The sequence below is a fragment of the Leptosomus discolor genome, chromosome 26 (genome assembly GCF_034619465.1).
Source record: "Leptosomus discolor isolate bLepDis1 chromosome 26, bLepDis1.hap2, whole genome shotgun sequence".
Classification (NCBI taxonomy): Eukaryota; Metazoa; Chordata; class Aves; order Leptosomiformes; family Leptosomidae; genus Leptosomus; species Leptosomus discolor.
The window spans coordinates 910,867-980,787 of record NC_141416.1 but is presented as its reverse complement, the minus strand read 5'-3'; the positions used below and the strand labels follow the sequence as shown (position 1 = coordinate 980,787).

The window sequence follows — 69,921 nt, the reverse complement described above, 5'->3', positions numbered from 1 at the left end:
TTTCCTCGGCCATGCTCAGTCAAAACATTGCTCCCGATACACAAACTGATAAAACAAGGCTGTTTTAATAGCAAGGAGGGGATGGCAGGAACAGTTTCACTGGAAAAAAACATTGCAGATAGTTATCATGTCTGTGATATTTATATGCCCATCTGCAAGTTTTTGGGAAGTCAGAGGAAGACATGTAGTTTCTGACAAGGATTCGCTTTATGATTGCTTTACTACATGGATGGATGTTTTCTGCAGTAATTTATTCCTCTCAAGCTAATAAGTGCAGGATCTGGTCCTTCAGCTGTTGCCTGTCCGAACGGGTTAATACATCAGCCGTCTTAACCGTGAGGTTTCTGCATTGTAAATATCCAAAAGGAATTTTTTGGGGGGCTTATTTTTCTCCTTCTTATATAAATGGTTGTAATATCATAGAAAAGCAATAAAAACTGTACAACATGATGCCTGCCTGATCACCAGTAGCCTCCCTGGGTAGGGGTTGCTCAAACCATGTCAAAAAAGCTGTCATTGTGGGGAAGCCCCAAGGGGACAGGGGAGGAATGCAAAGCCCTGGGGGTCTGGGGTCACCGGAGATACCCACAACTGGCACCACACCCTGGGTGTAGGGTCCAGGCAGGACACGCTGTGGGATGGGGAGACGTTTTTGTGCTTTTTCCATCATCTGGGAGCTGTTAGTCTCGGCTGACAGAGGAGAGCGGAGCTGGTGAGTGTCCAGGGATGATCCACACTGACTGTGGCCAGTCACTGGAGCATCATGAAGGTTCAGAGAGGAATCAGCTCTGCACAAATGGCACGAGCATGTTTGTTAATCCAGCTGCGCCCCTACAAAGTGCAGGGAAGATAAGGATGAGGAGTTTAAGAAAATGCCAACACAAGGGAGGTCTTGAGAACTCAATGCTTTATTGTCTCATGGGCACCTGATGGGGCCAAAGCAGAGCCTGGAGCATCAGGCGGAGGCAGCAGGGAACCACAAGTGAATCCCCTTCCCCAGGGAGCAATGGTCCTGGAGAGCAGAGGAGAGGGTTTGGCAGCTGGGCAGCCCCAGGTCTTGCAAAGCTTTGGGGAGGCCAGAGGGAGCTGGTCCACGCGTGGCCTTTGCTGCTGGCGTTGAGGTGTGTGGGACACCCCATCACTTCAGCTTCTGCTGGACTTGCGGCTGCTGGACCTGCTGCTGCTGCTGGACCTGGATCTGCGGCTTCCCGTGGCAGCTGTGGCCGCCGGAGCCGTGGCAGCTGTGGCCGCCAGAGCCGTGACAGCCACCTCCGCCGCCAGAGCTGTGACAGCCACCTCCGCCGCCGCTGCTGTGGCAGCCACCACCACCACCGGAGCTGTGGCAGCCACCGCCACCGCCGGAGCCGTGACAGCCGCCGCCACTGCCTCCGTGGCAGCCGACGGTGCTCTGGCGGGTGTAGTGCTCCTGGCCGTGGCACTGGTCCCTGTCCTGACGGGAGCACATAGTTGTGTTTTAGGGTGACCTGCGGAGAAAGAGGAGCTGTCAGGGGCTGCTGCATGTCCCACCACGGTGATTGCCCCAGCACCCAGATCCTGGGGTTCCTGTGCCTGTTCCGTTTGCAGTCCCACTCTCAGCACTGCTGTGCAGGATCCTGGGAGAACCTCCAGGTCTGGAGCAGTGCCCTGCACCCACCGACGGAGGATTTCAACAGCCGAGTGTAGCAGCATAGCATGGGCCAGCCATGAGACAGGTCCTCACCTCCCTCCATGCATCCCACCGCCCTGCCAGCATCCCCCAGCAGCAGGGTTTGCGTTAAGCCTGTGCTCCACATCCCTTGCCGGGAAACGAGTCCCCAAAGAAGGAAAATCCATCCGTGCCGCCAGACTTACCCAACCTTGAGTGGAAAGCAAGAGGAGGGAATGAAGATCCCCGGGACAGGAGGAGTTTTATAGAGATCTCAAACCTCTTTCCCGGAAATGAGACAGCTCTCTGTCATAGCGATCTATTAATTTAATATCCAATCCCCATCAAACCGCCCTCTGTTTACATTGCTTGCCTGACTCATTTGTGATGGGTATCATTCCTTTTTTATCTGTTTCCTGTGCCACATAGGTATCTAATTGCCAGCCTCACCTGCCCTCAATAGGAAAACCCAGGGTGCCTGGGTTTCCAAAGGCTCGTCTGTCTGGGGTTTGTTTTGTTAAATTAAATCCAGGCATAATTATAGCCCCATCTCAAGAGGCTCAGCTCTCAGAGTTTAATCCCTGCTATTGAGCCGGCACTAGATAAAGCCAGAAATAATCCAGGTTAAAAGGTGTGGAAAGTTGCTCTCTCTTCACCCTTAGATGTTCAGTCCAAAAGAGCTGCCATGGCCATGGGGACAGCCAGTGGGGCAAGGACAGAGTCCTCCTAGGCTTCCTCTAAAGAAGGGTCTCAGGTCTCCAGCAGGAGTTTTCTAGTTTCTAGGAGGGTCCTTGACCTAAAGGGTGTGAATTCCCCCCAAAAGGCACCTGAGCATCCAGAAGATGGTCTTGGGGACTGCTGAAAGCCTTGCAAACTCTGCTATGTTCACACACATCTGAGCAAGGTCCCTGAGTGCTTCATTGGCAAAGACTAGTGATTTCCATCCTCTTAATGACATCAGGAAATGAAGACTGAGGAATTAAAAGACCCATCTGGTGCTGCCTGCTTCATCGGTCTGTCTTCTGGAGCAAAGCCGGCGCTCCGGAGATGGCCCTTCTGCACAGCCCTATCCTGGCTGAAAGTCTGCCCAGCACTTCATCACCCCATGAAGTACATTGACCTCTAAAGGCCGCAGCTCCTTATTTACAGGACAGAGGCAAGAAAAAGTCTGAGACATAGGAGATAACGTTGGGAGCCACACAAACAGACACAAAGATCCACCTTGTTGCTAAAGAAAGATGCTTTGGCAGCTCTCTGAGGGAGGAGGGGATAGCAGCAGGGCTTGAACTCTTTGAGCTGAAAGCCAATCTCTTTCCCAAGACACACACCAATGAGTGCTATTTCGTTCAGCTCCGCACCACGAGTGGCACTGAAAATTATCTCCTTCCTGCTTCTCCTGGAAGCTGTCGGGTGGCTCCTGTCTGGCTTCAGGCAAACACCCGTGGACAGGGGCTTGAGCTGGCCCTGGGACCCCTCGTTCTGCACGTGGCCCAGCTTAAGCAGAGGGGGACGTGGTGACAACAGGATGAAACCTCTCCCGGGGCTGCAGGTGTCCCCAGGGCATGAGCGGCTCGCCTGCTCCCGTCTGAGATTTTGGATGCTTGAACTGTCCATCCCGAGCCTCCCACCTGATGGCGGTGGCTGTCTGTCTTACCTGAGGGGTCAGCGATGGGGAGGATTGCGAAGCTCTCCTCCAGCCTCACAGACCCGTGGCTCACCCAGTGATGACTGCTGCTGATGTCATAACATTTCATATAGAAACCGGTGGCTGCAATTGTAATTAGTGGAGGAACTGGGCAGACACCTGCTTAGAGCTGCGTGTGCTGCAGGCAAAATCCATGGGGCTGTTGGAGCAAGTATGTGCCTGCATGGAAGGGGATGGTTCCTGTGCGGGCTGAACGCAACGTCCATGGGGCTTCTTGCTATTGCTACGTGCATCCCTCCTACCACCCAAAATAGCAACCAGTGACTAAGGTCTCAGGGACAAATGCATTTCTGTGCACAAGTCTTGTGCAATATGTTTTTGTCTTTTCCGGAGGATATTAGTAGCAGTTGTGTCTTGCCTAGGTCCGGGCTGATGTTCTGCACAGGAGAGTTTAATGCTGATTTGCTTTTCAGGTGATGATCTCATTCGTTCAATGAGGCAGGACGTACGGGTATTTTCGGTATCACCAACCGTGTACGAAGTTCCATAAGGGCTGATGTTTTTCTTGCAGTCCCCAACCTCTCAGATGTGTTAGTTCAGCTTTCAGTTAAAAGCAGAAACCACATCAAAACAGAAGCAGAGAAGCATCCGTCCTTCTTTATTGTGGTTACAGGAAAGAAATGGTCTTTCATCAGTCAAAAATCTAAAAGGCAAAGGAAAGGAACCTCAAAACATATGACTAGAATCACTTCTAGGGTTTTCTTGGGATGAGTGGGGTTGGCAGCAGGGCACGGTTGAACCGCCCGGCTCCCCTCACTCAGCCTTTGTGCAGGGCTGTAACACATCTGGGCCAGGCTGCTCCTGGCTGCAAAACCCCTTCCCTGATTGCCTCCCTGCCTTTCCAGCAGCACCTCTGCCAGGTCCTGGCTGTGCAGGGAGATGGATTTGGCTTCTCTCCCTGACAGCTCTTCCCTTGAATCTTTGCATCCCTTAGTCCAGCTCACGGAGACAAATATCTTCTGAGTTCATCTGCTGCTGGCACGTGCATGACAAGCTTGAGGAGACACAAGAAGCAAAGACTTGGCTAAACTCAATTGCACCGTTTTACACAGCAATATCATTCTCCATAAAAATGCGATGTTAAATGGCCTCCTTGTGCACACGTGCTGAAGGGTTCGGAGCTTTCTCAGGGGTAACTTCTCTTGGATAAAATATAAGACCCACTAGTAACTGTGTAGACTCTATATTCCTCTAAACTCAGCTACGCCCCTATAGATACATGGAAAATAAGGATGAGGAGTTTAAGGAAACACTAACACAAGAAAGGTCCTGAGAACTCAATGCTTTATTGTCTCATGGGGCCAAAGCAGAGCCTGGTGCATCAGGCGGAGGCAACAGGGAAACATAAGTGATTCCCCTTCCCCAGGGAGCAATGGTCCTGGAGAGCAGAGGAGAGGGTTTGGCAGCCGGGCAGCTCCAGGGCTTGCAAAGCTTTGGGGAGGCCAGAAGGGAGCTGGACCACGCGTGGCCTTTGCTGCTGGTGTTGAGGTGTGTGGGACACCCCATCACTTCAGCTTCTGCTGGCCTTGGGGCTGCTGGAACTTCTGCTGCTGCTGGACCTGGATCTGCGGCTTCCCGTGGCAGCTGTGGCCGCCGGAGCCGTGGCAGCTGTGGCCGCCGGAGCCGTGGCAGCTGTGGCCGCCGGAGCCATGGCAGCCACCTCCGCCGCCAGAGTTGGTGTTCTGACTGCCATCTCCATTGCCGCCGTTGTTGTTGCAGCCACCACGACCGGAGCTGTGGCAGCTACCACCGCCACCACCGGAGCTGTGACAGCCGGCTCCACTGCCTCCGTCGCAGCCGCCACTGCCCGGGTAGGGGTAGCACTCCTGGCCGTGGCAGTAGTCCCTGTCGTGGCGGGAGCACATCGTCATGTTTTAGGGTGACCTGCGGAGAAAGAGAAGCTGTCAGGGGCTTTCCTTTCCTGCTTCTTCTCTTCCAGGGAAGAAAAATCTGGATTTAAGTTTATCCAGCCTTAGCCAGGCCCCACAGTCGTCTCTAAACCTTGCACCAGCTTCTTACACCACCCACGGGATTGCCCCACCAAAGCCATAGCCAAAGATGCTGGGAGCATCCAGAGCAGCTGGGCAGGCTGAACACAGCTGGATTTCGAAAGTGGAGCCATCTTGCTCCCAGAGGGAGGAGAGCAACACCCCAGAGCCTCCCTCCAAGTCCAAATCTCTCTGCTCTCTTTCGGCATTCCCTGCGTTCCCTCCTCACCCCACCTCCCTGCTCACAAGCACCCACAGAGCAAGCCCCGACCCAGTACAAGGCACAGGGCTCATCCCTTTCCAAACCCATCCGCCTCCCAGAGAGTTTCGAATGCTGTGCTGAGCCCCAAAGCCCCGCAGCATCTTACCTGAGATGCTCGTGCAGCGAAGGGGTAAGGACTGAATGAAGCTTTCCGGGAAAGGAGCGCTTTTATACCCTCTCTGCGCACCCCATCTGGCAACCGAACACCTCCCTATCGCAGAGGTCTGCCTGTTCATCTAATTTGTCGATGGCTTTTTTTTTTTCGCTTCCCCACTCTTCAGGTTGCTTGTGTGACTCACCTCATCCGCGCTGGGTATTGCCTCTCGTTATCGGTCGTCCTTCCTGTGCCGCAGAAATATTTAATTGCCAACTCTACCTGTGCTTACCTCCAATGGGGGAGTAATGTGGGTGGCCCTGGTTTCTACAGCTTTGCCAGTTTGTTCCGTGTTGGTCACAGCTGGGAAGTGCTTTGCGTTTAGAGGGGGAGGATTATGTCATATACCTAAATCACACCACCCTTTTAAAAGGTCTTGAGGTGCTCTAGTCCTGCAAATGCCCATAAATGCAGAGATGTCCTTGTAAGTACCAATAACGCCTTTGGCATGGTGGACAACTCTTCCTTAGCAGCGATTTGGCTGGTACCACTGTTGTCTCGTTTCTCTTAAAACCAGCTGAAACAAGGTGGAGTGGTGAAGAGAGAGAAAAGGTGGTGAAGACAGAGGGAAGAGAGCCCTGGAGTGGTGAAGAGAGAGAAGAGAAAGTCCTTAAAAATTTTTTTGTCAGTCAAAAGTTCCCTGCTGTTGCAAGACAAACCAAAAGCAGTTGGGATCCTTATTTTTGGAAGGGGGAAGTCCTGCCCCAGGTAGAGATCCAGGATTAGCGAGGTACATAATTATGTGGTTAACTTTCAGCCTGTGAGTAATGCCAGAGCAGCAGTGCCGGTGGTTTTTTTCCACGTCGTGAGTGGCTTTGGTGCTGCCACATGGAGAAGAAGGGCTCCCATGCGTGCTGCCTTCAGTGGCCTGGGGCGGCTGCCATGTTGTGGGGAGCTGGCAGACCCCGGAGACTTTCTCCAAACTTGCAGGAACAAGCTTTTTGGAGCACTTTTCCCTGCTCCCCAATTAGCTCATAATTGACTAACAAATCTAAGTGTTGTTTAGATGGATACACAGACCCACACGAGCCTTCAGGCCAGGCCAGGTACCACGTTTGCAGTGAGAGCTAATTGCAAGCCATAATTTGAGATACTCCCTGTACCTTCCCTGTACCTCTGCTGCGTGGGCTAAGAAGTGCTTAGGATCGTGGATCTTGTTTTGCCCTTTTCTGCCACTGCTGGTGGAAGATATGTCAGTAATGAAAGAGGCAGCAAATAAAAGGCTAAAATCAGTATTGTTAACTGAAAAAGGGAACTGCTATGATTTTGCCAATGAAAAAGTGCTTGGAAAGCACTGGCTGAAAGGTATTTCACCCGCCCACAGAGATGCTCGGGCATTTGAATTTTTTTGTCCACCTCCCTTCCCTGATTTTTATTTTTCTTTCTCCTTGCTGATTAAGTTTTTATCCTGTTCTCAGTCTTCACCCCATCCCACCTTTGCTAATGCTGTTTAAGGGACCCGGCATCCTTCGGGAAGTAGCTGGAAAACTAAACAAGCTGCCAGGCACCGAGGTGCCTCTCTAGCCTCTTGTGAGCTCCTGCTTTGATTGCAGGTGCCTTAACCTTTGTTAAGGCACTGCCAGCCCTGAGTGGCTCCTGCAGCCCGGAAAACTTCTGACATACTTGCTGTTACCAAAACATGGAGGATTTTTGGAAAGTTGGACAGACAGGGCAAGGTTAATGAATCAGCTACACAACCTAAATGCTTCTTTTGTATTGCTTAATTGCTATTACGAACTAGAACAATGTCAGGACAAACTGTACCCAGGTTTGATCAATTGTGTTTTGTTCTGGCATCAGAAGTAGTAAAGCAAATACCATCCATGAAACAAGACTGAAAGGAATTTTCGGCTCCCAACATCATGCTATATTCAGTTCTTCATGTTTTAATTGTTCTGAGTTTGTTAAAGATGAGCAGCAGCCAGCCAGCAGTCCTGGGCACCCCCCGATTTTGTGGTTGTCCGCCTTAACATGCCTTGAAAACGGGGTTTGCACTGGGGGCTTAAGGCAAATGGCAGACTCACGCAACCGAACTTTTCAAATTATTCCTACACCAAAAGCAGGCAGCCTGTTCAGGGAGTTAGCTGCTGTCTGCACCCTTTTCAGCAATGCCAGATATTTCTGATCATCATGACACACTCGAGAATAATCTTATCAGGGCAGCATCCATTTCATGAACGGCAATACCACACCAATAAATGACACAATTCATTTTAATTACAAGCCAAGGAGAAATATATCAGCTCATTGTGTAACGCTGGCATCTTGCAATGCCCCTGGCTCAACCCAGGGCTCTTGAAGTGCTGGGCAGAGGGTTTCTAGAAAGGCTAGCTGTGGGGTTTGTCACAAGCATGTGGAGATATCTGCCCCAAGGATGGCACCCTGGGGCCAGATCACAAAAAAAAGGGGTTTTCTGCCCCACCGTGGGTCCCTTTGCCTATAGGGCTTTTTCTGCCCTATGGTTGTGCCCATAGATGGCTCTGAAGGCTTGTGCAATGCAGCCCGTGGGGTCTTGGTGGGGGATTTTGGGTCTCCAGCTCTGTGGGAAGGTGATGTGGAGGAGAGCTGCCTGCCCTGCTGAGCCCTGAGACGATCTCCTAAAATGTCAGCATTTAAAAACCTTTGTTCTCTCTGTTTTCCTCTGGAGTCCATAGGGGGGAGTGTGGTGGTGCCTGTGTCTGGGCAGGGTAACTTCAGGGTTATTAAACAAGCACAAGGTGTCTTGTATTGTGATAGTACAAGGTGAAAGGATAATCACTGAGCACAAAACTGTCATGAGCTGTCAGACTGATACCGAGAAAACCACACAAGTGTGAACATACATGGTTTATTTTAGCACCCACAGAGAAGCTCATCAGAGGTACAGGACTCACCAGGGGAGGGGCAGAAGACATTTTCTTTGAAGATTACAAGGAGGCATGCAAAGCTTTCTGAACTCAGCACAAGATCAAGGACGTGTGTGTATAACACGCAGATGGCGTCCTGATCATTTCATCTTTGAGGATACTTGATAAATTTGCTGCTGGCAATCCTGTGGCTTTCCATGGCATGATCCCCCACTGCTCCTGTGGCATCCAGATCCACCGCTGCTCCCGTGGCATCCAGATCCGCTGCTCCCGTGGCATCCAGATCCACCGCTGCTCCTGTGGCAACCGGATCCACCGCTGCTCCCGTGGCATCCAGATCCACCGCTGCTCCTGTGGCAACCGGATCCACCGCTGCTCCCGTGGCATCCAGATCCACCGCTGCTCCTGTGGCAACCGGATCCACCGCTGCTCCTGTGGCACCCCTCACTGCTGTGGCATGAAGATTGTTCTTGCCGGTGGCACTGGTCTTTGTCCTGGCGGGAGCACATCTTTGCAGACCTGTTGGAAAGACTTTGAGTGGGTCCAAAGGAAAGAGACAGTGTGATGTCTGTCAGCTAGCAGTAACAGATGTCTAGTTAGATGGGATTATGTATCAAGAATAAATTCTCATTGTAAGCCAGGTTCTTGAGGAAAGAGAAAAATTATCAATGCACCAATGACCTGTACAGAAGACTCTGTGCTATCTTTCTTTGAGCAAATCTTTCCTTTCTCTTCTATGTTTAGCAAATATTTAAGATAGAAATTAAGGCACTTAGTGATTAGTGAGAAGTGGTGGCCAGACAGAGACCAGAGCTAGACCTGAAGAGTCCTGTCTTCAGCTGTCTGAACCAGCAAGTTTTAAGTTTCACTAGTTGCTTTCTGTTATTTATGCATAGACATGGATGGAGAAGACAACCCAGGCAGAAGGACTGAGCAACAGCGACCAGAGACAGTCACAGAGATGAGACGTGTAAGAGAAGTGGTCAAGACCTCAGGATCAGAACAAAGCTGGTGATCGCTAAGAATGCAAAAGTTTGATCAAGCTGGACTTACCCTGTTCAGCAGGAACTCGAGAGGAGATGTGAAGCCGAGACAATGAGGAGAAACTGGGTGCGATATCTTTTATAGGGCGCCCGGCGTTTTCCCTCCGGAAACAAGATGAGCTCCCACTGGAGGGACTTGATTGTTCACCACCCTGAGCGGTTGCTAATTGGAGAGTTTTTACACTGCTGTTTTGACTCATGGTGTTACAAGCAGATCAATATCCTGCCTTTGGGATCACCATTCCTCTTGTTACTCCATAAAAATGTTAATTGCCCACCACGCCTGGCGTGGTTCACGCACAGGGATGGGGAGCCTTCTGGATGGTCTTGCTGCCTTTGACTAAAGCATTTACCTGCTTCTTGTGCCTAATGCAAAGCAGATGTGAGCCCAAGCTGGCAATGCAAAAATGTTAGCAGATGGGAAGGTGGGATAGTGGGGTGGGCTGGTGGGCTGGCTTGCAAAGGGATCCAGAAAATAAAAGAGGCTTGAAAGAGGCCAAACAAGGTCATGGTAGCGTGTAGGAAAAATGAGTGTGTTTGTGCAGCTTGGGAAAAAAAATCTAGGTTGTGAGTGGGTGAAGGAGACAAAGGGAATTAAGGATGCAGGTATGAGCACATGATGGAGTGGCAGAAGGTGAGCACAGAGCCTGGGGCTGGTCTATGTGGGGGGTGCCCTGAAAACAAGGAGCGTAAGCATCCTCTGCCGAGCCCTGGGAGCCAGCATTGGCCGTCCGCCTCCAGCGGAGTGATGGGGCTCGGCCCTGGTGAGTTACAAAAGGAGTCGAGTCGTCTCTGGGCTCTACAGCTGTCACCGAGGTTTGGGTTTGGGGTTTAGGGGTGGGAGATGGTGATGTGAGACTTCGAAGCAAACTCCTGTTGGACGTGTTGGGTTGGAACGATGGGAGGGGGCAAACGCAGGTGGTGGGACATGGCCAGGGAATAGCATCAAAGAGAAACCTACTTCTGAGTAAAACAGCAAGGAAACACTAAAGGAGCATTGCAATATTTCAAGTCAGTCTTTTGCTCAAAGAGAGACTTTTAACCCAAGCAGAAGGAATGTAAAACCCCATAGGAGAGAGAGCACCCAGGCAGGAGGCTCGGAAGGACAAAAGGTCTCTGACAGTGTACTATTCCGATGATACTTGTTCCAAATATCTGCTATCGGTTACCTTTAGTACCCTTTGATTGGAGAAAAAAGTAGGTAGGAATGTGTTGTGACTCTTTGAGCCCCTTCCTCCCTCTGTGCACATTGGGGAGGGCGTTCAGATCTGCGCCTCCGTTGATTTAACGCTTTGCTTTGGGTAGAAAAGTGTCTTTCTGCCTACAGAGCTCACCTGCTCTCATCCAGGACTCTAGATGCCACTGTAATATTAATAATAGCACAGACTGAATTAAGATAAAATACAGAGTCAAGGAGATTTATTGCTAACCAATGGATCTGAATCACTTGAACGAATTGATACGTGAGGAAATCAGAATGTGTCTGGGGTTATTTCACAAACGTCAGAAGAATGAAATTCTTGTGAAACTATTATTCACGATTCACTAATTACACCCCAGATCACATGGATGGTGACAAACATGTTTATAATTTATCTCAGCGATAGAGACATCCACCTGAGCATGGCCTGTTGGGGAGGATGCTCATGCGCGTTGGAGACCTGGACCCATCTACGAGACAGGACTGTATTGACCCTACAGCTGGTCTCTGAGCCCCACATATCTCCTGCAGAGCTCCTAGTGTTTTGGGAGATCCCTTGATCCTATTCTGAGTGGATGGCAGTTGTTTTCTTTGGTAATTTGTTTTTTATGGAGGGAATAGTCTTTGCAGTTGTCCTAATACAAGTCTCAGGAGACGATTTGTTCTCCAGTTTGGATCATGGTTTCTGTGTGGCTTGTATGTGGTTGTGATTCTTCCATGTGTCAGTTATTGATTTTCTATTTACGAAGGAGATAAATGAAACACAGAAAAAACCCAGAATCTTAGAATCCTAGAATCCTAGAATGGTCTAGGTTGGAAGGAAGCTTAAAGATAATCTAGTTCCAGTCCCCCTGCCATAGGCAGGGACATCTTCCACTAGATCATGTTGCTCAAAGCCCCATCGAACCTGGCCTTGAGCACGTTCAGGGAGGGGGCATCCAGGACAGGGGGAAGGCAGGATCTGGGGGACACCCTAGGTACCAGCTCAAACCTTCAAATCCCTGAGAGCTGATTTAAACACAAAGAAGATCTCTCTTTTGTTTCGATTGTGGGAAATCCCTCTCATTAGAGGTTAGACAAATCTATGTCAAAATAGCTTAAGCAGAACAACTCCTGCCCTCAGGTGTGGGAAGGGGGAGCTGCCCTCCTGAGGTCTCTGCCAGCCCTCTCTTCCACTGCTCAGCAAGCTCCAGAAGGGATTTGAAAGCGGATTTGTATGCCTTTTCCACCCCTTTTTCTGCAATAGCTTTGCTGGCACTTTTCTTTCCATGGAGGTCCCCAAGGCTTGCACAAGCAGTGTTGCCTGCACTGGGGTAGCTGAGCCATTGCACAGCCTGTGGGGTGGTCGTCTGGGCTGCCCCAGGGCTAAGGATGGGGACTGTGTGCTCTGCAACGCACATTGGCATCAACCTCTGCACATGCATGAGGAAGAGGCTGGAAAGGAAGGATTGCTGCAGTGTCAGGGCAGAGCAAGTTGGCAACCCCCATGTGTCCACCTAGAAAAGCTCCATCCCATGAAGGTGCACCCTGTAGCTGTTTTTATTTCTTTTCTTCCCCTGCTGCAGGAGAAATCTCCACCATTAATGTTGCGAAGCGGCTGATTCTGTGATGTGTCACATCCTGCAGGCTGGGCTGGGCAGGACACCAGGAGATGGAGATGATGGAGGCTCTTGCCTGGGCTGGGTGAGGTGCGAGGAGCAACTGGGGACACGATGCTGTGAGTCACTGACTCCAGATACCTGCTTTGCTGCAACAATTCTCCCAGGTGAATCCTCTTCTAACCTTACGAGGCCATATCTTACTAGGAGTCCAGGGTCTTTCGCCCACGTTTAACGAAGAGGTTGGATGACGGTTTCCAGAGGTCCCTTCCAACCCCTACCATTCTGTAATTCTGTGATTCTGTTCGAGAGAGCGAGTCCAGCCAAGTGCCACCCTGATGTCTACAAACCCATTTCTAGCCTCCATTTGACATGTGTTCCTGGTCAGCTGATCCCCATTTCTCCCTGGGTCAAAGTCTTCAGCTCTGAGAGGTCTCACCCCTCCCTGGTCTTTCCCAACACCCCTCAGCCATCAGAATGGCCTCCAGCATCACTGAGTATCAGCTGCTGAACACACGTGGGTCCTGCAGGAGCCGCCTCCCTTGGGGTGAGACAAGATCCGTCACACTTGCCATCTCTGAAGGTCTAATGAACCATGGACCAGAGCATTTATCTTCCACAAGCTTTGGCATCCCCTCTTGCTCTTCACTAGCCGTGCCATTCCCGTTCCTGAATCCATTTCCTGACTTTTTTCCCAGGGCTTTTTTTGGAGGCTTATGATGCAAGTCAAGCTGTACCCGTTGCCTTGTCAGTGAGTGAAATGATGTGCTTCTCATTTTTACCTCTCTGGTGAAATGTGTGGGTTTGGCTTTTTTACATTAGCGTATTAGTACTTAATTGCTGGTGGCATTAAGAGTCCATGATGAGAACTGTTAGTTACTTCTCAACAAGGAAGTTGTCTGGAGTGGGGATAAAAAGACACCAGGTTGAATCAACCAGGAAACTCAATGTGAGGGTGAATGGGGACGCTGCAAACACCAGCTTTGGCCACAAGAAGGAACAGAAGCAATTCAAAGGGATGAAGTGGAAAACACTGATGCAAGGGGGTTATGAGCCGTAATTTTTTATTGCCTCCATGTCTACTGTGAAATAAGGGGGTGAACAGCACTTAATATTTCACAGAGACAGTGGGTCACACCTTCAAAGCACGTTACAAGCAAAATAACAGGAAGAGTGGAGATCCGTGAGCAATACAGGACATCTGCTCATCAGGGCAACGTTGCAAGAGTGAGAAGTCTCCCCCATTCATCCCTACTCCTCATATACTCTACTTTATCTTCCGGGCTGGCACTTTGCAGACCTGCTTTTGCTGCTGGCTTGGGATGCCCTTTGCCATGGGCATGCAGCCTTGCTGCATCGGAGGGGGACAGGTCTGCACTGGGATGCGCTGCATTGGCTTGCTGTAGGACAACTTTCCCCCCTGGTACCCTTGCTGCACCTGAGGGGGACAGGTCTGCACTGGGACACACTGTGAGACACACTGTGTTGGCTTGCTGTAGGATGACTTCCCCCCCTGGTACCCTTGCTGCACCTGAGGGGGACAGGTCTGCACCGGGACACACTGCGAGACACACTGTGTTGGCTTGCTGTAGGACGACTTCCCCCCCTGGTGCCCTTGCTGCACTGGAGGGGGACAGGTCTGCACTGGGACGCACTGTGTTGGCTTGCTGTAGGATGGCTTCCCTCCCTGGTACCCTGATCCATGGCACGTCTCAGAGCAGACCGACCTCCCGTAGCTATGGCATCCCCCCGATGACCCGTAGCTGTATGTGGGTCTCCTGACGCAGCTCGAATCACCTCCATGGCACGAACCAGAGGACCCCTGGCATCTCTCGGAGCAGACCGACCTCCCGTAGCTGTTGCATCCCCCTGATGACCCGTAGCTGTACGTGGGCCTCCTGACGCAGCTCGAGCCCCCGCCTCCGTGGCACGACTCATCTGCAGCATAGCCGTGACATCTCTCGGAGCAGACTGGCTGCCGATAGCCGTAATGACGGTAGTTGTGCCCTCTCATGCCTTCAACACCTTCACCGTCGCACCCTGAGGAGCAGGTGTTGTAGCCGTAACGGAAGGGTGTGCGCCTCGTGTCCAGCCAGGACCCCGCAGGATCATACCAGGTAGAGTTCAAGTTGAAGTATGATTCTCTTCCAGAAGAGTATATCATGTTTGAGTTGTAGCGAAAAGCCTGAAAAACACGTGGCCAGATAGGCTTACACGTCCATCTCCTCTCCTCATTTAATTTCCCACAAAGCTGCTTTAGTGAGCAGGTCAACCTTGCTTATCCTGAAAGCCTGGATCTAAAGGAAAGTCTTGCAGTTGCCCAATACAGGTCAGATTATGTCCAAACCCTCTTTCTGACCTTACCCTTGGTTTTTTATTCCTCCAAGAACAGAAACAACCACAAGGCACTGCAGCATACTGTGGCATTGCTGTAAATCCCATACCCAAGTCCCCCAGTAGCTTCTTTCTTGGCTTAGCCCATTGTCCTCTAGCCCTTGGTGTAGACCATGGTCATGCCAGGTCTGTGACCTCCCGAATCCAAACACCCACCCAAAAATGAACCCGGCTGCTCCGGGATGTGTCTTACCCAATGCACAAAGGAAGGCAGTTGCTGACCAGGGAAGCAGATTGTGAGTGGCAAAGGGACGGAGGCCTTTTATATGGTTCCAAGTCTTCCCCTTGTAAATGAAACACGTTGCAGGAACGAGGGCTAAATTATTTATTGACAAAACAACTCCTCCATTTGGATGCTGTTCCCAGTGCTTGGCATGTTCTGCTTGACTCATGATTTTTGATAAGTATCTCTTAATTATAACGTAGTTACTGAGTAGTGCACATAAAAGACTCACATCATTTAAGCCACACATCGGCGATGTGAGGCAGGTAATAATGTACTTATTCACCATCTCCAGAGGACCAAGACACTGAACGGAGCCTGACGGGTGACCTGTGAGTCAGGAGCCGTGATGTGCACAGTGCTAATGTCCTGGCCTTCCCCTTGTGCTACCCGTGAGGAGCATTTCCAGGTGCCTGGAGCACAAACAGGTGACTGGGAAAAGCCAGCTCAGAGTCACCAAAAGCAAATCATGCTGATGGGTTTCGGTGATGAAGAGGCTGGCTCTGTGGATGGTGGAGTGTGCTGGATGGTGCCACCTCAACTTTTGCAAGGCTTTTGGCACAGTCTCGCACGGCAGCCTTGTAGTTAAGCTGGTGGAAGTATGGACCAGATGGGTAAACGATATGGTGGGTGAAAAACTGGCTGATACTGGTGCTGGTGCTGTTTCACATCTTCATTAGTGCCCTAAATAATGGGCTGGACTTGTCAAACCTATAGGTGACACCAAACTGAGGTGAACGGGTGAAATTGCTGGAAGATGGGGTGTGGGTAGGCTGGAGCAATGGTCCTGCAGCTGGGATGGCCAAACTGGGATGGGAGGGCTGGGGAAGCTGGAGAACAGCAGCTCAGAAGACGAGATGGACCAAAACGGATCTGGAAGCCCTGGCTGGAGGGCTAAGCTGGCCCTTGGTCTGTGGGCTCTGAGTCAGCCCTTTGGGTACCGTGCCGGGATGGTGCCTGGGAACTGGCTTCAGGGAGAAGAGGCTGGGAAGAAAATAGCTAATAAAATAAGGACTTTCTGAAGTTAAAGTGTGTATGTAAGTGGTTTTTGGTTTGGTTAAAATCAGACATAAATAAAATAAATTGTTGTGGCTTTTTTCTGAGTTAAGAAAACAAGAATGGATTTCTCTTTTTCTTTATGGTTTTCCTTGGTGGTTGCTAGCAGATGGGAGGACACATTGGGACTATGTTTAGGAAATACAAAGAAACAACAACAAATATTGTTATATATATTTTAAATATATTAAAATATATTTATATATTTTATATATATCCTATTTTTAATATATATTAATGCACCTAGCGGAAGGCTTTTCTGGCAAAGTGAGAGAAAGCCAGCACATTACCAGTGTGCCTGCAAGAGCCAGGCAGTGGGGAGCTGCGGGGGAAGAGCCTGGCCTGCATCTTCCTGCACCGAGTGAAAAGGCATTCCTGGCATGTACAGACACGCCTCACGTGCTGGGGCACACGCTTATTATCACGGTTAACTTTTATATGATGGATGGCCTCCCGGTGCAGCTTTGCTATCTGGCTAATGAAGGTGATGGCACATGTTGTGGAGCAAACTGTACCTAGATCTCTTGCTGATGGACCGCAGTGAAGTCCCTCCGTTGATCCTGTGGTGTGTAAGCAGAGTGGAGGGGATTTCACAGCTTGCAGATGGAGTTCAGCCTGGTGAAACCGCTACAGCTGAAGCTGAAATCCTCGTGTGTGAACTCTAGTTTTGATTTTAAATTTACAAGTTTCCTTGAGAGAATTTTAATGACTTTTAGTATCTTCTCACTGTGATGCTGGTAATATTTTTGGGGGTAAAAAAAAAAGGAACCAAATGTCAACTAAATTTTTTCAACTTTATTCTGGAATACACAGGGAGAAAACAAAATTACAGGAGTCCTTGATGCTCCTGCCATGGCAGTGTGTACTTTTTTCCCAGTACAGTCCTGTCTCTGTTTTCGAACAACCTCGAAATCACAGTCCGCTGAACCCATGGGAGAAGGTGAATCCATGGCAGGTCGTTTCCCTGTCCTTGCTCAGGCTCTTTCCATTTGGTTTCTCCATCCCCAGGCTGCTCACCTTCTCAGAAGAGGGGAGAAGGGGCTGCTCTACCCTGAGGAAGAGCAGAGTGGGTTTTGGATGGTGAAAGCCTGTTCCCCGGCAGGGGAGGACCCTGGGAATTTAAAGTGTCAGTGCTGGGGTCAAGCAGGGACTGCAGACCCTGAGTCCAGTGTGCAAAGAGCAGCGACGAGCCATCAGCCGCGGCGGCGTTGCGTCGTGCCGAAAGCGGAGGTGGGAGCCTCGGCGGTTTGGGTGAGGAGCGAAGCATCCCCCGTGCTGAGCGGCGTGTGGGCACGTGCTGGGGAGGGGTCCCAGTGCCTCGTTGGCCCCCTGCTCATTTCTTCTGCAAACAGGGTGGCAAGAGAGGGACCTGCTTTTGCTGGTGCTGGCTGGGATGCGGCAGCAGGGGCACAGCGGCCGGGCAGCAGCGCTGAACGGGCGGGCGGCAGCACGGGATGCAGGGGCAGCGATGCTGCAGCGGCCGGGGATGCAGCGTCACGGGGGGACAGGCATCCTCCACGGGGCACTGCTCCACTCGCCTCCGCGGTTTGCTGCAGCAACCCGGCTCCTCGCAGTGCAGGGGGGGGCGGTACTGCTGCAGCGGTCGGCGGTGAATTTTCACGGGTGGGGGGCAGATGGGCTGCACGTGGCTCACCTCCACCCGCCGCCGGGGCTTGCTGGAATTGCAGCTTTGCTGGGGTGGGCAGCAGCTCCGGGGTGGGCACGGCTCCATGGGCTGGCAGCCTCGCGGCTCGCTCTGGCAGGACCCCTCAATGTCGCGGCTGAGGCTGCCGGGGTCACGGCAAGGGGACTGGGCCGTGGTGCCCATGGGGCTTTCGTGGCAGCACCCTGTGGAACCGTGCCACGTCCAGCCCTTCTCGCCACAGACCGAGCTGTCGTGGCACAAGTCCTGGTTGCTGTAGCCTTTATGGTAGGTCATCCTGTGGCAGAGATGGATAAGCCCTCGGGGATAAACAGTCTGGGAAAAAGAAAAAAAACCACCGCTGACTTTTTTCCTTTTGCTGTTTCTATGAAAAAAAATGAGGAATCCGAGACAGCGGAGAGAATCCAACTCACCCTGTAGCTGGTGACAGACGGGAGTCTGAGTCCTGAGGACAGAGCTGGGGCCGAAAGCTTTTATATGTGGCTGAGCTCTCTTGGAAATGAGGCATGCCATGGGAATTAATAGCTGAGCAGTGAGTGCCACTTCTGTATGTATATTTTTTCTGGCACTTGTATTGGATTAATCAGCTGCAATTAGCATCTCCCTTGATGTAACGTCAGCTTAGCTCTTTGCATATGCAGTGGCCATTATCTAATTAGTTCTCCCATCGGTCATGTTCGAATACGCTGTTACCTAATGTTAGTCAGATGGGATCCTGGGATAAGGATACCTGGAATACCGTGATGCTGAGTGATGTGCCCAAAAGGAGTCTCTCATGGCAGTGGGAAAACCACAAAAAGGCCCAGGAGTCCTGGTGTCCCGTCCCACGTCCAGGTGCTCAACGGCGCATGCCTTGAAACAGGGTGTTGGAGCAGAGGAACGCAAATGGAAATGGTTTTTCACAGGGCTGAAGGAAACAGGGAAAAATCTGTCATGGAAAACAAGCAAGATTCTTGTCAAAACAAAGAGCAATTTTTTTAAAAAAGGAAAAGTTGGAAAAAAAGTGAAATTCTCTTTTTAGTAAGAAGCGATTGATTTTTCAAATCTATTTCAGCTTAACCCCACTCTGACCAACACTAAACCAGGAATTGGGTTCATGGTGAGCTCTGCAGAGCTGGGGTTTGTCCCCAAACTGCCCTCTGGGTGTTTTACCCACAGCTGGAAATGTAGCTCAGCAGAGATGTGATGATTTTACTGCCTCTTCATGCCCTGCTCCACACTTTGTGCCACGGTGCAACGGTCTGTGGCTGGAAGTGCCCTGTGGTGGGACAGGGGCTACACTCAGTTACCATGTTTCTACTTGACTGTAATTAAAAGTGGGAAGAACTCTTTTTATTATGCTAGCTTCATGAAAATGTGATTTTATTTTGTAAAGCTGGATTCCAAGTGGATGTCTGTTTATTATGTATAAAAAATTCTGAATTCTGGATTAGCAAGATTCAAAAAAAAAAAAAAATTTGAAACTTACGTTTTAATGCTTATGTTCTTTAAAAACAGACATCAGGTTTTAATTAACAACATTTTCCTGATATGATGACGTTTCTTCGTGGAGTACCCTAGCACTGAAGTTGCAGAAAGCACTTAGAAAACCACAGAGAGTACAGTTAGTTCTTTAAAAAACGCAATTTCTGCCAGACAAGCCTGTCTTCTGACTCTGAAAATGTTATCAATCAATGGGGATTTTTTTTTTTCTTTCATACGCTTCCACGTGAAAAACCTTTGGCTTTTGATTTGTTAGTGGAAAGTTGAAATTTTCTGTGAGAAAACGTGGGAAGTTTTCCAGCTGGCTTTGTAGATGGGTCAGCGATATCTGGACATGACGCTCATCACCTTCTGGAGCACAGAGAAACCTGACAGCCGGAGAGGTGGTGAGGGAGTCAAGGGTGACATCAGGACGGTGATGAACGGCAGATGTTGCTGCCCTGTGCGTAGCACAGATGACTGCAAGAGGTGAGCTCTGAATACAGGATCCCTGCGGACTCCAGCACATCAAGTTGTGGATGGGACGTGTATTCCCCTCTTTAAATGAATTCATTCCCTTCCAAGTGAGGAGGACCTTGGTCAAGTGCGTGGGTACAACACTGAAAGCCCTTTTATGCTGCAAATCTGGAATGAGGACACCACATTGCTGACGTCATGAACTAACGATTTCAGGCTTTGTCAAGGACCATGTCCACTTTTCTGACATTTCTACTTTGACTCATTTTCCGTGTAGCCGCTCCACTTTGCATTTCTGTGGACGGTCAAGGCATTTTTTAAGTACCAGTGAAGTGTCTCTCACGGCAGCCCCGAGGCTGTCAGTGCAGAAGGCGTGTCCATGTGCTCACTCCAAGGCAGAGCCTCCGTAACAGATGCTCAGAGGTTTGCACCGTGGTGTTTGGGTTTGAATCACTGGGAAAAGCATGTGCAGAATTCAGGGGTGTGACTCCAGGGCGCGTGCTTGAACCTGGCACTTTGCTGCCGCTGAGTTAATTTATTCTTTAGCTACAGGAAAAATGTAATTGCCTTGCAGGAAGCCACAGGACTTGCATGTAAGGACAGAAAAGACTTTGTTATCTGTTAAGGGCCAACGAGGATTTTAGATTTGTAACTCATTACTGCAGTCCCAAGATTATGCTGGTTTTGGAGTTTTTCATGTTCAAAGAGATGTTTTGGAGTCACTTCCCTTCGTGAGGATTTTACAAATCACAAAGTGCAAATATTTCGTTCCTGAACCTCATCTCTTAAAAGCTGACACATTTCAATAGACTTCCAGGTGACATTAGAAAGTATTTCTGAATCCCTCAGGCTAGACTTATATCTCCACATCTTTCGATGACTCCCTCCCTCCCTGTGCTGTGCAGACTATGCTTGTGGCCTATTTAGTCTTATTGACAAGGCACCAAACCTTTTAAGAAGCCTGCTTTAAAGCTCAGCAAATTTTCTGGAGAGATTTCCATTGGCAAAAAAGACCTTTAGCTCTGGCTTTGGGACCATACAGATGCTTTGATCTCAGACTGTGTATATTCAGAGTCATGAGCAGGGGAAAGATAGCACGAAACTGCATGGCCAAGAGGGTTCTCCTGTAGCTTAGGTAATGTACTGACACTAGCAAGCACTGTTTTTCCCCAGATGAGAGACTGACCCAAGAAGCTTACTGCATATGCTGGGGTGCTATCATCATCAGCATGACAAATTCTTTATATTCAGAAACTAAGCAAATGCTAAAAAAAATCCCAGACCAGAGCTATAGTTTAAAAGACAAAGATAAATGAACAAACACACACCAGAAGTTTGCAGTGTCATAACTTAGAAATTTTATTGTCTTTCATGACTAATTGGAGATTAAAGCAAGAAAAGGGAGTATGATACATCATCAGCATTAATCATCCCACACAACAAGAGGAAAATTAGCAGCAGGACTAGTGCTTACAAAGGAAAATCACACTGATCAGCGGGTAGCAACTTCAAAGCACGTTACAAGTGTTTGGTGATTAAAGGCAGGCAAAGAAGAGGAGAGATGATCTACAGTCTCTAAGCAATGGAGTACAAGTGTTCAGGGCCATATCCATATCCATATCCATATCCATATCCAACACCGAGTTAGCCAGGAGGGAAGCAGCAGGCGGCACAGCCCAGCCTGCCCTTCACTGAGCGGGTTTAGTTGCCACCGCAGCAGCCTCCGCAGCAGCCTCTGTTGTTGTTGTTGTTCATGCTGTAGCAGCACATCTGCATGGGCATGCAGCAGGGGGAGGGGTAGCAGCACTGCGTGGGCGGGCAGCACATCGGCATCTTGCGGCTCTTTGGGCTGCTGTAGCAGTACACTACGCTGTTATTGTTGTTGTTTCCACCGCAGCACCCACAACCTCCACTGGACATGTTGTTGGTAGTAGTGTAGGCAAAGCTGGAAGGAACAGAGAGAGTCTGTCTGTGACTGGGAGCAGGATATTTGGAAACACAGAATTGATTCAAAGCTCTGTTTATGCTAGATTTGGAGATTCAAGGCGCTGAAACGGAGTGCTGCCCTGTTTGTAGTAAATCTTGCTCGTAACTATTCTCTCTGCCTTTTTGCTGCAACGTAGATGCCTACATAGGGCACCCCTAATGTCTTAGCAAGCATCACACAGCACAGTGTGCATAGTCCTCGATTTGGGCCCTCCTGAAACATTCTCGGTCCCCTTGCTCTGCGTGGCCCTGCTGATACGCCTGTAGCCTCTCCATCATTTAACGCTTCTAGCTCATCCACATAATTCCTAGTACAAGGTTTATAAAAGCCCAACTCCAGCCAAAGTCCCAGTCCAGATACCTGGTTATATTTGGATACTGTTATAAGATATCCATAGCATTTTTCTTTTGTGGAAAGGAAGGAAGATTTAGATGTTCTCACTTACCCTGTTGAAGAGTGAGGAGAGGTGAAGGGAAGAGAAGATGAGCGAATGAAGCGAGCTGGGCCAGGAGACCTTTTATAGTCCTAGGAACCTTCCTCCTGGAAGTGAGACAGCAATTGACCATTTGAACTTCCCTGATTACTAATCTAAACCCATACTTTTTAGCTATACGTGTCTCTTGGTATTTACTCTTTGCCTTATTATTTGTGATCACTACCTTTGTTTTGCCTCGTAATTGTTTAGCCTGCAGATAATCAAAGGACTCCTATGAATACTGATGAATCTGTCCTCTCTGCAACCTTGCAAGGGAGCCCAAAAATGTGTCCTCGTATCTGTTTAACAAATGCAGACCGTGATGGCCAAAGATGCTATGGGACTTACTCAGCGGTGGCTGGTGCTGAATCAGCGTAAGAGCCGAAACTGAACCCCTGGGTTGTGTCTTTCTGGCACGTGATGGACTGTTTCATCGAACTGGAGTTTGAAACAAATATTTGGAAAATTTCATGAAAATAGATAAGTTTGTTCCCAGTCACAGAACATGCACGTGAGCAAGGTGCAAGAAGATCATGTGTTTAGGATGTGTTGGGAGTCACGCTGGCTCCTGGATCTCAGTCACCTGCACATGACTTCATGTAAGATCATCTTACCCTCATGCATGCTAAGAGCATCTTTGTGACGCCAAAGCCATCTTTGTCTTTTGCCTTGTCTAAGCTTTTGCAAATCCTTCAGTCTGGGGGGTTCAGGTTTGCATGCGGGCATCACTAATCCAGGAGTGCCTCAGTTCCTGCTCTGCTTTGCTGGGACTGCTTTCCTAGAAACATTTTTGAAAACCCTGAATGGAATATTCGCTTCAGAATATTTTGCATTTTGATTAAAAAGTTAAAGGACAGCACTGCCTGTGCAAGCGGCAACCCAAGGAGCCATGGCTCTGGGACTGGGCACGACGCATTGCAAGACAACACGTCCCTCCTGCAACCTCCCCTTGCACCCAGCTGAAATCCCCTTGTGTGCTACAGCCCTGGCGCCAAGCAGGACCACCCCTGCCCAGCTTCTCAGGGAGGAAGTGGAGTTTAGGCTAGGAGGTTGCACAAGACCCTTTGTGGGCGTTGGAAGCGGTAAATGATGGAGCCCAGCACGGACTGAGACGGTGAGAGGAAGATGAAGGTGGAAGAGATGTCACAAGCACACAAAACTTGTCCTAACTGGGGTCATGGAGCTAAGCGGGAGGCAGAGACTCAGAAGTGATGCAGGAAGAGACATTGTTGAGGCAGAATCATTTTCTGGGAGGGAGAGAGGAAGGGAGTAAGGTCAAGGTAAGGCAGAGCCTTGGGCAACTGAGCCAGGGTGGATGAATGCCACTGCCTCCAATGCACTTTGCTGTGGGGCTGAATGCTGGCAGGAACATAGAGTATTTGGGAGGAATTTTTTCCGCGGCCTAAAATTGCAGCTCCCATTTGAAGACCTTGCCACGTTATCCTGAGAGGAGTGCTGCCTAATGAGAGGATGGTGGAGCCTGCCTGGCGAGTTCCATGCCGGTTGCCTGACATCCTCCAGGATCCCTGGGGTACTCTGAAGGGGGGGGTCCCCCTAGGTGAGCTGCTGTCAGCCCTGAGGATGCTGGATTTGCTTTCTGCAGGATGCAAGGGGGAGCAGATTGTGATTTTAGAGCTGCTTCGTCCCTACAGTAAATGCAGGCAGCTCCTTTCCAGGCTTTTCTGGAATGAGAACAATTCCTTGAGTGAAATGCTGGAGAAGCAACACATGTAGTCACAACTTCTCCAGACAGGGTAGAAGAAGATGCACGGCATTTCCTTTACCGCAGGTCCCCTCTGAGAGGCGTACACTTGCCTACCCATGAGAACTGATTAATTTACAAGGAATTAATGGGGCAGAAGCAAAGGGGCACAGTTCACTTGTGTCTCAAGAGGGAACATTCTCATTGGCAAGTCCTGCAACTACAAGAAGGAGTGATGATCTAGGTGGGCATTTCCTACACATGATAGTCATGTCCAGTCATTCATGTAACCTAAGTACTACAGTGGTCTTTGTTGAGTGGGTTATGGTATCTTAATGCAAAGAAGGGACTGAAATGGTGTCGAAACAGGGTCAGCAAAGGGCGTCAGACACAGAATAAGGACTGCAGTGCAGATCTTGCATGCTGTGTTTTGGTACAACTCTTACCGACCCAGTCACTCCTTGAAGACGGTCGAGGTTTCTCACCATTTGTTCTAACACTTCAACTCGGTACCTGGTAAGTCAGGCATTTTAGCAGAGGCAAGATCTCAATCTCGTAAGTGTTAAACTATTTATAGGGACTGTCTGTAGGTTCTGAAGCAGACGTCTAGCTGGTTGAAATACACAGAGCTTTCCTAGTTGGCCTGTGCCTGTGGCAATTTTTTTTCAGGAGAAATTCTCATCCTTTACAAGTTTATGTATTATTTTATCCCTATTTCTTTGTCGTTTTATGATGAGGGGAGTAATCATAGAATCATAGAATGGTTCAGGTTGGAAGGGACCTTAAAGATCATCTAGTTCCAACCCCCTTGCCATGGGCAGGGACAACGTTCGCTAGACCAGGTTGCAATACTACTTGCTGAGATGCCAGACCCTCAGCTTGTGTTTGAATAGACCCATGCAGAAGCTCAGAACTGCATCAGAGATGTGTTGATTTTCTTTGTGCAAGCAAAGCCCCCTAGTTAGCATCTTTTAGACAGGAGCATCCCAACACTGTAAAGAAATGCAAAGAAAAGACAATAGATGTGCTGACGCAGCCTGGATTCACCAGCTAGCGAACAGAAAAACACCAGGGGTTTTGCAGGGTCACGATCTACAGGTTTTATTGCTTTTCAGACAGATTGAAGCAAAACAGTGATGAAAAGAATTAAACAGCCCACACACCAAGAAGAAAATTAACAACAGGACTAGTGCTTACAAAGGAAAATCACATTGATTGGCAGGTAGAAGCTTCAAAGCACGTTACAAGCATTTGGTGATTAAAGGCAGGGAAAGAAGAGGAGAGATGATCTACAGTCTCTAAGCAAAGGAAGAAGAGGATTTAGGGCGGTATCCGTATCCATATCCAACACCGAGTTAGCCAGGAGGGAAGCAGCAGGCGGCACAGCCCAGCCTGCCCTTTGCCGAGTGGGTTTAGTTGCCACCGCAGCAGCCTCCGCAGCAGCCTCTGTTGTTGTTGTTGTTGTTGCTCATGGTGTAGCAGTAGGTCTGAATGGGCATGCAGCAGGTGGAGGGGTAGCAGCACTGCGAGGGTGTGCAGCACTGCATGGGTGAGCAGCACTGCATTGGCGTCTTGCAGGACGACTTCTTGGTGCTGTAGCAGCACACGATGTTACTGTTGTTGTTTCCACCGCAGCACCCACAACCTCCGCTGGACATGTTGTTGGTAGTAGTGTAGGCAAAGCTGGAAGGAACAGAGAGAGCATCTTTTTCTCTGCTTGAATCTCCCGGTTGTTTAGGCAGCTTAAAGCATGCTTATCCCAAAGTCCGTCCCAAACTGGCTGGGGAAGTCCCTACTGTTCAGAATCCCATGACAGCCTGTCCCTGAGATCTCCATATTTTCGCATTGGACACCAGTGCATTTGGCATGTTGTCCAGCACCGGTTCCATCAGAAAGAAGCCATCCAGATGGACCCCAAACCCAACCCTTCAAAATTGGTCCCAAACCAGACAGTAGTGGAAATCCTGGATGGCTTCCTGCAAAAGCACATGGAAGTACAGCAGAGTGCAAATGAAAAGGCAAGTAGTAAGCTCCGACTTACCCTGTTGACTAGTGAGGACAAGAGAGAACTCAAGACGAGCGAATGAAGACCACTGTGACGGGGAGCCTTTTATATGCTTCAAAGCCATCCCCCTGGAAATGAGGCATTCTTTGGCAATTTTGACTTCACTGTGTATCACCCAGCATATGCCTCTCATGTGTCCTCTGGTATTTAATCTTTACCTCTTTCGGTTTGCTCACCACTCAATTCTGCACTGTAATTAGTTGTACGTATAGACAACAAGTGCAAATTTTCTAATGAATTTGCATTAATGGGAACCGGCGGTAGCTGTAAGGTATTCCTATCCACTTCCCAAGGAATGACCTTGAGACACAGAAATGCTTAACAATGTGCCCGGGGGAGGTGGGTGCTGAAGCAGTGGGAGAACCATGCATGGAACCTGGAAACATCATCGCTCACGTATCGCCTCTGCACTTGGCTGGGATTTTGGGACATCCGTGGAAACTGTTGGTCAATGTGAATCTTTTTTTCCTGCCTCTGAGGGGTGGTTGTGTGGTCAAAGTTAAGACTGAAGAGTTTCTCCTTTCTCAGTCTTGATCTTGGGTCTCCCTCTATGGTGCTTGGTCCCCACACATCCTGCTTTTTATTTCTGATAAACTATTAAGATTTTTTTCCATTTTCATCCATGGAAGGGATGGATTAAGTCTAAATTAGCAGCTTTCAAAGAAATAGTACCCACATGTTATCTTTTTTCTGTGTTGTTTCTGTACACTCTGAGATTATTTCTAAGGTCTGTGAAACCGAGACAGCATGAGGTTGGAAATCCATGGAAATCCAATCCTGAATGTGTTTCTCCATGCCCTTTCCCTGTACCTCAGGAGCCCAGCTAGTATCTCACAAATACTCTGAGTTCAGGCACTTTGACAGGACTTTTCCAGCAATTGCTTACAGTTTTTTTGGCTGCAGTGTGCTGAGGCCAAGGCTGTTGTGTATGCAAAGCTTGACTGAACGGTCAGGAGGGAATGGATGAGATGGTTGGATCAAGACAGATACTATGAAAGAGGCTTGGGGATGGGGGAAGGCACTGTGGCCACTTGCAGAGCCAGGACAGCTCCACGTGAGAAGAAAGTGGTGTTGATGGAGTTTTCATCTGAAGAGAGGGGACATCAATATGAGAGTCCCAAGATGCTGAGTCGGTATCTATTCATGGCAAATAAAGGCTGCTATCATGTTCAGAAGACTCTGAATGTGAAGCTGGAGTGGTGGCAGGTGATCCCTCGTGGTTGGGACACGTAGTTTCTTCCCAAGACGTGAACATGACCTCCTGTGACACTGGCTGACTCTTCTGGAATTTTCCCTAGGGGAGCATCGCTTTGGTCAAGCGATAATAGCCAGATACCTGCCTGCAGGAAGCAATGCCCTCTTTGTGTAAGCCCTCAAACATGTTGTCCACTGAATAAGTAATTTATCACCTTTTTATCAGGCTTTATTGTTGCCATATTGGCCAAGATGATCCGTGTGTTAGAACCATAGATTGGTTTGGGTTGGAAGGCACCTTTAAAGCTCATCTAGTCCAACCCCCATGCTGTGAGCAGGGACTTCTTTAGCCAGATTAGGCTGCTCAAAGCTCCATCCAACCTGACCTTGAACGTCTCCAGGGATGGGGCTTCTCCCTGGCAGCCTGGGCCAGGGTCTTACCACCCTCAGCCTAAAAAATTTCTTCGTTATATCTAGTCTGAATCTCCCCTTAGAACCATCACTCCTTGTCCTGTCACAACAGGCCCTGCTAAAAAGTCTGTCCCCATCTTTCTTACAAGAAATAAGGTTTCCCTGGAGCCTTCTTTTCTCCCAACAACCCCAGCTCTCTCAGCCTGTCCTCCCAGCAGAGGTGTTCCATCCCTCTGATCATTTTTAGGGCCTCCTCTGGACCCTCTCCAACAGGTCTATGTCTGCAAGGCTGTTGCTACTCAGGGTTTTATACAGATATTGAGGAGATACTGGCATTTAATGTATAGCTGGGTCAGAAAAAACATCTCCTACACTAAATCCCTTTTACATGCCAAGCCATGCCATGCCATACCATGCCATGCCATGCCATGATGTCTTCGTAAACTTCCGTGGTGGCTACATGAATTTGAGAGCTGCAATACCTTTGTGAATGGGGAAGAATCTGTCATGGCAGGTTTTCCAGGATATGATGAAATTAATATTCACAAGATTTGCTTAACAGAATGCACTTCTGATATAGCATGGTTCTGATACGGTATGGTATAGGATATCCTTCTGCCAGTGTATTGTACCTGATTTACCTACTAATAAAAAACTCCTAAAGATGTGAGTAATATTTTCAGAAGAGATTAACATGGTACAGAAGATTATTCTAATGTGGAGTTTGTGTATGCTCTGAAGATTTGGTTGAGGGAAGCAATCAAGACAGTGCTCAAGGCGTTTTCCTGAGACATGCAATTCTCAGCTGAGTCCTGAATTTTAATAGCAAAGGAAGTCCCAGCTAGGTAGAAAAGGTATTGTTGACTCATGTGTGTGCTATTTTAGGAATGAAGCTTTTAAGTTTTATGCTAACACCTGGGTTTCATTCCACTGCTTGTAATCCAGGAATGCTACATATGAAAATCTCTGCTCACGTAAAAATAATCAACTGATCTAAGGTGCTTTTTGAAATTTTATTTGCAAACATGATATTAGAAGAAGATGGTGTCTGATATTCAGTAAGCAGTGATTTTGTCTCAGTACCTATTGAGATACCTATTCCAACATCAGGGTGACTTCCTATACATTTTACGGAGTGGTGTGTTTCCAGGTGGTGGAATTATGCGCACTTTATTAAGTCTGTGACCTTTGAGTTTTATTTACCTTAACCACTTAGTTTTATAGTAAAAATTGAGCTAACTGAGGCAGGTGATCAGTAGGTGCAAGAAGGGATCACACTGCTCTACTTGCTGTCTTTAGCCATGACCTAATTTATGCTAATGGGAAGCACGGCTGGGCAGCTCTTTGTTTCCTAAGGGTTCTGCTGTGCCATGGCAGCACGTCTGTAGCCAGCAGGAGCCTGGCTGAAGGCGCAGAAAATGGCACCAGAATGAGGACGTATTCTGGACAAAGAGATGTAAGAACAACGAAAAGACAAGATTTTGCGTTTTGCTTAATCCTAAATTTTATTGTCTACAAGTCAAGAGAGAAAACGAAGAATGATCACTTTAACAGCAAAGGTATCCTGAATCCCGTACACCAAGAAGAGAATTAACAGCCCCACTAATATCTAATAGCTTGTTGTCTTATACAAAGGGTGATCTATTCAAGTGCATTGCAGATGCTTGATAATTAAAGGACAGAAAGAAGACGACAGCTGAAGTTTGAAAGCAAGAAGAAAATCTCTAGGTGTTCACTGCATCATCATGTGAACCAGAAGCAAATGAGTAGGTTTTCATCTCCTTGTGCCCGTTCTTGTTCCATGCCAGAGACGGGAGCCAGCAGAGTTGCTTTTGCTACCCAGAGGTGGCTCAGCAACGCTTCTTGATTGCGGCGCAGCACTGCTGGATGGGTATGGAACACTTCGCGGCGGGAGAGCAGCATTGCACAGGACTGCAGCACACCATAACGGGCTTTTTCTTCACCACGTAGGAGCAGCAAGACAGACATCCAGAGCAGCAGCAGGGGCGGCAGCCACAGCAGCAGCAGGGTCGCTGGCCACAGCAGCAGCAGGACTTCTGGCACACCTTGGTGCAGCAGATGGGCTGCTGGCATGGGTCACAGCAGGACTGCTGGCATGGGTCACAGCAGGACTGCTGGCATGGGTCACAGCAAGACTGCTGGCACGGGTCACAGGAGGACTGCTGGCACGGGTCACAGGAGGACTGCTGGCATGGGTCACAGCAGGACTTCTGGCACGGATCACAGCAGGACTGCTGGCATGGGTCACAGCAGGACTTCTGGCATGGGTCACAGCAGGACTGCTGGCATGGGTCACAGCAGGACTGCTGGCATGGGTCACAGCAAGACTGCTGGCATGGGTCACAGCAGGACTGCTGGCATGGGTCACAGCAGGACTTCTGGCATGGGTCACAGCAGGGCTTCTGGCACGGGTCACAGCAGGACTGCTGGCATGGGTCGCAGCAGGACTGCTGGCACGGGTCACAGCAGGACTGCTGGCACGGGTCGCAGCAGCAGGTCTGCTGGCACGGGTCGCAGCAGACAGTCTTCTGGCACGGGTCGCAGCAGATGGTCTTCTGGCATGGCTGGCTGCAGCACACCGTCTTGCTCTTCACGACGGAGCAGCATCCGGTAGAGCACATGTTGTTCGTAACGTAGTCAAAGCCGGAAGGAGCGAGGACCTGAAACACAGAGTACTTTCAGACACAACCCATCTTTCCGAGCACATCGATAGGCTTTATTTCGGCATACGAATGCTGCCGTCTAGGCCCTTGGGTGACAGCCCTATCACACACCACTTCCTATTTATTTGTCTTGAGTTGCAAAAAAAGGTCCTTACAGAAATCAAGCCACCGGTCACTATCCCAGGGATATCGGTGCACCTTTTGAGCCATCCTGGGAACTAACTTTCCTGTGCTCATCCATGAAGAACGCCCCCTGAATTTCCATCCTAAGAAGCTTGTTTTCCACTCTGGTCTCCCTAGTAACTGCCTTTTGCAATAAGCAATAGACCAACAGGCTAGGAAAACCTGGATTTCAGAGAGCTGCAGGTCATAGAATCATAGAACAGTTTGTGCTGGAAGGGACCTCTAAAGGCCACCTAGTCCAACCCCCTGCAAAGATCAGATACAAAGACACACTTCAACTCACTGCTTGACCAAACCCAAATGAGAACCATTGCTATCAAGGACACTGCTAATAGGTAACACTTACCGTGCTAACTGAGTGGTGCAGTTGAGTGAGGAGCAAAGGGACGGGGAGACCTTTTATTTAGCTCGAAATTGTCCTGCAGGAAATGAGGTACCCCACAGCAATTCGTGATTTATGCGCTAAGCCTATACTTATTTGTTGAATATACCTTCATCTATTTAGTCTTTGCATCGTTGTTTTTGACCAACCCCTCAATTTTGTGTTATTATCAATTTGTTCTGTAAATTTTTAACAATTTTTTAATGTCAAGTTAATTCTTGTGTGATGCTCGTGAACTGCTTAAAAAGGTATGTTTCCACTCGTTTTGCATACGGTAACGCTGTTACATTGAGATGTTAGGTGCTTGTTCAGAACTAGTGAGTGCTCAGTTGACATAAAAATCATAATTAAGATTGAGGAGCTGTGGATTCCAGAGGCAATACAGAGGCCCTCTGGATGTCAGTCACTCCTCGACACAATTTTTTTAAAATAGAATTTCAGCAAGTGTATTTCCATGGCCTCAAGTTTTGCTTTTGAATGCAGAAATGGTGAGGCCCGGTGTTTTTCTTTGAGGTTTCTGGTCATCAGAAGGGCCAATATGTAACAGAAAATTCTTGACATCTCATCCCTTGCTGCCTCGTCCCATCCATGCATGGGAAAACACATGCCCTTGGCCCTGCCAATGTCAGAAATCTTAGGTGCAAAGGACTGTGCAAATTCGTCATGGAAATTTGGAATAGAGTTTGGGTCAAATCGGAGTCTGTATTTTTCCAATTCCCTTTTGACATCTTTAAATAAAAGCAAAATGCAAAACTGTTCTGGAAGTTTTACATCCTGTTTCTGCTTAGCATAACTTGATCTGCAAAATTCCTATTCTATTTTTTTAAGTTCTAATATGCCCTCAAGTAATGAAAGATCCACCTACGGATGTTATTTTTGGAATAATTCTATGCTCAGTTCCCAGTCATCCATTGGCAGTTGTTAATGCCGATGTTAATGGTCATGTTGCAATTATTCATTAATGGTGTTAATATTTGTTTTGCATGAAAACCTGAAGGCCTCACAGGATGCCCTGAGCATCTTTAGGATTTCAAATTAAACTGCGTCTTTTAAAAAAAATATCTCTCTCCGGTCAGATGGAATTCACGGGACCCGGGACTGTGACTGACATGACTAAATGTTTCGTTTCTGAGATCACCCCGAGGAGGAGGGCTGCTCCTGCTGCTGCGGGGCTGTGCATCTGCAGGACCAGAGCACCGAAGGACCCTTGACCACTCTCCCCTACAGCATACAGCTTCACTGGAGATATTCTGATGTCTGCTGTGGTGAAGGAGAGGAGATTCAGGCTATTTGTGTTTATACAGAAACACAGTGCGATCCAAATCACAGATTCTGAGGTCGGGACAGATCATTGAGAAGCTTCAGTTTGGCTTCTGGTGACATAAAGCATCCGTTTCCACTCAGGTTCTGCTGGGTAGCTGCTGTTTTTATGTGCCTACATCCTAACTTTTAGAAAGCTACTCAGTCTTGCTTTGAAGAATTCAAAGGACCATGAAGTCACCACTTCTCCAGGCAAACTCTTTCCAAGGTCAATATTCCTGCCCATTAAAACATAAGCTCCATTTCCTACTGAGTTTGGATTCATGCTAATGACCGGGTTAGAACAGGTCATTGACACACATTATAATCTAATTAGTGATAGAGATTTACACCAGCTGAGTACTTGCATCTCAGCTAACAATTGAGGAGGCTCATGGCAACCTGAGAGATGGCCAGGAGGGGATTTCTGAGCCTGCGGAGAAATGACAGGAGGCTCCGATATCAGAATTCCTGCAAGACCATTCCTATGAGGGCGGACTGAGAGAGCTGGGCTTGATCAGCTTGGAAAAGAGAAGGCTTTGGGGAGACCTTATAGTGGCCTTCCAGTACCTGAAGGAGGCCTATTGGAAGGGGTTTGCTCACAGTCTATCCTGGTTGTGGAAATCGGCTGTTACATAATTTGACGCATACTCAGCAGAGCAGAAATGTTCTTCTAAGCTGTATCTAGAGCATTAGATACAGAGGACTTCTTCTCTTGCTAAATGTCTGTGATCTCTGATTTTAAGAAAAATATTCTCATGAGGCAAAGCATTCATAAAGGCTGTGGTCCTTGATGTTCCAGGTGTCAAACCACTCCACGGCTGGCGAAAGCTTAGAATGGAATAGAACAGAAAAAAAATCTTCATTCTTGTTTCCCTGTTATTGCTGCCATTTCTCACCCTCAAGTTAACGGGAACTTCAAGCTTGAGCACAGCAGAAAGCGTAACCGGTTCAGAGGCTTTATGCCATTCGTGGGACTTAGAAAAGGAAGAGGAAATAAAATGTGCCGTGATTAGTCACAGATTAGAAAGTTGGAGACCTGGGGCAGCAAGGGAAAGTGAACATCTATACTCGAAGACAAAACCACTCCTATGGACAGAAAGCCCTGCTGACTCAATACTCAACTGCAGAGTCGAAGAACAAATAAGGAAAAGAATTTTTAATGTAGCTGCCAAGGGTCGCATGAAAATGAGCCATCTCTTAGCAATGGCACAACTTGAATGCAGGTGAGTAATTAATTGGTCTCTGCATCCCATTTGCAACTTTTCCTTTTTAGCAGGCTGTTCCTCTATAATGACAATTTTCTCTGTAACCCATAAATAACTAATTCCTGTTACTTATATACCAACTGGTCATTTACTAAGTACTTGCAATGCTCCGTTCATCCAGTCTCTTTCCCATGCCTGCCCTGGGATGGATGAATCACACTGGGGAAACCTCCTCTCATTTTACGCTGCAGAAATTGTTTAATTGAGGGTGTTCCAAGGCAGGTTGAAAACCCTGCAGGATTTGCTTTGTTTTGTTTCCATATATAGCAGCGGCTTTAAAGCTCGCGTCCGCAGTAAAAACGTGAACGTGCAGGCCAGGCCCCCGGCTGTAACTCTGAAACCCCCGTTGCATCTGCTGAGCTCAGTACAAATATTTGGTTTCACCAGGAATTAACCCGATGTGTTTCTCCTAGCCCTCTGCATGCGGTGCAGTGCTCCTGGCATCACTGGTGGGTGCCGCAGGCATTTTCCTTGCCTTTCATGTTTCCTCGGCGTTCCTCCTACTTCAGCTATTTTTGCCAGTGATTAAAGCACGGCTCTAAATCCGCGAGAAAAAACAGATGCCGCCAGACAAGGAGATGTGATGGAGCGGTGACTGAAAACATCCAGAACTGTTAGGTAGGCTTGACATATAATTTTTATTGTCTTGCTAGAGAATGAAGCAAGAAAGAAATTATTCCCAGCGGACAGCATGCTTTGCGTTGGCAGAAAGAAGATAAACAGCTCAAAGCTCATTGACTCAAGAGACTTCATCCTAATACCACGCTACCCTCCAGCTGATTTAAGCGTTTGCTTGCAGAGAAGCAGCGTGGCCGGCAACTGATGGGCAAGGAGAGGAGTATGAGGCTTTGGGCAAGCAGTGAGCCAGTGGGTCCAGGTGATGGGGCCGGCTCCTGCTGCTAGTACTTGGGGCATGTTGGGGGCAGCTTGCAGATGTTCTTGGTGTACTGGGGGCAGTAGGGGGCTGGGGGGCAGTAGCGCTGCACAGGGGGGCAGTAGGACTGCATGGGGGGGGTCAGGTAGGTGTACTTTGGCACAGGCTGTCTCTGGATGGTGTAATGGCAGGAAGGTCTCAAGTCGTGGCAGGAGGACCGGGATCCATGGCAGGAGGTTTCGTGGCTGTGGCAGGAGGTTTCGTGGCTGTGGCATGACCCGCGAGAGCACATCTTTCTGGAGTATTGGCAAAGCTGTCGGGAGCAAGAGAGCAACTCAGTGAGAGGAGCCCCATATTCACTTCTTCTATTCCCTCCCCCTTTTTTTTTTTTAAGAATATTTTTCTTGCAATCCCCAGTGAACTGTTTCTCTCCTTCTTTTCGCCTGCCTAATCCAGATCGAGTGCACCCGCAGCCCTGCCTAATCTGCAGGGCTTGCTCTGGCAAGCTGTGTGCAGCTAGGTCCCTGCAAGCCAACGCCATGAGCCCCGTCAGCCGCTCCCAAAACCCATCTCCCTTGTGAAATAGCACGGAGCTTGTGTCGCCCAAGGATCCCTCCCTATGCCTTTGCTGCGCCTTTCCTGGTGATCCCTGTCCCTCCATCCACCATTCACTGTGACTGCCTCAGAGCGCACAAGGGTGCAAGCAGAAGCATTCACTTCAGTCCCAGCTCCCAACAGGTCCATAAAACCCTCTAGCGGACGTTTCTTCTCGCTCAGCATGAACAGAAATAGTAAAATTGGTCTTACCTTCTTCAACTACAGGGAGAAGTGTCTGGAAGCGAAGGCAAGCGGCTGAGGATGACTGGGCTGAGCGATCTTTTATATGGCTCCGAAAGGTTATCTCGGATATGAGACACCTCTTTGCAATGACAATTTAATTATTTCCGCACACAATTCGGCAGATGTTTCCACTGTCCTATTTTTAGCATTTCCTCTTTGATGCACTGTATTTTATCCCGTATGTAATTCCTAATGCGTTTCCCGTAAGGATTTTGGAAGACATTTATTTCCCATTTCCTGGAGACTGACACTAATCTCATAGGTGTTAATTAGCTTGCCAATGGGCAACTGGGATTGCATCAGTGACAGAAAGTTCTTCATGTCTCAGAAATGCTGACTCCTGGGGTAGGCCTAACGTTTCGTGCAGGCGACAGCTCAGGACTTTAATTTACATGTTGTTGAATGCCAAGAGGAAATGGGATTACCAGCTGCAACTCATGGGTATGGCACGACGCTGGGAAGCCTGGTGTGATATCTTTGGTTCTGTGGAATGGCAAAAATAAAAATATTTCTGATTCTTCACATGTTCCTTGGCTTGCCAGATGACTTGGCTGACCGCATCACATTGTTCTACATTTATCAAAGGTTATTTAGTACTTAAGATGAGAGAAAACTATCTGGTGATGAGCTCTGTACAAGGTATGTGTATGTTTAGTTTTCCTGTTCCTTGGTTTCTCTTTCCTTCACTCATTTCTTACTCTTTTTTTCACCTGACCTCACCTGCAGAGCAGTCTGGAAAGCAAAGGATTCAGAGAAAGGGTGCATTTGAGCTGGAGTTTGAGCAAATATTGGCTTCTGTCACTAGTGGTGAAATGATGGGCACTAAAGCTGGATTTATAACCCTGTTTGAGAAAGTCTTTGAAGCGTAAGACAATGAAGCCCGTAACTCGTCAACTTTGTAAAACGTTACCCATTAAAGTAATTCACTAACTGCCAAGGAGAAGCTCTCTCTAAAGTACAGGTGTCCTATGGCTTTTCTTCAGGCTAGAGGTGATGTAATTGCTAGTGGTGAGTTTTGTGTAGCAAGGGAGGATTGCACGAATTCCTCAGGGACATTTTGTGACTCAGTTGTGGGTCCAAAACCAAGAGAGGCTGCAGCTGCCCAGTTGGTGAAGCTGGTGCTTCTGTGACAGTTCTCCTCTCCTCCGTGCTTTGGCCTGGAGCATCACAGCAATGTTCCTCTGAAATCTTTCTGCCTCCTCAACAGCCTTCCAAAACTGGGTTACATACACTCAGAAAATGTTTCTGAATCTTTCAAATTCAGATCCTGCTGAAGAAAACGTGACGTCTAAAGAGTTACTGTCTGTTGTTTGTAGTTCTTTTAGCGGAGTATGTAAGGGAAGCCAAATCTACAGTGATGAAATGGCATATTTAGAGCAATGCGGTGGTTGATACCTGCTCAGTTACATTCAGCAGTGTTTTGTTTACAAGCTCTTCATAACAACATCGTGGTGTTCAGATCTGCGCACAAGAGTCTTACATGAGATGAACCTTCTCTGGGCTAACCCATTTCTCTGCTCCAAAGAATCTACTAGTGACAAACAACACTAGAATATGAAAAAGAAGCTTGTGGCTTCTATTTTCAGAAGCTTAGAGGTATTAAGATATTTTAAAATACTTATATGCCCAAGTTCTGAAGTTGAGCTTGGAGTAAACTATTGTATGTATTGAGTAGGTATATTAGCAACTGTGAACTATTTATTCCTTTTTCGTTTAATGAGCTACGCTTACCTCCAAAGCAAAAGTGTTTGCATTCAGTTGTCTTTGATCTCGTTTTCAAAATGATGGGACAAAACTTTGTGTAGACCAGCTTATCATCTGCCGTAAGCAGGGGAAACTTGGTTCTGCTCAGCCCTTTAGGGCTATGTAGATTTTTGGTAGTTGAGAAATTTTTCCTCTACTCATACGTCTGTTTTCTTCCTAAACGAATGTGGGAATTGTTGTTATTGGCCACCAACTACTGGGGCATTTTGAGAATATGAGGAAATTTGACTGAAGAATCCAGGGGAAAAAAAAAGGTCTAAAGGAAAAAGTGAATAAAGAAATTGAAGGACAATGCGGGTCTCATGAATTGTAAGATTTATTGTTTCCCACACCCAGATGAGTCTGAAACAGAAATGCATGGCATAGAAAGATTCCCAACAGTAATTACACACTGAATAATTAGAAAGAATGACACTTTGAATGATAATTAGGAGAACGCTTCATCCAGACCAGTGGTGAGGCACATGGCAGAGACCCAGGGATTTCAGCAAGGATGAGATGATCCATGGCCACAGCATCCAAGGGAGGGGCGAGCCGGTGGGTCCAGGTTCTGGGGCTGGATCCTGCTGCTAGTACTTGGGGCAAGTCGACGGTAACTTGCAGATGTTCTTGGTGTACTGGGGGTAATAGGGGGCTGGGGGGCAGTAGCGCTGCACGGGGGGGCAATAGGGCTGAACGGGGGGGTAGTAGCACTGCACAGGGGGGCAATAGGGCTGCACGGGGGGGCAGCAGGGTGTCACATAGGTGTACTTCGGCACAGGCTGCCTCTGGATGGTGTAATGGCAGGAGGACCCCAAGTCGTGGCAGGAGGACCGGGATCCGTGGCAGGAAGAGCGGGATCTGTGGCAGGAGGACTCATATTCATGGCAGGACCCACGGGAGCACATCTTTCTGGAGTGTCAGCAAAGCTGTAGGGAAAAGAGTGAGACCATCAAGCTGGCACGGCTGCCCCACTGTAACCTTCTGCATTTTCCTTGGCTCTTTTTCTGTAGAGGTCTGGAGAACTTTGTTTTCCTCTGTTTTGTAATACGTGGGATATCTTGACCCTGAAAGTGGTAAGTGCCTTGTCTTTTGGGGGATACTCTACGATGGTCTGGTTCTGATGGGAATTTCGCTACCAAGACTCTATTGTTGGCATTTAAAGGCAAAATTTACTTCTAAATCTGCACCGACTTGTCTGAGATATCTCTCCCTCCATCACCAGCTGGTTTGGGAATTAATCCCTTGCTGGGTCCCAAAGACTCCGTGTTTTTGCAGATCTGGTCCTTCATTTACTCCTATTCTTCTGTCATCCCTTCTTCTACGAGCAAACCACAAACACCCTTTGAGTAGCTTGCATGTTCAGGAACCCAGACACCAAAAGTAAGACATTTCTAAGACAAAGGCAAGGTCTAATGTGGGACTAGTCAGCTAGAACTGCTATGTGAGCTCCTGCTGCTCAATAGTAAAGAAATCAATGTAATCCAACTTACCCTTTGTTGGAGCAAGCAAGAGGAAGAGCACCGAGAGCTGATGCTGAATGAAGGAGGAACAGGGTATGGCGAGCTTTTATATCTTCCAAAGGGTTGTCTGAGAAATTATGCATCTCTTGGCAACGCTGACAATTAAGTAGTCATGTTCATATCTTCTGTGTCTAGTTTTTAGCGTTTCCGACTTGACACAGTCAGGAAAAACAATTATGACTTTTTCCTTAACATGTTAATAGGCAATGAATTTCCCAATCTGCTTTATAAGGGAATTTTGAAGGCAGTTGCATATGTATATATTAAAAATGAACCTAACCCTAGAGTTATTAAGTGATTTGTTGTTGGGCAACCAGTATTGCATCAACATACAATTCAAAAGTGTTGACTCCTACCCTGCATGCTGCCCCTTGGTCTGCATGGCAGACTCACATTTTGATTGATATGTTTGTTTCGTGACACAAGGAACTGTAATTAACAGCCACAACTCACATGGACTCTACTTAGAGGGAAGTCCTGTTGACTAGCTCAAATGCACCTAACGCCTCAACACTGGAGATGACGCTAAAAGGATGTCCCTAATTCCAATTTTTTTTCATTTCATTTGTGAGTCCACCAGCCATCAGCTGTTTTTCCCTTGCACCATGATATTACCCCATTTACATTCCTCCTGGAAGAGGGGATCTCAGATCCTAAGCAGGATTTGTGCTGGGAAACGATCGCCTATTTGCTTCAGGGTCCTGCCTTACTGAAGCAGTTTTGTAATTTTTACTCATTGCAGTGTTTCACTATTTACTACTAAGTTTCTTCCACAGTGGCCCAAGGCTTTACTTTAGGATAATGAAACAGGTAATTGTTCCTTTCCTGTGAGTTTTATCCAGGCAGGTGCTGCAGGAACTCCTTGGGAGCATCCCATGGGTCAGTCCTGATGCAACTAGAACAAGGGGGTCCTAAAAGTTGCTTACGGAGTTCAGAAAGGAGCAGCTATCGCTATTGAGATGGTCTTCATACATTTCAGGGTTTATTTTCATGTCAAATTTGGAAAAAAAAAAAGTGTTCACTGCTCTGCCAACAGTTGCATGAGATGCTAGTTCATTCTGAATTTGAAAGTACACAGGAAGCATGGTTTCATGTTTTGGTTGGGGTTCTTTTCATTTATTATTCTAGGCCATGGTTCAGAAAAAAAAAAAACGTTTTTAGAAAAGCCTTTCAGAGCTAGCCCTTGTTTAGGGGGGCTAAACTCACCTGCAGTCTTCTGAAAAATGTTGTAAGTTATAAATAATGTAGAAATGGCTCATCTAAGTTGATAAAGTGGTATTTTTGGGAAAAGCCTTTGTGTCAATTCTCTGTCACGCAGGGTGCATTCATCTCACTCTTTTCTAGATGCTCAAAGTCAATAATTTAAGCTGAAGCTAGTTGTCAAACTTTGTGTGGCTGATGCAGAGAAACAGGCACTGGCAGAAGGAAGCGAGCGATCCTGTTCTAGAACAGATGTCTCAGCTAGTTGGGTTGGCGACTGGGGAGATAAGGATAGTCTTAGGTAGTAAAAAGTAGAGAGAGATTTGGCATTTATTTTTAAGTGCGTGCAATTTTCATTGAAAACTGTAATTTGAAGTTCAGTGAAAGAAGGAGGGTTAAAGAAGACCTCTAGGCGCCTATTTGCATTTATTAGACACCTCAAAATGTTTGTAATTCTGAGTCAGAGTGACAAATGAAGTATGAGGTGCTGCTGAAGTAGGGAGCTGAGAAAGACAGTCCTAGGCTAAATAAGGTACAGATGAGCTCACTGTATGTTGTCCATAAATGCATTCATCTGCTGCAGAAATGCATCTGGAATGAGTGGCTTTCATTCATGTTGGAACTTTAGGATGTGGGCATTTTGTGATGTTTGAGAAGAGAAGAACGAGAAGCAGTGCCTAAGAAGTCAGAGGTAAAGATAATGCTCAAGTAAAGGGGTCAAAGAATAAAAAAATCATAAACTTTTTGCTATTTTTGGAAATGAAATTTTATTATCTCATCTGCATGTTTTGGAGGTTGACAGGTCATGTGTAAGCCACTGCCAGCAGAAATCATCTCCAGTCTTCTGGAAAAGAACGTAAGCTGGGTCTGGCGTGGTAAATAAATTAAATCAGATCTGATTTATATTTTGAAGAAAATTCTAATCACACATAAGGTATTCAAGGATTCAGGCAAAAATGGGAGAAGAGAACCAGTGATTTGAGCTTTAGACATCAAGAGCATCCAAGGGAGGAGCCAGCCGGTGGGTCCAGGTGCCGGGGCAAGGATCTGCTGCTAGTACTTGGGGCAAGTTGGCGGCAGCTTGCAGATGTTCTTGGTGTACTGGGGGCAGTAGGGGTACGGGGGGCAGCAGGGCTGCACAGGGGGGCAGTAGCGCTGCACAGGGGGGCAATAGGGCTGCACCGAGGGGCAGATGGGCGTCACATAGGTGTACTTCGGCACAGGCTGCCTCTGGATGGTGTAATGGCAGGAGGGTCCCGACTCGTGGCAGGAGGAGTGGGATCCGTGGCAGGAGGTTTCGTGGCTGTGGCAGGACCGGCGGGAGCACATCTTTCTGAGGTATCAGCAAAGCTGTAGGGAAGAGAGAAATGAAATGATCATGCTGGTACAGTGGCCCCAGTGTATGTGAGCACACGTGCATTCTCTCGTTTGCTCTGGAATTCCCAATTTTCTTCCTGATTTCTAGTTCTTCAGGGATAACAAAGTGATTTCAATGCTGATCAGGTATTGGGAGATGGTTTATATCCCCCACTAAAAACATGACCTTTTACAGATGCAGTTTGCTTTTCAGAGAAAAATTACTCAAAACATTCATTGTCCATGTGCAGCCCCAGACTCTCCGGTGTGCTCTGCTCGAAAACTTCGAAGTCTCTTTTCCACGAAGTCCGCTGACTGTCCTCTCTCTGTATTTTCCAACCTTTCTGTTCTTTTGGTTAGGCTTAGGCCTCTGCCCACTAGGGCTATATCCCGCTTGTCATTTGCGTTAATAAAACAGCTCTTGTGGGCAGCAAGAACTCGGTCTTTGGCATGACCGAGGCCCAGAGGTGAGGCGTGCCTATCGTACTCCAACTCTACCAATGCCTGTATGAAAACAGCTGGTTTCATAAAGAAACTCAAGAGAAATAGAAAAATTGGACTTACCCCTTCAGCAACAGAAATGAAGGTGTATAGGAGCAGAGAAGCGAATGAAGGAATCTGGGATGAGAGACCTTTTATACTCTTCCAAAGGGTTATCTGGGACATGAGACATCTTTTGGCAAGTGTAACTTAATTACATATCCCAGCCCATTTCTATCCGCTGTATTCAGCTTCCGACGTTTTCCCTTTGATGCACTGTGCTTTTAGCATTGTAATTGTCCCTTAGGTTATTAATAGCACTCTAATTCCTTTGCCTCCCTATGAAAGAGATTGGAAGGTATTTCACGCAAAGTGACGCCAATACCGAAGAAACTAATGGATCTGGTCAGGGACAACAAGTATCAAGTGGAAGAGAGGTTTGTAATTCAGAAGTACCAATTCCTCAAGCTGTGCCGGGATGTGACGTGGACCAAGAGCTACACGTGATCACACCCCCATGTAAACGAAAAATGATTACTAATGTTAATTCATGTGGATTATATTTAGGGCAGGAATACTCTAGCTGAATTGCCCAATGGTACCGGATATTTTAATGAGAGATTCGGCATTTGCCCGAAGATATCCTTCATTGATAATTTCAACCTGTTTGCATTGTGTGTCCTATCAAGGATTTCTTTTATTCACGTGTGGTGGGCTGACCCTGGCTGGATGCCTGGTGCTCACCAAAACTGATCTATCACTCCACTCCTGAGCTGGACAGGGGAGAGAGAATATAATGAAAGGCTCATGGGTCGAGATAAGGATGGGGAGATCACTCAGTGGTTATTGTCATGGGCAAAGCAGACTTACTTGGGGAAATTAGTTTAGTTTATTACCAACCAAATGAGAGTAGGATAACGAGAAATAAAACCAAATCTTAAAAAACACTGTACCCCCATCCCTCCCTTCTTCCCAGGCCTAAATTTTTACTCCCAATTTTCTCTATCTCCTCCTCCCTCTCAGAAGCACAGGGGGATGGGGAATGGGCGTTAAAGTCAGTTCATCACACGTTGTTTCTGCCGCTCCTTCCTCCTCAGGGAGAGGACTCCTCACACTCTTCCCCTGCTCCAGTGTGGGGTCCCTCCCAGGGGAGACAGTCCTCCACAAACTTCTCCAGTGTGAGTCCTCCCCATGGGCTACAGCTCTTCACAAACTGCTCCAGCGTGGGCCCCTTCCGTGGGTGCAGTCCTTCAGGAACAGACTGCTCCGCCGTGGGTCCCCTGTGGGGTAACACGTCCTGCCAGCAAACCTGCTCCAGTGTGGGGTCTTCTCTGCACAGGTCCTGCCAGAAGTCTGCTCCAGCGTGGGCTCTCCACAGGGTCACGGCCTCCTTCGGGCACATCCACCTACTCTGACATGAGGTCCTCCACGGGTTGCCGGTGGATATCTGCTCTGCTGTGGACCTCCATGGGCTGCAGTGTGAGAGCCTGCCTCACCATGGTCTTCACCACAGGCCACAGCGGAATCTCTGGTCTGGCACCTGGAGCACCTCCTCCCCCTCCTCCTTCGCTGACCTTGGTGTCTGCAGAGCCGTTTCTTTCACATATTCTCCCTCCTTCCTCTCTCCGGCTGCAATTGTGCAGTCGTGGTTTTTTTGCCCCCCTTCCTAAATATGTTATCACAGAGGCACTACCACTGTTGTTGATTGGCTCAGCCTTGGCCAGTGGTGGGACTGTCTTGGAGACAGCTGGCATTGGGTCTATTAGACATAGGGAAAGCTTCTACCAGAAGCCACCCCTGTAGCCCCCCCAGTTGAGGTTGTGAGAAGGTGGGCCGTGTGCCTGCCTCCAGTGTAAGGTTTAAGATCTTTGATTTCACAGTAGTGCTGAAGATGATATTTGGACTATTAACTGGGACAGAGAGTGAGTATTGTCCTGCTTTCAGTACTCAGCCATGGCACCTCTGCAGCTCTGATGGAAATATGCATTAGACAGAGCTGTAGCTCAAGAAAAAATAAACAAAACAGTGTAATGTGGTAGAGGTAGATGCTTCTGAGCCTGGATTTTCCCATGAATCATGGATGAACTTTGGTCTTCCTTTCCGTGTCTACGTACAGGTCATGGCCATCTAACCCAGCAATTACATTTTCTTGTCCCATAGAAGGTACGAATGTGTCAACACTGGGATGGCATTGTGGATTAGACGTCAGGAGCAACCGAGTTTGGGTGACGCTCTGCTGACTCACTGGGATGCCTCAGACAGGTCCATTCACATCTGTGCTTCAGTATCACAATGTACAGAATGAACCTATAAATACTTTGCTGCAAAGTTTTATTTAGGCTGTAGTCAGGCAACACCTTTAGGAATCTTTGATAGTGTATGGGAGTAAACCTGCTGTCATATAAAAGAGAGAAGATGGCAAAAATGGGAAAAAGTGTGTCAGATGTAAATATCGGGAACCAAGGGCAGCAAACAAAAATGGCTGTGGTCAGGGAAGAGCAAAGGCCCCATTCTCCAGGAGTGCCTCACTGCTGAAGATCTATAAAGTTCCCCTGTTTCACGGCATTCCCTTCAGTTTGACTTGACTTCTCCTATTGCTCCCCTTTTGTTGACTGAGGTACGTGATTTGACTGACAATCTGGAACATTTACGGAAACTTATTTGTAGACTGTAGCTCCGTGTTTACCCACTTGACTTGGCTCTGCCTAAAACCAAAATGCTTATTTATTACAAATAGTACAAGAGAGAGATACTTTCTATGGAATATTTCTCGTATTTCATTGGTATATGATACCTAATTATTGAAAATAACAATAAAAATTAGTGTTTTGGAATAAATATCTCACTTGTAGGAAAAAATGTTACAGTATCTAATGTATCATCCAGAAGACATCTCATAGACAGTGATAAAACAGGGGGGGAAAAAAAGTCCAAATTTTTTGTAGGCAAATCCTCTATTTCTGGTTGGCCCTGCTTATCATGAAGTGCAGTAGATAAAAAAATTGCATCAAAAGATATTGTCTTACTTCCATCACTGAGCTACTTTCCTTTAGGTGTACTCCAGCATCCGAAACGGCATGCTCTTCCGGGAGGGAATCCTTCTTCAACTGGAACTCAACCTGGTATGACCCAGCAGGCTCCTGGCTGGACACCCAGCGCACACTCCTCCTCTATGCCTACGGCTCTGGCTTCACCCATGGCAGAGACTCATGCCGGGGTGGCCACGACTATCGGCACTATGGCTACCGCCACTCAGTCTGCTCTGAGCCGGCACCGTGCCAGGGAAGCAGGTCTTCTCGTTGTGCCGGGGAGCCGGTGAGCAGCTATGAGGCGCGCGGGGCAAACCACAGCTATGGGGAATGCTCGGGGGGCTGTTGTGGGGGATGCTACAATTAATGGGAGGCCAGAGTGTGCTGGACCCTCACCTTGGCACGGTCCGGGACGCTCACATTGCAGCACCGCTGTACACAATGGCACAGCCAGAAGCTCTGTGTAGGAGCTCAACACTTGTTTAGTGCTGAGAAATGTGCTCTACGTGCAGGGTCCCCTTGCCTCTTCCTTTTCTAATGTTTGCTTTGGGTTTATAGCGCTTTTTGCTGTCTGTTTCTCACCCACTTCTCTCCTGCTGACTTGATTGAGGCACTGTCCAGAAAATGTCCTCTGCAGAGGTTGCCCTCAGCACAGGCGTCATTGCTGCTGTGGCCTTTATGGCAGGGGGAAGGTGGGGACAATTTCCTGCTGAATTTATGCAATCCACTTTCCTGCTTCACTTCCCAGACATTGTGTTCTGAGATAACAAAACTCCAGCTCAGGAGAGATTTGTTGTCTATTCCTCAGGCTCTTCCTAATTCTCTCCTTTAATGAATGACACAACCTGCAGCGCTTCAGCTTAGCCGAGAGCGAGCACGTAGGTGAAAACCTGGACTGCTTAGAAAGAATTAAGATAGGAGATTTTATCTCCTCTTCCCCCAGACGCTATCAGTCAGGATCAAACCCAGCCTGGAGCCTCCAGTCTGGCTTGGTTTCAACCTCTTGTTTGGCACAGGATGGGTTTGGCGGTGGCAGAGCGGTACCTGGGTGTCTGGGGGGACAGAGACGGTCGCTGGCACCACGCAATGCCTTCGTGCACAGTCAGAGCTGCACGTCTCTGACCCTGACATTCATTTCACACCTTCAATCATGTACCTTGCACATGGGAATGATGCTCCTCGTTATTTTAATTAACAGTAATAATAAAACAAGTGCTAATAATAAGTTTCTTGTTCCTTTCAAAGATTCAGTGTAAAGCCTTTGCTAATTAAATATCTAGCACATTACACACAATACTGCGCTCATCCCACAGCGGCACGAGTTCCTGCAGCAATCTGCCTCTGTGCTGGTGGATGCTGGAGGAGAACTTGGGGATGAATCTGCAGTGGGAAATACCACTGCTGATTTTTATGGCCATCTGCCATTTGATATTCCTTTTCTCTTCATCTACAAGGGAAGCTCAGAATTTTTATGGTTTCTGCTCAGAAAAGTTAAATTAAACCTTGGTAGGAACTGGGAACATTTTTTTCTTTTGCAATCTTTCTCTTGTTTTCCAGGCATGCATGGTATTTACAGAACTAGAGTTCACAGTGGGAGTCAATGTTGCAGCACATGGCCTGGCTTAAACCCAGTTTTATTTTGCATCAGCCAGTATTTAATCTAGGAAATATGGGCTCGTGCTGGGATTTTCAGAGAAGGTAGAGTTATCCTGCACAAAATACGTATTGAACCCTGTATTCTCTGTTTAGAACGGGTCAGAAGGAAGATTAAGTACGATGTAGTTCTCCCTCTGCTTATACCCTCTTGTTTACGGTGATCAGTGATTTTCAGGCTTCCTAGATGGAGTCTGCTTTTATGCTCACCAGCCGTGTAGGTATTACAGAGCTGAAGCTTTTCTTTTAGCTCCTACAAAATGTGCCTGGGAAGGTCTGAGGCTCAGGGCCAGTTGTCCCAGAGCCAAGCACTGGGATTAGTGAGAGATGCTGATCTGCACCTTCAACCCCAGTCAGCTTTTCCAAACCCCGCATCTGGATTTCTCTGGCAGACACACAAGGTGTGGGGACTGGAGCGCTGAGCTTTAACATGTTGAAGTGCACGCTGCCGTTGAAGTGTAAGGGGAAGTGGGGGAAGCTGTGAAAAGCAGCTCTCGTTAATAAAGATGGGCTTGGGAAGGATGTGAAAGATAAGGAGGAGAGCAGCAGTGGAAAAACACTAGGACACCAGCACTTTTTGTGAGCTTTAGGTTTTAATATCACATCTTTGCTACTGGAGACAGAAGCAGGAAATTAACGGATCCAAATTCTCGCGCGCGCGAGGGCAAACCTCGTTTCTGCCATGCTAATGCCGCTTTGCGTTATCAGGAGCGGGGAGAGGTAATACGTGCTGGAGGGAAGGGGCAGGACCTGCCCAAGCTGAGGGCTGCGTCTTGCGGAGGAGAGGGGAGAGGCACAGCCCCGCAGTGTGCGCTGACCGTCGGCTCGTCCTCGCCCCTTCACTTCTGCTGCTGCGGGGGCCACTGCGCCGGCTGCTTGATCTGCTGCTGCTGCTGCTGGCAGGGAGCTGGGGCCACTGGCACCTGCCCGGGCACAGTGACCACAGGGCACTGCGGGGGGAGGACCACCACTGGCGTCACATCCTGCACGGCGCTCACTTCGTGGCAGATGACCTCCTCGGAGCCGTGGCAGGACCTCTCGCTGTCGTGGCAGGAGGACCCTCCGCTGTGGCAGGAGGAGCTCTCGGTGCTGTGGCAGCCTCTGTCTGCACGGGAGCACATCTTTTGGTTGGTGTCACGAACCCTGGGAAGGAGAGACCTTTGTCGTTAGTTGCATGAAGGGCAGCGTGTTTTCCCCACTCTGCTTTAGGTTCAGGTTTCCTTGATGTGTTGATGAGCCTGCTGGGGCTCGGCAGGATTTGCCTGTCTGCCCGTCCCATTTCCCTGCGTTGGGGCTTTGCTCCCGCAGTGCTGGATCAGCCCCCACCATCTGAATGCCCTCACGAGCCCCCCAGCAGCCCTGATCTCCATTTCTACTGGGCTCCGTGAGCCATTTCCCTGATCTCCCCGGCTGCATCCCACGAGCACTCATGCAAGACACCCTGGGATGATCTCAGGGCTGTGTAACGGAGGAGCGAATGTGCTGTGGGCTGCCTGTTTATGCTGCACTGGCACGAGGCATCTTGGCAAGGGTCTGAAAAACTTGCAGCCTAGAGGGGCCCTGGCACAGCCGGTGAATTTGCAGCCAGGACTGGTGGTATAAGAGCCTTGGCAAAATACGCTTTCAAAATCAGGTGCTCAAAATTAAGAGATTCCTCTCTCCTCGGGTTCTCTGCTCCCTCTGTGCCCTGCGGACCCTTGGCTGGCCTGTGCCTAATTCCATGAAGCATGAGGAAAATCCTATGTGAACATCTAAGCCCCCTTCTGAGGAGAGCTGAGGTTTGAAGGAGGCAGAAGGCATTCTGGATGTGGCCAGCTGAGCTGAAGGCTTTTCGTGCTGCTCCTTCCTCGCATAGTTCAAATCTGCCTTCTCAGTTCTTTCCTAAATTTCTTCAAGGACAGCTTAATACTTTCAGCTCCTGAAGACTTACATTTTCCGAAGCAGCTTAGTAAAGGTGTCTGACTCACAAGTGCAATTAAAATTCTGAGCTTAAACCCAATGTTTCTTATGAATGATCAGCCTGCTGTCTCCCATTCGTTTCCAAATCCTGCTCCTTGCATTTTTTATTTCCAGTTTGTCCTTTGGAAACTAGGAAACCTGAGCACTGAAGTAATCCGAACACATCCACATGTGATAAGAACAATAGATTTTGCTTCTTAGCACAGGCAGACTTGAGACCAATTTTGATAGCGCATAATTGCCCCAGCCACCAAGGTGAGAACTTAGCTCTCAACAATCCCAGCACCTGCAGACAGACCTGCCTTTGTAAGAGCATAGCTCAGCTCAGTTCAGCAAATTTCCATAGTGGTATAGTAGCACCTTACCTTGGCTGTGAAGGCTCTGAAGAAGGAGTGGATCTGAATGAATGAGCTGCTCCCCTATCCGAGAACATTTATATGGTTCCTAACTCTCTTCCTGAAAATGCAATAAACCCCTGGGGAAAAATGACCAATGTATTTACAAAACAGCCACACCTCTAATTATCCACCACCTTCAAAAGCTTATTCAACCTGGTTTCTTTGATTGACTTGTCATGCAGCAGATTGCCTTCCTTGTGTTACACAGTTTTAATTGCCGCCCTGCCCCACGCAGGTTATAATGCACGGAGAGTGAAAACCGTGTGGGTGGCTCGACTGTCTCACCGTCATGCCAGGATGAGTTTTATATTGCAAAATGGATGGCAAAGGTGGCGCTTTTCTGTATTTCTATTCTCCTGAAACACCTTGCCCAAAGTCTGGCAGGGAGGAGAGGTCACGATGCCTGGTCACCTCTAACTGCTCTTGGCAGGACCAAGGCCTTGCGCAGTGGATGAGAGCCACCTCTTTCAGCTCCTCACCATAAAAAAAGGGCAGGGTTTTAGAAAGTCCTCATCACATGCCCTCTGAAAGCATCTCTGAAGTTGTCTTCACCCTGTAAGACATCTGCAGGTGCCAGAAGCTTAGCAGCCGAGGGTACCTTCCCGATCTCCCCTCTCTGGCTGTGTCATTTCCCGGAGCAATAAAACCAGGACAATGAAGCCTGTGGCCACTGTGGCAGGCTCCAAGAGCTATGACTGGAAGGTGACCTGTCCAAGCCAGGTAGCGGTACAGGCCACTTTTGGAAGTCTTGGCTTATACCTGCGAACACCCCAAAAATGTGGTGTGATCTCTCTACCTGTCTCCGTCTACTTCACATCTGATTCTATAGCCGTGTCACTGGTATTGACATAGTTACCGCTAATTTTCTGCTGACATTTTTCCTGGCCCGTACCAAAAAGTCCCGAACAGAATTGCTCTTTTAAAATTTCTGGTTTTCTAATTTTTATTTTATTTTTTTTTTAAATTTGCCTGTCTCTGAAGCAGTCATTGTCTGTGATGGGAAATCACAGAAGCTGCTTGGTCAAACCTTGCATTCATGAGTAAGCTGTGAGTAAAGTGCTAGCTCAGAGACCACGTACTCGAACTCATCACACACCTTGAGCTCACCCAGCTTTTCCCTGGGGCAGGACGAGTGCACCCTGGGTGCAAAGCAGCAGACTGTTGCAAGCCTGGGGTGCTCGCCTGGCCCTGGTGCAATCACCTGTGCAACCGTGGCTTTGCAAGAGCCCTGGTTTCTCCTTTTCCCTCCCATTAGCAGCTTGACTGTGCAATTCCAGTGGGGATCACTCTGTGTTTTGACTCATTCTGCATCTTAGCTCCCTCTGCAAACATGGGAGTCACAAGGTTTTGTTGGGCAGAGATCAACTGAACATCTGAAGCAGAGGGGTGGCTCCCACTTGCTATCTCCAAAACAGTTTCTTTAGTTTCTATCCAGAGGCGCCGGTTAGTGACTTTCATCAAGAAGCCAGATCCGTGTTTACTGTTCAGCCTGCCTGTTTACAAACAGCCGAAGCGGAGGGGCCGTGGCTTTTGCAAGCACTGACACGCTCATGGACAAGAGTCCTGCATTATCACAGTTCGTCAGCCGTGAGGGATGACTCGTTCCTTCCCTGTTGCGCAACGAGCAGGGAGGAAATCTGCATGGGCAAGCGTGCGTGTGTGTGCCTGCGTGTAAAATCCAGCCCCTGCCTGCTCCCAGCCTCATGCTGGACGTGAGCTACAACCACTCCAGTGTGCAGAGAAAGGCACTGGGATGCGGCCCCAGCTCCTCGTGTTCAAGATCTGGGTGCGAGAGCATCCTCCTTCTCTCCTGGGTCTGTTATACTGTTACGTTGTCTAGCTTGGTTAAAGTCTAAGCTTACGGAGTGTTTTTTGACACAAAACTCAAAGAAACATCCGGGTGGGACAGTGAATAGGAAATGTACTTTTAAAAGGTTTTTTATTTTCTTTTTATTGGGAGGGGACGGAAATTTTGGTCAGTTTTTTGGTCAGTCAGTTGAATAGACAAGAAGTTTTTGAATACTCCAGGTTCTAATTGGTTTTCTGGGAGTCCCTTGCAAGTTGTTTGAGCATTGTGAGTTCTTTTGTTATCTTTGATGCTATCAGATGAAGTAGGGAAAATAATAGAAATCAATAATGAAGTGGTAGATTTTAGAAATATAAGTAGATGCAAATAAATGATAACTGTCTAATTTTAGAAAGGAATTTAATATGGCTGGTGACAAAACCTTGTGTAATGTTTCCTGCGCCACAGTCTTACAACATTTTGCAGCGTGAAATATACCCGTTGTGGCACCAAACATGGGGCTAGAGCTCAGAGGATTTTGGGTTTTGTGAGCTGTGGTGGTTTACAAACTTTTGGACTTTTATTGAGCTGAAAGGAATCCCCACAGGTGTGTGAAAGCAGGAATCACGAAAAATATTTTACAACGTAATTTTATACTCTTTTGTCTCCCTTTTAAATGCGCACAGATCTATGGGTGGTTCTTCTCCTTCATTACCAATATCTAGAGGAGTCAAAAAACCCCAGAGAACAGTCCCAAAACACTAAATGTTTGGCAAATACCATGTAACAACCATCACTAGATGTTCAAGCCTCCCCCGCGCTGTTCCATCAGCACAGCACAGAGGAACCACCTTCTCCTTGTGCCTAATTTAGGGCCTGATCCTATCCAAAAATGTCATGAAGCAGGTTACTGTGAAGAAGCAAACGAGCTTGTTCAAGTTGCCTCATGCCACTGGTGCAAGCATAAGGTTTACGTGCTCCAGCTTACAACATCACCTGCAATCTCTCTGGGACAGAAGCCTGGCGTGTAATTGTTTCCACGTAAACAACCTTGCACTCCCAAGGTCATGCTGTAAATAATAATCAGTCGGAAATCATCTGGGAGTTTTGCATATCTCCTTAGCCCAGCTGGCAGGGTCTGGCCTGCATACCCATGCAAAGGGTCTCGGCAGGGCACAGCATTTCCATTTGATGAGAACAGCATGACTTCAGCAAGAGCAAAATTAAGAACGTTGAAAATGATGTATTTTAATTCTGTTAAAATGAATATTACATGTAGGCATAGTTGTAAAGTATATCTCATAAATTCTGGAAGATAAATCTTGTGTTGTAAAGTAGACTCCTTGAAGATCTATCTGTTTTTCAAGAGAAGGAGCCAGAAATTAAATAAATCATTCAGATACGGGAATTTCCCACAGACTGTGAAGGTTTATTTTCAACCCATGAGCAGAAGGGGATGGAGAGAAGAATCTTTTTTCCGCCACCAAAGCACAAATCACTTTTCCCAGCAGTGCTTGCAGCAGTGTAACTAGCACAGCCCAACGCAAGGAATGCAAAGCTCCCTGACCGTAAGGACGCCGTCAGGGAGAAGTCGCGTTGTGGCTCATCCAGGGCGCTTTTCCTTGAGGAGGGGAGGCTGCTGGGTCAGTCACTTCTTCTGGCTGGGGGGCCAGTAGCTGCTCTCCTTGCTCTGGTTGGCCTTGATGTTGGGAACGACCACGGGGCATTTCTGCTGCATGGCCTGGGAGGACCCACAACCTCCAGAGCTGATCTCTGGGCCTGAGCATCCCCTGATGCCATAGCCCAATCCTCCGCTATAGTACCCTGAGCCACCACTGCCCCCATCTGTTGTTAAGGGCTTTTCTCTTGGTGATGCGTCATATCCGTACCCATAGCCTCCTCCGGCAGTGATGTCCCATTTGTCACTGTGACAGCTGGATCCTCCACTGCCCTCTGAGCTGCCAACGATGTTCCAGCCTGAGTCCTCACTGCTGCACCCTATTCCCCCTCCAGTGCCATAGACTGGGACTGTCCCCCCTGCAATGCCCCAGCCAGATGGCCCCCCACTGTCACCACTGGATATTACAATAGATCCATCACCGCCACATCTGTATCCCCCCGAAATGCTGCAGGTGGACGATGTTGCTGTGGGCTGGTGGGATGAAGCTCCCCGGCTGTAGGTGACCGAGTGTTCCCCACCACAGAAGACGGAGCCATTGTTGCAGTATCGTCTGTGGTGCAAGGAGATCTCATTGCTGTAGTCCCTGTTCCGCCGGGCACATCTCCCTCGGAGACAGTGAAAAATCTGAAAGAATAAAAAAGACAACCTGCACCATTTTGCTTCATTTTTGCGCCATGATGGGTGGGCAGATTTCAGGTGGTGTGGCCAGAAAAGCTTTGCCAGGGCCTGGGGCAATGCCAGGCTTCAAAACTGGGTACTGCCTAGCTGTTCATCAAATGCAAGAGTATTTTAACTCTTATTGGGGTTGCTTTTCTCTTTCTTATCTCCAGGGTGCATTTCCAGAGAATCAAAATCCGAAACGTATTCTTTTAACATCTAATAACTGCCACGGTTTTCCACACTCATCTTGGTGACCATAACCACAGAGCTGTTAAATTAGCAAGGATTATCGTTGCTTCTGGTTTTAAACTGTTGCAAGAGCAGTAGATCAAAATTTCCACTCAAGATGACTTTGCTGGCTGTATTATTGCCATGGTTGTGTAGCATTCCCAAAGCTCTTTCACATAAGGTAATAGGCACAGCCATAGAGGTGTGTAACCATTATGAAGTACAGCATAAGCTTGTTATTAAATAAAATAAAAAATGTGTCCCGCACATTGCGAACCCGTTCAGAACTGCAAAGACTAAGCAGTTGCCACGTGCTGGTCCCACTACAGACTCATCTGGGTTTTGTCAGTGACCTGACTTCATCTTGCCTCCTAGTGATTTGATCCGCACCGTAGCAAGAAACCGTACAGATCCCAAGGACTTTGCTGTGGATGCTCAGGCAGCATGCGTACTGCGGCATGCTCATGCCAAGATCTCAAGGAAGCTATCTCCCATGAATATGACATAATAAAGTCTCAGAAAAGAGCAGACTTACCCTCCTCAGCCATTGGAAACACATTTAGAAGATAAAAGTCGTCTGAATGAGGAGCTTTAACAGACAGGAACTTTTATATGGCGTTTAGCGTATCTGGGAAGTGAGACACCCTGAGGAATGGCAAGGATTTATTTACCAAACTGATTTCAGTGTTTGCTTTGACTCATGAGATGTGATCGATATCTTTCCTTTACACTGCTTGTTGCGTTACATGCAGCAGTAATTGCTACTTCTGCTTAATGATCCTATTCCTGCGCTTCTGCTCTGAGCGACAGAGGACTGCTTCATCCCCCAGTGAGGTGGTGACACTGGGGGGAGACTCGGGGGGATGGGTGGGAGTGTGGGTGTAGTGAAATGTTGAGCAAAAGGATTAGTGAGTGTGGAGCAGAGTGCGGTGGTGACCTGGTCCTGCTCAGGGAAGGGGCAGGGAGGCTGTGGTTCAGCGGTGGCAGAGCTCGTGGCTCAGGGCATCGCTGTAGGGGTGGGTGTGATCAGTGGGTACCCAGGAGAGGGGAAGGCAAATGCTCAGAAAGCGTCTAGTGGCCACGTAGCATGTTGATCCCTCCAGCGTCTCACTGGGGGCTCCCATGGGAGATTTTCCGAGGAAGACATTTGCATTTGAACCAGAAGCTCGTCAAAAAAGCGAAGTGCCCGGCTCAGGTATTTTGCAAGGGTGCTAGAGATGCTCTGAGAAAGCTTAAGGGCCCTGGAGAGAATTGCAGAGCTGTATGTCCTAACGCTTAAACCCACTGTGGCTGGATTACTCCTCTAATGAAGGATTATGCCTCCGAATGCCTTCCTGCTGCATTTTCATGTGTGGTGCTCTTCCTCTGGCTTGAAAAGAGCACCAAGCACTGGGGACTCCAGGGAGACTGATCTGGGGGGCTGCAGGGGCTACTTGCTGTGGCCAGGCTGGTAGTGCTGCCTGGCTTGATGTCTGTGCTGCAGCCTGTCATGCTCTAGCTCAGCCCCGCAGCACGGCTCTTGCAGGCTGGACCAGGTCTGTCCAGCTCTGAGCAATTTTGCCGTGGGGACAGCGAGTCCCAGACGTGGCAAAAGGCCATGCCTAGGCCATGTCTACCAGGCAGAAAGCAGTGCACAGGGATGGTGGTGCTGCCCTCAGCATTTCAAAGTAGATTTCAAAAGCTTGGGCAAGGAGGGATTTAAGGCCTGGAGGCATGATTTGGAGTGTGTTGAGTGCCTGAGAGTCTTGCTGCTGGTTTTATTTCCTTCTGCCTGGGCCAGGGCTGATTTGGCTGACTCAGTGTGTGAGGCTTGCCCTCTGGGTAGAGATGCTTTGAGATTCGAAAATCTGGGAGGGAAGGGGGAGGATGGCAGGGACTCAGAGGCCAGCATGTTGTTATGGCCACCCCAGGCAGCGACAGCTGGTGTTGAGGGTCAGCCCCAATCTCTGCTCTTCAGGACTGAGCACTTCGTTGCTTGATAGACATGGTCACTGGGTGCTGGTACTTCAGCGGACTCAGAGCCACGAGCTGGGATGACTGCACCATGCACAGGCTCCAAAGGGATGTCGGGTGCTGTGGTTGGTTGATGTTTTTAGGCTGTACTGTTACTCTATCACAATGCTCAAGGGGGGAAACGAAGGTGCAAACCCTCTGGGGCTACAGACTGTGTGGCTTTTGAGCTGCATCTACTGCAATGCACTATTGATCCCATCATCTTCATACAGAGAAGAGTGAAATCTCTCATCAGATAGCATTTGAGCTTCCAATACCAAAAATTGCTGGTTGAGAATACAAGAAAAAACAAACTCCCAAAAAAGGACAACTTTGAGATATTACATTTATTAGAAATAAAAATGTTGCTCTTTGGAAAAGCATCGGAGCCTTATCCAAGGATGCCAACACTAGCAGCAGGGCATAAGGCTGTTAAACCTAGAGTTATCAGCGTATGGATGCAGCACCAAGTGAATAGAAGAGAAGACGGCATGCTGGGAAGAAACAGGCAAACAGAGCCAGGTCTGGAGGGAAAAAGGTGACATGGCAGAGAAAGGGATGTTCTTTGTGAGAACTGGGGCTGCCTGTGGCTGTTACTTCTGGTGGCTGGGGGGCCAGTGGCAGGCTTGCTTGGTCTGGTGGGACACGATGTTGGGGACGACAATAGGGCACTTCTGCTGCATGGACTGGGAGGACCCTCCACCACTGCCTCCAGAGCTGATGATGATTGTGTGGCCTGAAGAACCGCCACTGCCACCACTGGATCCTCCACAGCAGCATCCAGAAGATCCTCCACTACCTCCGCCTCCAATGACGATCTTCCCTCCTGAAGACCCGCCACTGGATCCCCCACCACAGGATCCAGATGAGCTACCTCCTCCACCGCCAGAGCTAATGATGATCTTCTGGCCAGATCCCCCACTGCCACCACTGGATCCTCCCATGCCATAGCCCGAGGATCCTCCACTGCAGCATCCAGAGGAACCCCCACTGCTTCCACCTCCAATGATGATCTTTGATCCTGAAGACCCACCACTGGACCCTCCACCACAGCATCCAGATGAGCCTCCACTACCTCCACCTCCAATGACGCTCTTTGATCCTGAAGACCCACCACTGGATCCTCCTCCCATGCCACAGCTGGATCCTCCACTGCCCCATCCAGAGGATCCCCCACTGCTTCCACCTCCAATGATGATCTTTGATCCTGAAGACCCACCACTGGACCCCCCACCACAGCATCCAGATGAGCCTCCACTACCTCCACCTCCAATGATGCTCTTTGATCCTGAAGACCCACCACTGGATCCTCCTCCCATGCCACAGCTGGATCCTCCACTGCCCCATCCAGAGGATCCCCCACTGCTTCCACCTCCAATGATGCTCTTTGATCCTGAAGACCCACCACTGGATCCTCCTCCCATACCATAGCTGGATCCTCCACAGCACCATCCAGAGGATCCCCCACTGCTTCCACCTCCAATGATGCTCTTTGATCCTGAAGACCCACCACTGGACCCCCCACCACAGCATCCAGATGAGCCTCCACTACCTCCACCTCCAATGATGCTCTTTGATCCTGAAGACCCACCACTGGATCCTCCTCCCATACCATAGCTGGATCCTCCACTGCCCCATCCAGAGGATCCCCCACTACTTCCACCTCCAATGATGCTCTTTGATCCTGAAGACCCACCACTGGACCCCCCACCACAGCATCCAGATGAGCCTCCACTACCTCCACCTCCAATGATGATCTTTGATCCTGAAGATCCGCCACTGGATCCCCCACCACAGGATCCAGATGAGCCTCCACTACCTCCACCTCCAATGATGATCTTTGATCCTGAAGATCCGCCACTGGACCCCCCACCACAGCATCCAGATGAGCCTCCACTACCTCCACCTCCAATGATGCTCTTTGATCCTGAAGACCCACCACTGGATCCTCCTCCCATGCCACAGCTGGATCCTCCACTGCCCCATCCAGAGGATCCCCCACTGCTTCCACCTCCAATGATGATCTTTGATCCTGAAGACCCACCACTGGACCCCCCACCACAGCATCCAGATGAGCCTCCACTACCTCCACCACCTGAGCTAATAATAATCTTCTGGCCAGATCCCCCACTGCCACCACTGGATCCTCCTCCCATGCCATAGCCTGAGGAGCCCCCACAGCAGGAGGAACCCTGCGCCTGGTAGCTGGAGGAGCTGCCCCCGTGGCAGCCGGAGCCCCCACTGTGGCATCCACTGGACTGGGAGGATGTTTCATGGCAGCTTCCGGAGGTCTGTCTGGAACACATCTTTGAGCAGTAAACCTGCAAGAAACAGCATGCTTTTTACTCAGGAGCAGCCACTGTCATGACGAGAATTTCCCCCAGCCAGAAGGACCTGTGTACAGCCCAAGGACATCGCAGACAGTCTCCAGAACCAATGAACTTCCTTTCCCCTAAGCATTTTATGCTCCATAGATCCCAGCCGCACCTAGAGCTTTTTGGTAACAGGAGATCACCGCACTGTTGAAGTTAATCAACTCATCATTTAAAGTCTTCTATGCCATAGCTGTTCCATCTCCATCTCTATACTGATGAAATACAGCTGTCAGCAGCATGGGATGATCCTGCTTCTGCCGACGTCCACAGGACATTTAAATTCATCAAAGCAACTTTCTGGTCCTTCAATCCACCACCCACCAGATGTAGTTTACCGAAGCATTTACGTTTTGCAAGCATGAAAGTAAGAGACAAATCACTCCCTTTGGCAGAAACGGACTTACCCTTCTCAACTCTGACAACAGGTACCACAGAGCGAAGCTGAGAGAATGAAGCACTGTCTGAGATCCAGCAACTTTTATACCGTCTCTAGTTTTCTCAAGTGGGAAGTGAGGCATCCAAAGGAATGGTGATAGGTTTATTTACTAAACAAACTGTCCTGCTTCAGCCCACTTCTCCTGACTCATTGAATCAGATCAACGCCTCTTTAGTGCATCACTTCCTAGGCTACCTGCAGTTTGGCTGCAGGTATACACGTGAGCTCAGCTCCTGCGGTTGACTTTCAAGGTGGGATTGTGGGACTCCAGCTAGCACCCTCCACTCGAGCTGGGAGATGCTGCTGGGGTGGTGACTGACAGCAGAAGGGGCTGTGGACACTTGTGTTTATTGTGTGTTACAGACTGTGGAGATGCCCAGAGGAACGGAGCGGGGTGCACTGGGTAGGACTGCGGTTGCTGGGACAGCAAGGGAGTCTCACATGCCTGGACTTCCCCACCACACCAGTGCTTTGTTGACCACGGTTTTTGGTTGAGTGCACCACTATGGACAGTACAGAGGTCAGGCAGGCTTTACACTGCCTCTGGGAGGAGGGGTGATGCCTGTTTGAGAAAGGAGTGGAAGTGCTGCAGGTAGTGGGTACCAGGTCCAGCACCCACCCTATCTATCAGCATCTTGATGGATGTTAACCAAAAGGATGAATTCACCCCTGTTTGGGAGATGGCTCTGGCATTTCTGAAGAAGCATCCGAGGATGCGCTGTGCTCCTGCTGTCACCCCGAGTGCCTCTGTAACTTAGCTCCCAGCTTTCTTCCTCCTGGGCCATTTCTGGGTGCACGGATGTTCAACAGCACCTCCTTGAAGTGGGGCTGCAAGCTTTCTGTTAGCGCCATTCAGGCAACAGCAGTGTTTGTGCAGTTCCCAGTCACTGGTGTTTTACCACCCTATGACTTTCCATAATAAAATCCCAGGCAACTCAGCTGTTCCAGCGGCAACACTGGCTGGGGGAGCTCATCTGGCGTGTTTTGAGAATACTTGCATCCCTGGGGTCCCCAAGGGCGAGAAGACAGAGGGTAGAGGGACAAGTAAATGTGAAGGAGTTTACCTGCTATAGATGTGGGTCACTCCTGTCTCCTCTGGGACACTTCCAGGCATCTGTCATCTGCCTCACATAGAATAGTTCAGGCAGAGGTGGTTTATTTTCCTTTCCCTGCTAATTGCCAGAATATACCACATCAAAGAAATCACTTCCCATAAGGAAACTCCCTTTGAAGATTCATACCTGGAGCTGTGTTTTATTCCTCTGGGAATGAGGAGATTCGTAGTTACCCCAGTGTCCTGGTTTTGGCTGGGATAGAGCTAATTTTCCTTCTTGGTAGCTAGAACAGTGCTGTGCTGTGGATTCAGTATGAAAATTGGCATGACAAGAATGTGATAATATATGGATGTTTTTAGTGTTGCTAGGAAATCCAGGACTTTTCAACTTCCCATATTTTGCCAGTGTTCAGGTGCACAAGAAGCTGGGAGGGAGCATAGCCAGGACAGCTGGCCCAAACTAGTGAAAGGGATTTTCCATACCATAGAATGTCATGCTCAGCATATAAACTGGGAGGAGTTTGCTGGTGGGAAGGATTGCTGCTTGGGCATCCATCAGTGGGTGGTGAGTGATTGCACTGTGCTTCATTTGTCTCTTCTTGGGTTTTATTTCTCTCTCTTGTTACATTCCTTTTCATGACTATTATTATTATTATTAATTATTGTTATTATTGCTATTATTATTGTTACGATTAGATTTAATTTAATTTTATTTAATAAACTGTTCTTACCTCAACCCACGAGTTTTAGCTTTTTTTCAATTCTCCTCCACATCTCACCGGGAGGGAGGAGGAGGGAGCGAGTGGCTGCGTGGTGTTTAGTTGCTGGCTGGGGTTAAACCATGACATCCAGGCTTAGCCCCCATTGGAAGCCCCCCCACCCTTGGAAGGGGCTTTCTGAAGTCCTGTCCCTGCCGCTGGCTCCACTAGGGCTTCAGAGATGGAGTAAGGGGTGGAGAGACCCTTCATTTCTCTTCCATAGCTGCCTGGTGCAGCTGTGAGCACCGAGAGCTCCTGCACCATGCACGTGCAACTGCCTCAGCTTCACACCTGTGAAAGTGCCTTGTAATCCTTTGTAGCAGAGTTTTTGCATCTTTACTCTCCTAACCCATTTAAAACTTCCTTGGGCATTGAATGACACTTTGATGAGGTAGAGACACTGCAATGTTTAACTTTGTGGTATGTTATCTGATGGGCAAAAGTCAGGATCATGAGTAGCAACAGACATCAAAAGCTGACCTAAGAGTATTTAGTGAATCCAGCATCTATGCTACAGGTGAGTTTTCAATGTGCTTGTGCTCTGGAGCTTTATTACAACAGCATTGTCTCAGAATACAAACAACAATGGGAATAATGCAGAAGTTGTGGTACAAAGCAAAATCCAACCACTCACACACTGAAACTCTCTAGAAGTGCAAGTTTTATTGTCTTGTGCAAGCACTAGAAGATTGAGGTGAGTAACACACATATTAAAGAACCCTGGCTGGAAGTTACTGATACACAACACCAGGGGTTCTGGTCAACTGGACAGCCAAACAGAAAAATCCCAAGGAAGAGGAGAAAGGAATAATACAAATATTCTTAAATTTAATAGAGAAAGAAATGTGAGGCATGTCCTATCTTGGGCTTGCTTGATCCGAGAGTTCCTTCTGCAGATACTACTTGTGTTTAGTCTGCGGTGGCCAGGAGATTGGCTGGGTCTGCTGTTGAATGGACAGACCTCCAGAACTGGATGAACCACCTCCACCACCACCTCCTCCAAAAGAGGATGATCCCTGGCTCTGGTGGCCTGAGCCACCTCCCCCAATGATGCAGATGGATCCTTGACCCTGATGGCCTGAACCACCCCCTCCTCCCCCTCCTCCTCCCCCTCCCATGCTTCCACCTCCAATGCAGATTTGTCCTTGGCCCTGGTGGCCTGAACCACCTCCTCCTCCTCCTCCTCCTCCTCCTCCTCCCATGCTACCACCTCCAATGCAGATGGGTCCTTGGCCCTGATGGCCTGAACCACCTCCTCCTCCTCCTCCTCCCATGCTGCCACCTCCAATGCAGATGGGTCCTTGGCTCTGGTGGCTTGAACCACCTCCTCCTCCACCACCACCACCACCACCAATGCAGATAGGCCCTTGGCTCTGGTGGCCTGAACCACCTCCACCACCACCACTACCACCACCACTTCCTCCACCGATACAGATGGGGCCTTGGCTTTGATGACCTGAACCACCACCTCCTCCTCCACCACCACCTCCACCAATGCAGATAGGCCCTTGGCCCTGGTGGCCTGAACCACCTCCTCCTCCTCCTCCCATGCTGCCACCTCCAATGCAGATTTGTCCTTGGCCCTGGTGGCCTGAACCACCTCCTCCTCCTCCTCCTCCTCCTCCTCTCATGCTGCCACCTCCAATGCAGATGGGTCCTTGGCTCTGGTGGCCTGAACCACCTCCTCCTCCTCCTCCTCCTCCTCCCATGCTGCCACCTCCAATGCAGATTTGTCCTTGGCCCTGGTGGCCTGAACCACCTCCTCCGCCTCCTCCTCCTCCCATGCTGCCACCTCCAATGCAGATGGGTCCTTGGCTCTGGTGGCTTGAACCACCTCCTCCTCCACCACCACCACCACCACCACCACCAATGCAGATGGGTCCTTGGCCCTGGTGGCCTGAACCACCTCCACCACCACCGCCTCCACCTCCACCACCGCTTCCTCCACCAATACAGATGGGGCCTTGGCTTTGATGACCTGAACCACCACCACCTCCTCCACCACCACCTCCACCAATGCAGATAGGCCCTTGGCCCTGGTGGCCTGAACCACCACCCCCACCTCCCCCTCCTCCACCACCTCCAATGCAGATGGGGCCTTGACTTTGGTGGCCTGAACCACCTCCACCTCCTCCTCCTCCCATGCTTCCACCTCCAATGCAGATGGGCCCTTGACTTTGGTGGCCTGAACCACCTCCTCCTCCTCCTCCTCCCATGCTACCACCTCCAATGCAGATGGGGCCTTGACTTTGGTGGCCTGAACCACCACCGCCTCCACCACCACCACCTCCTCCTCCTCCAATAATGCAGATGGGTCCTTGTCCCTGGTGGCCTGACCCACCACCACCTCCTCCACCTCCACCGCCACCACTGATGGATCCTTGGCTCTGGTGGCCTGAACCGCCTCCTCCTCCAAAGGAAGATGATATGTGAGTCTGGTAAATAGCACCACCGCCGCCGCCAGAGCCACCACCACCGCCGCCGCCGCCTCCGCCGCCTCCTCCGTGGCAGGATGATCCTTGGGTCTGGTATCCTATAGATCCTCCTCCACCACCCCCGTGGCATGAACCTCCTCCACCACCACTGCCATGGCATCCACCAGACTGCTCAGACATCCCTTGGCCGTCGCCCTTCTGTTGATGGGAACCCATCGTTCCAGGTGTTGGGGAGTCCTCCAAGACAAAGGAAAAACAGGCCTTAGCATACCCAGGGAGACGAAAGCTTGTGTTACTGTGCCTCCCCATCCCCTTCCAAAGGCAGATTGATATATGAAAATGTCTTCTGTTCCCTTTTTGCCCCTGCATTCACCTCTGATAGCTAATGCAAAAGGGTATTGCCAACCTCAGGTACTGATAAAACCATTAGCAGGAAGGATCTGGGAAGTTTTCAGCTCATTCCATATCCCTTGATCAGGTCTTCTAGAGGACCTCCTCTGTCCATGTATAACTGGTCTTTTTTTCCTAGGACAGGTGCAACCGTAATCATTCCTTCCTTAATAATTCCTTCTTGCAGCAATTGTCAGAGTGGCATGCCACCGCAAGAGGTACACAAGGCTGTGGTACACCAGAATTACCCTTATCCAAATGTGGTTTGGGAATTTTGAAAGGGCTGTAGTGCTCAGGGATAGGTATTAATATTCCATGTCATACAAGAAACAAATAACAATGGTCATCATTTGCATAACAATAACTTCATTGTACTTTGAAATTCTTTAATCTTGGTTTCAAAAGAGCACAGTGACTGTTTTATTTCTTCTTAAAAATCAGAAGAAAGAGGAACAGCCAGTGAAAAAGAGATCAGTGATGCAAAAAAAAAAAAAAAAAAAAGCGGCTGCACAAAACTTCAGCAGAATGCTCTAGGTCACCACTTGCAAGGGCTTGATGGGTGCCTGTACCCAGGGCTGAAACCTACAGGGATGCTGTGAAGTTTGAGCACTTCTTTGGCACTTAACCCCCACCACAGCCTACATCCTTGGCTGCTAGCAGTAGTAATTCATATTCCTCTGACAGGCAAATGACAGCTCTACTAATGAAAAGGATCTACAAGTCAGTGGGCTGAGGTGTCCAAAAACATCAGAGGAGAAAATGGTTCCTCCAAAAGAAAAGGTCAAAAGAGAACCCTTTCCAATTCGGATAAAAGGCTGGAAAATGAGTATAGACTTCCTATTTGTATTTCGGTTCCTTTGTTTCCCACTCTTTGCTAAGTACCTGCAAAAACTCTTTGTCCTGCCCTTTTTCTTAAGGTTTATATTCCAAGAGTATTTAGGAGCTGCAGTGGTACCACATGGTGTTGGGCCCAGAGAAATCAAAGCGGCTCCAAAGACTTTGTTTTCTATGTCCCAGCTCTCCTCCTTTTCTGTGTGATTAAGTAATCCCACAGACAAAATCATAAGGAAAAAAAATTGTAAATAAGGAGCAATTTTTGGACTATGAGACCCCTTTTCCAGTTTAGCATTCCAAGGCTAATCAGCCAAGTTAGTTTTCATCAGTAGCATGAAATATCTTACCGTGTCCCACGGCACGAACCAGTGGAAAGAAGTCAAATGGAGTGAGGAAACCTGGTGTGTGAGAACTTTTATATAGTATCTAGTCCTCCTCTTGGAAAGAAACAATGATTGATTTATTTACCAGCCAAACCCAACCACAACTACCCACTTACTTGGCATAATTTTGGGCTTGTCATTTCTGATCAATATCTCCCTTCCACCACCTCTTTTGTTTTCACCTGTATTAAAGTCATTGGATGGCTCCGCCTACTACAAGTAAAGTGAAGAAACAGGGAAAAGCAGACATGCTTTTGGATTTTTCAGAAAAAACAAGGGTTTTACTTTCACATCCCCCCTACAGAGGGGTCCAACATTCCAGAAAGGAAACCTGAGGTGGGGGAAAGAGGAACTTTTGTCTTTATAGACATAGATAATTTATGTCTCATTCTAGAAGACGTTTCTGAACACCCAGACATGGCTCTGGCATGTCATTATGTTGTGTCGTAACTGGCAGATTTGTAGGAGTGTATTATATGTTTCTAATGACACCCACATTATATCCAGGGGCTGTAGGGACACACATTGGACTCTGGTCCAATGAGTTTAAGCTCCCCAAAAGACAACACATGACTACACAGCCAGAGGCTGAAGTGATGCAAATCTGGGAGGCTCCAGCTGATTTACAGCCTTAGAGGATTTGACCTACAGAGAAATGGAGGAAAGAAAACCCAAACAGCCAAAGCAGCAGTGAAGCGGTCTTCATGTAGACCTGCAGCGGTGTAAGAGCACCCGGGTTAGGACTGTGACTTTTTTACTTTTATCCACGCTGGCCTGCAGAGACCTCAGCACAAGAGCAGAGGGGCCAGTTGTCCTCCCTGGCAGTTATGGCAGTGAGCTGGAATGTGTCGAGAGCATGGCCACCACTTCCACTCACATCATGGGAGTCATCCACAGCCGTGCAGGCACTGGAAGAGCTGCCTTTGCTCTCATGGTGGTGGACTGTCATAACTGCATGGGTGCTTCGCAGTGGTTTTGCGTAGACTGTGCCTGGTATAGCCAGGGGACATGGCCAGCCTACATAATTTTAGCTTTAAAGAAAGTCCAAAAGCTATTTCCTTGCTATGTTCCCTGGTAGTTACATTCATGATAGCAGTGGGAGATGCTTGGATGCTCTGGGCCTTGACTACATTGCCATGGGCAGAGTGAGCATGGCAGAAAAGGACCAGTTTGGAAAAAAAGCAGGCCAATAATGGGATTTTTATATCCAGTGGGCAGATAAATATGCAATAGGCTCTCTTTAAACCTCTCAGGAGCATATAATAGGGAAAGCCTCTCGTGCTGAGAGAGTATTATTTGTTGCAGGCTGCACACAGTATTTTGCTACTTTTACTTAGGGGCTAAGAGATAAAAGGGGTCATCATTGCCATTCTCCTCTTGTAGTACCTCATCCCTTAACTGTAAGTGCCGCAGAGGAATTCTCTCTGGATATACACTTTGCTCACACTTTTCATGTTTTTCTTCTTCCAAACTGGAATTATTGCAAACAGCAGCATCAAGTTTCTCCAATAGAAACCTCCAGCTCCAGGTAAGCTCTTAAGTGGCTGTGCTGCAAGGATCTTTTATTCAGCTATAGCCGATTGATGCAACTGTAGCTTGCTTTATTGTTTCAGAGCCACGCTTCATGACAGAGAGCCGTAGGCTGTGCCACCCGTAGTCACTGCTAAGTGCCTCCTTCCTTCCTTTGCCCATATGCATTTCCTGCCCTGGAGCACAAGACCTGCTCAGCCTTATCTCATCTTTGCACTCCTGCCTCTCAGATGATGCTCCATCAATGATGCCTGCCAGCCTTGCTGAAGCCTGTGCCGCATGGCCACCCTCCTGGGAGGAATGAGGCATTGTCATTGGTGGTGGAAGACAAGGAACCCTCTCCCCAGCACGTAGTGCTCGGCTGAAGGGTCTCAACTGAAAGGGATTTCATGGGACAGCTGCAGGGTTTTGCTGGTAAGAGGCCCCAAAAGATATTTCCATTGTCTATTAGAAAAACCTTTGGAAGTCTATCAGCCAGCCTGAGTTTTCCAACGCTTGTAAAAACATTTAATTTGCAAGGCCATATTCTGAATAGAAGAATATTCATATCACTAATGTTGCCTTTCTCTTTTATCCCAGCAAGGAGACAGATGGTAACTTTGTGATGTGTAAAATAACAAAATTGGACAGCAGGCTGCTATGTTGCCCAGGAACCAAGGAGAGTGATGGATGCAAAATATCCCCCTATAATTATTGATTTTTATGAAGGGCTTGCCCAAAACAGTATTCACTGCTGCCAGTCAAGAGACACCCAGCCTCTGTAGCTGGTGTCCCTTGTGTTGCACCCAAGTGGTCCTGCATGAGGTACTCATACACATCCAGCTGCTTGAGAGCATGTGGATGAGAATCCAAGCAGGTAGAGCCAAATAAAGTTAAAGAAAATAAAAATCATCACCTCTTCCTGCCTGGTCTTTCCCTAAGGTTTGGTGCAGTATTTCCTACAACACGACTGATATGTTTACATCTAGAAACACCCAGCTGAGACCATACAACTCCTAATGTGATGGAGACGCGATCACAGGTAATGTCAAAGCCCCTCAGTGGTGTGCCTGGACCGGGGAGGTAAGTAGGGCAGGGAAGATAGATGTCAAGGGATTCACTGTTTGTCTGAAAACCAAATTAAGGGCTGTGGTTGTAGCGTATACTTAGCATATCTAGAACAGCTTGTTTATCTCTGCTATTAAGATCAAGGGCAGTCAGGATGCAGTAGTAAGAGGTTTAGCATGTTCTGGCACATAAAAGATGAGTCCTGGGATTTTAGGTACGTGTGCTGGGGAAAGGGACATAGCAAAGCTTGATTTGGTTGCTCTAAATGAGGCTTGTTAGCTTGGCTGGATAGGCCAGAGCAACACGGAGGTGCTGGCACATCCTGCCACGTTGTTAAAGCACTTGTTGCAAGCAGCAAACCAGCAGTATTTGCAGACTGTTAAGAAAATCAGAATTTGCAACCACATTCTTGCGTTTCAACAGCAAAGTTAAATGCTCGTATTAACTGAAATTAGCTTAACAGCTAGTCTCAGTCCCAGCTAGAGCTAACTGAGGTCTTTCATCTGTTAATTATAAAAGTCTTTTGCTTGCAACCAACTGCTCCTTCTCACTACTGAAGGTCCCTTTTTCCAGGCATATAAATGGGAGTTTCAGTAACAAAGACTGGAAATCAGAGAAAGCAGAATTATGCCCCTGTTTTATGCACAGAGGAGAGTGATTTGGGAAAGTCTCAAACCTGGGCCTTAAACCAGAGCTTTAAAATCTTGGCCTAATGCCTCATCCCCAGACAAAGCCCTCCTTGACGAAGGAAAATTACATTGCAGAGGCAGAGCTCCCCAGCATTTGGGGGTCAGAGCTCTCTTTTCTTTAAGTGATTTAATGCAGGGACCCCCCAAGAATGTGTGCACTGAATATTTCTGTTCACTATGGAGCACAATTTGCAGCTGCCCAAGCTGTATCAGTAGGGCGGAGTATAATTGCCACAGAGGCATACGTGTTCTCATGATGCGTTTGCTCGATACCTCCTGATTATATCCTCTGCGTGGGTTATGAGAGAGGTGTGATCCTCACATCCGTCCTGATTGTAGGAGAGGGCCATGCTTCTGCTGGATGACAGGTAGCAGATGGGCCGGATGTTGGTGTGACCAACGCGCGCTGGAGATCTAGCCAGTTTCTGAAGCTCTCAGGTTATTTTCTGTTTAATTCTGTATTCCAGCTGTGCTTTTTGCACATCCCGGGTAAGGATGGGGAGGTAAAGGTAACGTGGCTGGTGGGATGGAGGATCTTCTTCTGTTCCTTGGTGTAAGCCATCCCTCCCTAAGACTTCAGTTTCTCCCTCAGTAGGTTAATATGGCAAAACTTAACAAAACGGCCTAATGCACAAACTGCCTTCAATGTCCAGCATCCCCATATGACATACATTGAGGCACTATGGGACACTCGTGCTAGGGAAGTGGACACAGAGCTCTCTCAGGCTACAGTAGCACGATGTCTCCCTTGTGTCCCCACCTGCTTCGAGCCTTTAGGGTCCGGGCTCAGTGGTCCTTGAGAAGGCCAGTGGTTCATGAAGAATATTCAGAGCTGCTTTATCTCTTTGTCAGCTCACTGCCACCAAAGCAAGACCTACCCAGTCTCCTCTGATAGGCAGCCTGCCCTTGCTGCCAGACGACTTTGTGATGCAAGACTTGCTGCTGGGTCTGACAGACACACAGACAGCAGGTGCAGTGTGTGCCGTCGATGGTTGACCGTGCCTGGCGGTGGCCAGGATTGATGCCATGCTTTGTTGGTGGCCCGTGCTCTGGTGCAGTCAGCACCCTCATCCTGAGGACACGGATCCACCTCTACTGAGCAGAAGTTGCTTTTCTCCTTCCCACAGTGTCACCTTTTCACACCCATTTCCTCACTCCCCATCTCTTCAGACAAGGCACAGCCTGCCTCTCTACCCACTTAATCCTTGGTGTCAGATGGGTACAGGAACTGGAAAGGAAGGATTATTTTTAATCCGGAATAGTTTCTGCCTCCACCCTTCAGGTTCTGCTTCTATTTTGGGGATCAAAGCTTTCAATCCTTTCCTTTCCTCAGTGCCACATCTTCCCCCAGGTCTGTCCACTGAGGAATCCCCCTTTGGCCCTTATTACAGTATTTAACCATCTAATGGTCTTGACTAGGGCTCTTTCTGTGAGTATTTCTCCTAATTTCAACATGTGTCAGGATTTGTTTCTCTCTGCTGAGGAACATGGACACAGTGACGACGAGGATTGTGTACCCCAACAAGAAAATCTTTCCCCAATAATTAATATACAATGGCTTTGGCAGCTGAACAGTCAGCTGTCCAGCTGCAGCTTCCTTTCCTGGTTTCACTTTTATCTGGTCCCCACAGTTTGCCACATACATTAAAGCTATGGGCACACCCTGTTTTCGATTTTCTTCTTTCCCTCGTCTTAGTTCCTCATTCCTCCAAAGCTCATTAGGAAATTATCGGTGCTACAATGGGAATTTGGGAGACATTAAAGAGGATGACTTGGGCCTGCCCTACCAGTAGCAGCAACACCTACCTGCCCAGCACTGCAGCTTCGCGATGGCATGAAGCAAAGCTCACACTAACACAAATCTGCCTGGCTTTAAATCACAGCATATCACAGAGGCTACATCAAAGAAAAGTCCTTGAGACCAAAATGTTTCCAACTGCTCTGTTTAATACAAGACTTGGTGGTGGGCATGCTTGGATGCTAACGCTGCAACTGGGGTCTGCTGGGTACCAAATAGCTCGTCACCTCAAATGGCTTTTAGCTCTCCAGGTTACGTATGGAAGTGATATACTTTGCCTCATACCTATATCAAACTTAAATCACAGGATAAATGCTCTACCAAACAAAAGAGGGAAAATAATTTTATGGTTATTTCGCTTTTTTCAACCAGTGTTTGCTGAATGTGATAAGAAACAGCAGTGTGGGCGAACAGAAATGGTTCCTTTTAAATACTGAAATGCCTAACATATCTGAAAACGTGCAAGAACATTTTGAAAAAAACCTATACATTGGTCTTCACTGTTTTCTCTGGAATACCTCAACCTAAAGACAAGTCTTACCAGGTAAGACAGCAACAGGCAGATAAAGCAAGAAGGAGAATAAGTCAAAATTGAGCAACAGCCCTGCTACATTAGATATGCAGATCTCTTATCACACCCACAGTCTCATTACTGAGAGATTTTGTAATGACAGCAAAGGCTGGAGCACGAAGGGGAACATGATGAAAGGCACCGTGGTGCTGAGGGCATGGTGCCTTCCGACATCACGGTTGCCCTTCCATCCTGTGGTTCTGGTGGCGGCAGCCATGTGGTGAGACAGACCCAGGCACGATCTCCGAGGCGGAGAGCACTGAGGACAGCAATGGTGCCTCCTGTGCAAGAGCCTGCATCACAGGAAGAACACGGTTTCTGAAAGCTCATTCTTGGTTTGCTAGCACATGCACAGAACCCAGCAGAGCCTGGGCATAAAGCAGCCTAAGTCCCACAGTAAAAAGCCACTACCTGCCTTCAAACGTCACTCTTTGGCCCATATTGTTTGTAAAATTCCACTTCCAGTCAAATGAGCCGATTATCTCGAGTATTGAACTTCCCACATGATAGATGGTGACCAGAGAGAGAGCCCCAAGACCATCACCATCTCATTACGTCAGAGAAGACCATTTCCTTCTCATTTCCTTCTGTTTATAGATGGAGAATGAGATACAGAAGGGACCACCAGCCCGCACCCACCCCAGAGGCCTGCAGGATGGCTGAACCAGAGTCATCACCTCCTGAGGCAGACTTCCTGCCCTGATAAAGGAAAATGTGGTTTGCCAGGCAATTACGGGACATTCAGGCTGCAGATGACTAATTCCTTCAGCTCAGGGATGTGGCTCAGAGACATTCGTGTTTTTGGAAATGGGACACGTGACAGGACATTCATGGGAAGCATCTGGCATCTGCC

At 48.4% G+C, this 69,921-nt stretch overlaps 5 protein-coding genes across 5 annotated transcripts; all 5 read right to left on the bottom strand.

The window, feature by feature from the left end:
• Positions 1-13,709: 13,709 nt before the first annotated feature.
• On the bottom strand, positions 13,710-14,606 carry LOC104351234 (uncharacterized). The gene is made up of 2 exons (XM_086478482.1): positions 14,013-14,606; positions 13,710-13,829 (listed from the first exon to the last, which is right to left on the bottom strand). Exons 1-2 carry the CDS (start codon positions 14,604-14,606, stop codon positions 13,710-13,712), a joined length of 714 nt encoding a protein of 237 aa, XP_086334608.1.
• A 2,842-nt stretch (positions 14,607-17,448) lies between these two features.
• On the bottom strand, positions 17,449-18,054 carry LOC147413568 (uncharacterized). Its single transcript, XM_086478529.1, has one exon. The coding sequence runs from the start codon at positions 18,052-18,054 to the stop codon at positions 17,449-17,451; it is 606 nt and encodes a 201-aa protein (XP_086334655.1).
• Positions 18,055-25,292: 7,238 nt separating this feature from the next.
• LOC104343646 (uncharacterized) lies at positions 25,293-30,499 on the bottom strand. Its single transcript, XM_086478223.1, has 4 exons — positions 30,458-30,499; positions 29,494-30,231; positions 25,922-25,929; positions 25,293-25,563 (listed from the first exon to the last, which is right to left on the bottom strand). Exons 1-4 carry the CDS (start codon positions 30,497-30,499, stop codon positions 25,293-25,295), a joined length of 1,059 nt encoding a protein of 352 aa, XP_086334349.1.
• Positions 30,500-51,855: 21,356 nt separating this feature from the next.
• On the bottom strand, positions 51,856-53,335 carry LOC104344895 (uncharacterized). The gene is made up of 2 exons (XM_009949163.2): positions 53,312-53,335; positions 51,856-52,512 (listed from the first exon to the last, which is right to left on the bottom strand). The coding sequence occupies exons 1-2, from the start codon at positions 53,333-53,335 to the stop codon at positions 51,856-51,858; spliced, it is 681 nt and encodes a 226-aa protein (XP_009947465.2).
• A 2,026-nt stretch (positions 53,336-55,361) lies between these two features.
• LOC147413567 (uncharacterized) lies at positions 55,362-57,074 on the bottom strand. The gene is made up of 3 exons (XM_086478502.1): positions 56,645-57,074; positions 56,006-56,587; positions 55,362-55,954 (listed from the first exon to the last, which is right to left on the bottom strand). The coding sequence occupies exons 1-3, from the start codon at positions 57,072-57,074 to the stop codon at positions 55,362-55,364; spliced, it is 1,605 nt and encodes a 534-aa protein (XP_086334628.1).
• Positions 57,075-69,921: the final 12,847 nt, after the last annotated feature.

Excerpts from the sequence above, each read along its gene's own strand:
- LOC104351234 (XM_086478482.1), bottom strand. The coding sequence starts at position 14,606 with ATGATATACTCTTCTGGAAGAGAATCATACTTCAACTTGAACTCTACC. Across the intron at positions 13,830-14,012 it reads ACAGCAAGCCAACACAGTGT|CGCATCCCAGTGCAGACCTG; the intron begins GTCTCGCAGTGT and ends AAGCCAATGCAG.
- LOC147413568 (XM_086478529.1), bottom strand. The coding sequence starts at position 18,054 with ATGACCTACCATAAAGGCTACAGCAACCAGGACTTGTGCCACGACAGC.
- LOC104343646 (XM_086478223.1), bottom strand. The coding sequence starts at position 30,499 with ATGGAAATTCAGGGGGCGTTCTTCATGGATGAGCACAGGAAA. Across the intron at positions 30,232-30,457 it reads TCATGGATGAGCACAGGAAA|GTCCTCGCTCCTTCCGGCTT; the intron begins GTTAGTTCCCAG and ends TCTGTGTTTCAG.
- LOC104344895 (XM_009949163.2), bottom strand. The coding sequence starts at position 53,335 with ATGTGTTTCCAATGGCTGAGGAGG. Across the intron at positions 52,513-53,311 it reads GTTTCCAATGGCTGAGGAGG|ATTTTTCACTGTCTCCGAGG; the intron begins GTAAGTCTGCTC and ends TTATTCTTTCAG.
- LOC147413567 (XM_086478502.1), bottom strand. The coding sequence starts at position 57,074 with ATGTGTTCCAGACAGACCTCCGGAAGCTGCCATGAAACATCCTCCCAG. Across the intron at positions 56,588-56,644 it reads TGGAGGCTCATCTGGATGCT|GTAGTGGAGGCTCATCTGGA; the intron begins GTGGTGGGGGGT and ends TTGGAGGTGGAG. Across the intron at positions 55,955-56,005 it reads TGGAGGCTCATCTGGATGCT|GTGGAAGCAGTGGGGGATCC; the intron begins GTGGTGGGGGGT and ends TCATCATTGGAG.